This window comes from Theobroma umbraticum, unplaced genomic scaffold (genome assembly GCF_002168275.2).
Source record: "Theobroma umbraticum cultivar Fairchild unplaced genomic scaffold, ASM216827v3 scaffold_147.0, whole genome shotgun sequence".
Lineage (NCBI taxonomy): Eukaryota > Viridiplantae > Streptophyta > Magnoliopsida > Malvales > Malvaceae > Theobroma > Theobroma umbraticum.
The window spans coordinates 181412-252798 of NW_018397259.1; the positions used below are offsets into that span (position 1 = coordinate 181412).

General features: G+C 33.0%; 7 protein-coding genes across 14 annotated transcripts in view; 5 read left to right on the forward strand and 2 right to left on the reverse strand.

The window, feature by feature from the left end:
* The window catches only part of LOC110414822 (binding protein), a 10044-nt gene extending 4229 nt beyond the window's left edge, over positions 1-5815 (reverse strand). For all 4 annotated transcript variants that reach the window (XR_016351177.1, XM_021426237.2, XM_021426234.2 and 1 more), the window contains exons 1-12: positions 5560-5815; positions 4765-5090; positions 4514-4674; positions 3235-4420; positions 2887-3078; positions 1705-2346; positions 1390-1566; positions 907-974; positions 587-809; positions 385-484; positions 182-297; positions 44-101 (exon numbers count right to left, since the gene is read on the reverse strand). Coding sequence is in view for 3 of the 4 variants with exons in the window: in XM_021426237.2 (XP_021281912.1) it covers positions 44-101; positions 182-297; positions 385-484; positions 587-809; positions 907-974; positions 1390-1566; positions 1705-2346; positions 2887-3078; positions 3235-4420; positions 4514-4674; positions 4765-5090; positions 5560-5704 (3394 nt within the window). In the remaining variant the exon portion in view is untranslated. The remainder of the gene's footprint in view (positions 1-43; positions 102-181; positions 298-384; positions 485-586; positions 810-906; positions 975-1389; positions 1567-1704; positions 2347-2886; positions 3079-3234; positions 4421-4513; positions 4675-4764; positions 5091-5559) is intronic.
* Positions 5816-31895: 26080 nt separating this feature from the next.
* Positions 31896-39130, forward strand: LOC110415855 (Transport protein particle (TRAPP) component). The gene is made up of 6 exons (XM_021427610.2): positions 31896-32075; positions 32170-32238; positions 32681-32778; positions 35586-35685; positions 36765-36947; positions 38658-39130. The coding sequence occupies exons 2-6, from the start codon at positions 32182-32184 to the stop codon at positions 38778-38780; spliced, it is 561 nt and encodes a 186-aa protein (XP_021283285.1). The 5' UTR covers positions 31896-32075; positions 32170-32181; the 3' UTR covers positions 38781-39130.
* A 508-nt stretch (positions 39131-39638) lies between these two features.
* LOC110415191 (uncharacterized) lies at positions 39639-44575 on the forward strand. The gene is made up of 2 exons (XM_021426760.1): positions 39639-40068; positions 44038-44575. The coding sequence occupies exon 1, from the start codon at positions 39764-39766 to the stop codon at positions 40019-40021; it is 258 nt and encodes an 85-aa protein (XP_021282435.1). The 5' UTR covers positions 39639-39763; the 3' UTR covers positions 40022-40068; positions 44038-44575.
* A 442-nt stretch (positions 44576-45017) lies between these two features.
* On the forward strand, positions 45018-49174 carry LOC110415201 (uncharacterized). 3 transcript variants are annotated; one of them, XM_021426773.2, is made up of 2 exons: positions 45018-48230; positions 48322-49174. In XM_021426773.2, exon 1 carries the CDS (start codon positions 45159-45161, stop codon positions 47052-47054), a length of 1896 nt encoding a protein of 631 aa, XP_021282448.1. In that variant the 5' UTR covers positions 45018-45158; the 3' UTR covers positions 47055-48230; positions 48322-49174. The 3 variants fall into 3 exon arrangements, with proteins under 3 accessions (XP_021282448.1, XP_021282449.1, XP_021282447.1); XM_021426774.2 differs by having other exon boundaries at positions 48335-49174; XM_021426772.2 differs by having other exon boundaries at positions 45018-47622; positions 48028-49171.
* A 10575-nt stretch (positions 49175-59749) lies between these two features.
* Positions 59750-61481, forward strand: LOC110415179 (Glutaredoxin family protein). The gene has a single exon (XM_021426740.1). It carries the CDS (start codon positions 60058-60060, stop codon positions 61243-61245), a length of 1188 nt encoding a protein of 395 aa, XP_021282415.1. The 5' UTR covers positions 59750-60057; the 3' UTR covers positions 61246-61481.
* A 1083-nt stretch (positions 61482-62564) lies between these two features.
* Positions 62565-66814, forward strand: NRPE5 (Eukaryotic rpb5 RNA polymerase subunit family protein). Of its 3 annotated transcripts, none has more exons than XM_021426473.2 (5): positions 62565-63083; positions 64281-64457; positions 65768-65881; positions 66161-66332; positions 66486-66814. In XM_021426473.2, the coding sequence occupies exons 1-4, from the start codon at positions 62814-62816 to the stop codon at positions 66284-66286; spliced, it is 687 nt and encodes a 228-aa protein (XP_021282148.1). In that variant the 5' UTR covers positions 62565-62813; the 3' UTR covers positions 66287-66332; positions 66486-66814. The 3 variants fall into 3 exon arrangements, with proteins under 3 accessions (XP_021282148.1, XP_021282149.1, XP_089639491.1); XM_021426474.2 differs by having other exon boundaries at positions 66493-66814; XM_089783365.1 differs by having other exon boundaries at positions 62570-63083; positions 66161-66814.
* A 566-nt stretch (positions 66815-67380) lies between these two features.
* BIGYIN (Tetratricopeptide repeat (TPR)-like superfamily protein) lies at positions 67381-70599 on the reverse strand. The gene is made up of 5 exons (XM_021426476.2): positions 70348-70599; positions 69775-69913; positions 68917-69038; positions 67795-67858; positions 67381-67709 (listed from the first exon to the last, which is right to left on the reverse strand). The coding sequence occupies exons 1-5, from the start codon at positions 70438-70440 to the stop codon at positions 67624-67626; spliced, it is 504 nt and encodes a 167-aa protein (XP_021282151.1). The 5' UTR covers positions 70441-70599; the 3' UTR covers positions 67381-67623.
* Positions 70600-71387: the final 788 nt, after the last annotated feature.

Below are 71387 nucleotides of genomic sequence, written 5' to 3' on the forward strand. Positions count from 1 at the left end.
GAATAAATAGGAAGAGAATTTAAAGAAATCCAAAAATACATGCCTGCGACTCCACTGAACCTATTGCAGAGCTTTTCTACAAGTGATTCCATTTGTTTGTCCTGAAAAATGTAATAGACACAAAGTTAATGACATTATAGAGACAGTCAATTCAGTTTTAACATAACAAAGCAATGTATACCTTCTTGATGGAGCCAATTAAGAACTGCATGATGTTGCAGAAAGACTCTTTCTGCAGATCTTGGGTGAATAATTGGCCAAGTATATCTGGGAGTAAATTATATATTGGATTGCTTCCTGCCAAAATAAGTGGAAAGAAAATTGTTAGTAGGAAATATATGTCAGTCATTTCCACAATTTTAGTAGTTGAATATCACAATTCACCTTTCTTTGACAATTCATGGAAAAAGAGTTTAGCCAGATTAGAGATCCTCTCATCATGGTCTTCTACACGTACAGCCATCTCATTTATGTAGCCTTTTACCTGATCCAAACATGCCCAAAATCAGAACCCTAAAGCTCTATAATTTTCTAAAAGAAGTTAATAAAAAGAAAGAGTATGCAGCTGCTAGCCAGCATGTCAGACCTTCATCATGTCATTTAAAATGAGATGTGAAAGAACCAGAACAGCATTCTTCCTAACAGAAACTGAAGGATCCCTTAACCGAGCATACATGTTTTCTGTCCACGGTTCTAACAGATTAGGAAAGCGAACTGCCAAATCTCCAAGAGCAATTGTGCAATTGGAACGAACAATTTCTGATGGTGCATTCTCCACAACAGTGAAGAGAAGCTGGAGATTTGCATCACTGGAAAGTCATTCAATCAAAAACTCAGGCATAAAGCCTCCTTCGACTTAAAACAGCAGATAACAGATAGAAAGATTTATTGATTTGAGAGAGTTACCAATAATTGGCATCTATAATCATAAATCGACATAAGGCAAGCATTGCAGAGGCCTGCAGTACTGGATACTGAGAACACAAAAGTCAAGTCAATTAATTAAACAAGATTTTTAACAGGTAGAAAGTAAAAGCCATACAAGCAATCTAATACAGAAGAAAAACTGCTTCATTTTGTTTCCATCAGAAATTAAGATTTGTTGATTTAATTATTTCCTAATGATTGTACAATTACATTTTATATTTCATCTATATAAATAAGATTACTCTCAAGAACTTAGGAAATGTCATTATATTAATTTTTTGGAATCATGAATCATTATTAACTTGATCCCATGATGGGAAATGACTTCAGTAATAAATTCAAATGGTATAGAAATTAGTAATATTGTTGTGCACAATGCTCTTTAATGAGAATGTCGATAATGGAACCAATAGGACTTTAGAAAAATGAAAGTGTAAAAAAAGGAAAAGCTGAAAAATGCACCTTCTGCATCAAAGAAAAATTTCTGCAGAGCTTAGAGAGGAAAGGTGCACACTCTCCAACCAAATTCTTTTCACTGGAACCACTAGAAACAATTTCTTTCTCTGCTCTTTCAGCAAGTGTGTCTAGTACTGCATCTTCAGAAGCAGCAAGACCTAGTTCAGCATTGATACTACTATCCTGTAAGACATCATCAGATTACAAAGTCTTAATTATAGGTTTCTCAAATCAAATTACAAATTCATAATTACAAAATAAATATTAGGTTAAACTGTCCTCTACCCCACTAATATTGGAATATTCAAAACCTGACATTACCTTTTGTGTTTCTGCATTTGGTGTACCTTCAGCATCCACTTTTTCTTTATTACTTTTCTGTTTCTGGAGCTTCCGAACACAAGATTCAATGTACACCAGTTGGTTCATGGCAACATGACTTGTGACAAATAAGTATCTGCTAAGTTTTGCTACTTGAACAGTGGTAAGTACACTGCAGTTACCACTGTTGATGTCATTGTGTAATGCATCTACTCTGCTACCATCAAAAACCGAACTAAGAGATTTTTTCACAAGATCAGCAGCTAAGTTTTCTGGAGTTGGATGAATCGTATATACTGCACCTATTGCTTTGTCAGCAGCAGCATACCATATGTTATCAGGAAGCCCAAAGCCTGTAATTAAGCTTTCCAGAATACCAAAAACGCGGCTGCCATTACTAAGTAACAACTTTTTTTTGTCCTCTTCAGACAATCTCTGGATAGCAATGCATGCTGTCCTCGCTAGCAAAGGTTCCACTTTAGCCCAACGCCCAAACCCAATGTCAATTATATCCTGCAAGTGAGAGCCAAGAATTTCCGTAGATGATTTTGCTGCCATGCAGAGGATAGCTAACGCCCCACGACTTTGCTCAGCAGTGGTTCCATTAACATTAAAGCAAAAGAAATCCCATAGTGCTGATATCTGCAAGACAATGGCACAATAGAGAAAAGAATCATTGACACTATGCAAGCAGACTTTAACTATGAGATAATTTTAGCTAAAACTCTCAAAAGGAAGAAAACAACTAAATTAATCAACACTATCATTCAGACCCTCTCTGGGCTAAATTATCTTTGACAATACTTAAACACCTCCTTAAACTCAGTGACCACAATCCCTCCTATGAGTAACCACAAAGAAACTTAAGCAATGAAAATCATGATAAAACATATAGTGTGAATCTGGTCCTGTAAGTGGATCTACAAAGTAAAACAATGCCTTAAAATCTAACAGCAGATGATTCCAACGTGTGTGGATTCGTTATAAACCACACAGTACTTCAGCTTCATAACTTCCATCACCTTCTGGAGGCCTATAATAGTTTAGCATCTATTTTATTCATGGCAACAAACAAGACCACAATTCCAAGGAAGAGTTGACCTTCCTAGGTTTCCATATTAAACCAAGGAATGATCTTAATTCAAATGAACATGGATATTCCAGACATGAAAGAGAACGTACCACACCACTGGATATATCACCTTTAGACACCAAGGCACCAACAATGAACTCGAGGGCTGCTTGATCTCCAACATTTGAATCTATGGCTAGATTCAAAAGATTTTTAGCAGTCTCTACCAGGTTTTTCCTAATATAAATTGTTACAAAAGCATTCTCTACAGCTTCATATATGGATTTGTCTTGAGAAAATACCTGAAAAATCCACAACAGATCACATACTGTTCATGCAAAATGTTAATAAAAGATCATGTTCAAAGGATAGCCAACTTCAAAAGCACAAAAGGAAGAAAAGGAAGATGAAATAGAAGAAAACATATATATGAAGGCATGACAAACAATGAAGCCTACCAGTGGCAACATCTTAAGGAGACAGGCTTCTGCACCATCAATTTGGAATTGTCTACATCTCATCAGCAGGAGAATTGTGTTCTCAACATCTGTAGCAGAAGATGAAGCCATCAGTTGAACGAGTGTTGGCATTGTGGCAGATATACACTTAGAAAACTTCAAACCAGCCTCAAGGGAGGCAACCAAGGCCCTAGTCTGCTCCAAGTTCCCAACATCTGGCACAGAACTATCCTTATGAGCAATCTCCTGTTCCATATGGGGTAAACTATCAGTTAAACTCTCAGACTGGTGGTTGGCCACCCCTTCAGCATTTGCATTATCAACCTCACCCTCATCATTACAAGAGTCATTATCAGATGGGACACCATCCTTCATGCCTTCAGACAACTTAGCTGGTTCAAGCTCATTTAGCTTCTTCTTATACTGCTCTAAAGTTGCTTCAAATGAAGCTATTCGGAGCTGTGGCCCAAATGGATTATGCTGTAACATCATGATTAGCAAATTTAATGCAGATTTTCTAACAATGGCACTCTTATCTTCCAATCTCCCAGCAGCAACAGTTGCAACCTCATTCCATAAACCAATTGAAACAGAATGCTCCTCACATAGTTCAGCCCAAACTTGAAGAACTCGGCTCCTTGTATAAGCTGAAACATCTCTACAACGCTCGAGCAAAATTTCCAACATGGCTTGCTTGGTCCGAAGACGAGCAGATTTAGAACTCACTTCACCTTCAATATCATTAAATGCTTTTGCAACTAATTTACCCAAAACACCTACAAGGGCATTCCTTATCTTATAAGATTCTCCGCCAAAGTGTGGGACCAAAAGTCCAATGTTAGTAGACATTAACTTTGGCAGTCGATCAGCAAGCTCCACCAAGAAGCGCCCAACATTTTCAGCCCCTGCTGTATCCTTCACGTAGGCTTTGGGATTAGTCCTCCCTATCTCTCTGATAAGAGAAATTGCAAGTGTTCCATCACCATACTTCTTCTCAGCCAAAGCAACAGCATCAGCCATGTGGGTAACAACAAAGTCATATTTGTGAATTAGGTGCATGATTGAAGCAGATGACTGCTCTGTGTAGTGGTACTTTGTGGCACAAGCCCCAATGATACGACATAGAGCATCTTTTGTTTCTGAGTCTTTTAAAAGCATGGCATTCTCAAACATAGAAAAACTATTTCTGCAAAACCAAAATCAGAAAAATTAATTTCATTTCAACACAAAAGAAATTGATTATGATAGCTGGTGGGATTAGCTAGACAACTTGACTTACTTGACAATAAAAGATAGATAATTTTCTTCTGGGTCAGCTGATCCAAAGAGCAACACGAGGTTGATCTCTAGTGAGTTAGCAATCAGGTTAAGCATCCGGCCCCTCTGTAACTCCCAATTCCATGAGTTTACTGGTTGCTTCTTACGGCTACTTGCTGTCACCTAAACCAATGACCAACCAAAACTATCAAAACATAACACCAACAACAGCAATGATATAGCAAGGGTGAAGGGGGGCAGCAGGGACTAGACCTTGGGATTGTTGCTAGAACCATTGTTGAACTCCTCGGCCAAAATAATGTGGAGGAGAAAGAATGTGTAAATTTTAAAAGCATTACGATGTGAAGTGACACGATCAAGCATCGGAGTTTCATTATCATCCTGACCTTGAGAAACACGCACAAGTGAATCAACATTTGGGAGGAGAACACTGAGATTGGACCGAAGACTTTCTACAAGAATGAACTTGCAAGATGGGGTGAGGCTGGAAAAACTTCGGACCAAAGTGTATACGCGATCAAACACATCCTGCTCTTCGATACAGAAGAGCTCTTTATCAGACAGATCAAAGGATACCCCTGTACGGAAAGGAAAAATTACAAAAATTTAATAAAATTATGAAATCATGTATACATAATAAAACTTACTTTTTGTAAATGCCAAGAACATTGAATATAAAAATTCTACTATAATATTTGCTTAGAAAAACGAGAAACTAAACCGATGTTTCCAAATGAATCAGCAAAATAGAATTATCTTAACCACGTTGGTTGACTCATTTTGTCAACAGCCGGAAAAATTAGGAAAAAAAAAGAAGAAATCAAACAAAAAATTGAGGCTTTTCATGAGGAGGAAACCATAAAAAAATGAAATTTCAACAGATATGAGGTCAAAAGTTTAAGAAGAAGCAAAGTCCATCTCCATTTTCCAGAATTTCCTTTAAGCTGAAGCAATTTAGCCAAATTGAAGTCATTCCATTTTAGCAAAAAAAAAAAACTGATTTTGGACAAAATTAAAAAACAAAATCATGCAATAGCAGAATTGAACCTTTGACAAACTCTTCTAGTTCGGCAGGACGAAGTGGAGCAAGGTCGATAGGGTTTTGAACGGAGAGACGATTGTGTTGGTGTTCGTCTTCTTCTTGCTCTTCTAGGGCTCGCAGATTTGGGGGGAAAACAAAGTGAGGCGCCATTTTGTTTTAGCAAATATTGGAGAGAGCTGCAGATCTTCAAACTGGAGAGAGAGCTTCTCTATCTCTATCTTCTTTTTCTTACTTCTGGTTTTTCCTCATCTTTCAGGTTGTGAGGACCATGCGAAAAAATTCAAATCAAAATGAACAGAATGAGAGCGGGAATATTTTGTGGAGCAACTTCTCTTTGGGTCGGGCCGGGTCATATATTTTGTAATTATTTCCGGATCCGTATTTTTTCTAACTTCCGCTGCTAGAACAATCTGCGTTATAGATTTTTTATTTTTAAAAAATATATTATTAATAAATTTTTATTTTTTAAAATTTTTTAGATAAATTATTTCAACTTATAAACATTTTAAAAGAAAATAATTAAATAAAGAAGAAAATTTAGAATGATAAGAAATTTAATAAGTATTTTCTATCTTTTCACAAAAATTTAAGATTTCTTTACTCAATTTATAAATAAAAATTAATATATCAAATACATATGTTTCGTAATATTTTTCTAAAATTATTTTAAATCATAGCCTTTTATTTTAAAGATCATAGAGGAGAAAAGGCTAAAAAGAAAAAGAAAAAGATCCAAAACCTTTTTTTTTTATTTCTCAAAGGACCAAAATCATGTTTTCTTACCTAAAGTCAAAAACTTAACTTTCTATCTTTCCTTTTCCTTGTGCAAATTCTTTTAATTTTTAAAAATACAAATTTGCTGGTCAAATATTATATTTGATCATTTTTTAATTTTTTCTAAATTATGATTTTTAAACAGAATGATCTAAAAAGAAGAAGCAATAAAAAAGGATAACATGAAAAATAAGAGAATAAATATATGAATTTTTAAAATTTTCCTTTTTATATATTGTTCTCTTTCGTTTACTAGTAACCCAAAATATTTTTATTTAATATTTTAAAAAATAAATTAATGGACTAAATTATATATCTTGCTAAATTTTTATCTTCAGTTATTTTTATAAAAAAATATTTTAAAAATGAAAAGGCAAAGAATGTAGAAAACATGGAAAATGAAATAAAAAAGGTTGGACACATATATTTTCATTTTGTTTTCTATCTTTTTCTTCATTCTTCTTTCTTTTTTCTTTTTTCCTTCTTTTCTTTTCCCCTTGGTTTTCTTTGGTCAACAAGGAAGAGGTAGAGGGAAGTGGTCCAACCTAGCCTAATGTCTATCCAATGTTGGTCTTAATTAACACTCCATTCATACAAAATTTTCTCTCTCTTCATCATTTATCTCATTATTCCTTAACTCTTCATTTTCCTTGGTCGATCAATGATCCCCTCCCCTTATTCCTCCACCTTTTCTTTCTCCCAAGTTGTCCCTCTCTTCCTCTCAAAAGTACAAATGTATACTTTAATGTTATTTTAGGTATTTGATTTTAATATAAGGTTTTTTTATCTTTATGTTTGAAATTGTTATTTATTATCAACTAATAAGATAAAGTCCATATAATAAAATATAATTTACAAAGGGAATTATAAAATGTTATAATTATGAGATCCCTATTACATCAAAGCATTAGTCCTAAATTGTCCCTATTCAATGTTTAATCAAGATTAGAGATCAATAAAACTGACAGACCAATACATAGTGGTACTAAGGTGAATGATCAATAGAGGATTCATCACCTTGAGTAATACTAAGGGGACTCATCCACTTGCGTCTTAACAAGTAATAACTCAATTGAGTCATTGATAAAGCCAAAATAAGATTTGGAAAATGAGTTTTTCAAATCTTATTATGAAATTGATTACAAGTATTAAGTACTAATGTGGCAAAAATAATATAGAATAGACAACAAGCCAAATTCTATATCTTGTCAAAATATTAGTGGATGAAGAAATATTAATTACTTGGGAAGACTATTCATTGAATAGTTTGTTCCTTCATTTGGTTGCCAAATGAGGTGGGGAATAGCCATTCTCAAAAATAGATATTCTCCTAAATCTCATTTTACTCATTCCCCACCCACCCCATGGTATTTGTTATTCCATTTTTAATGGAATAGCTTCTAGAATTGATAGGATTAAAATCTCCCTGGTAAGTTTTAAAAATTACAACCCTACCTATATAAATACATTATTTTCTCCTATTTTTCTTCTCTCTCCCTCATTTGCCTCTCACTCCTTATATCTTTAGCTCTATTCCAATTTCTTTTCTCTCATCCACCTTTCACCTTTCTAGCTTTATATGTTGCCACTACCTCTTTTTTCCACATTTTCATCGTTTTTCCTTGTTACCTATCACCTTCCTCCTCTATAATGGTGCTTCACCTTTGGTGTGCATCTTCTTCATCCTTAATGTGCATCCTCTTCGTCAGTGTAAACTCCTTTTATGATTTTCACTATATATTCTTTGTATTAAGATTATTTGGTTGGTATTGGACAAATTATTTTTTGATTTGTTTTTTTAAGGTTTTGGGTAGCAAATTCCTTAACATTTCACTAAAGGTACTTGGATCAAGTACTTTTTTAACTTGTATTAGCATATTAGATTTGGTTAATAATTATAGAGCAAAACTTCCACCATTAGGCTATATTTTAATTAATGGGTTGAATGATTAAAAGCTTGTTAATTGACCTACTAGACCCAAAACTGATGTAAGGCTACAATAATATGATTATTGGCAATTAGTTTTAAACATTTAATAACACATTAGAGCCTACTTGTGTGGTGGAAATTGGAATTCAATTCTCTTTTTAACATTTTTAAATTGTTTGGTACAAAATAAGTTTGCTTTTTTAATGTTTTTAATATGTATAACAACATAGAAAACTATACACTTGAGAATGGATTATTGTTGAATTAATTATGGCAGCTACATATTGTTATTAAGTTAGCCGTGCTTTATCATATTTTGTTCTTTTTTGTTGTTTCTTGTCCAATAGATTCTCAATATGATTTCAATTTGATTTACGGAGAATAGTAATGAGGTTGCTAAGATCTTTATAAAGAGCATAATCCAAATTTATAACATGATTAGTACCATAATAATGATATTAGTTGCATACCTTTTGATCAATTTCCTTTAATTTAATACTCACTGCTATGACTTCACAACTCATATGTGATTAGTACTTGTAGTTCAAAATCTGATTGCAAGTTTATTTTGTTGTTTTATTTTTTACTTTTCGATGCAATATGTTTTCATTATTTTTTGTATGTAATAAAATAGATTAGAAAATTTATTTTTTGCAATCATGGCTCGTTTACGTTTGAGAAGAGATGCTAAAAGGCGAAAAACAATACTAACCCTGTTTAAATTTTATATGAAGACATATTGTCTTATTAGTTCATTTTTTACTTTCTTATCAATGTCGACTTTATCTACTTATAGGCTAAGAGTTAGATCTTATGCACTAGACTTTGTTGCAAATTGAGAATATGTGAGACAAATTGTGTATGATAATGATATTTCATCTATTTCACAAATTAGGATCCATAGGCATGTCTTTTTTAAATTATGTGAAATGCTAGAAAGTATTTGAGGGTTAAAATCAACAAAGAATATGCTTATGATGAACAGGTAGCAATGTTCTTACATATTATTACTGATCATGTTAAAACTCAAGTAAGTAGATTAAATTTTAGAAGGTTAAGTGAGACAATTAGTTGGCACTTTTATAATGTTTTAAATGCAGTGATGAAATTGCTGGTAGCTTTTTTTTGTAAAACGTGAGTCCCATTTTAACAAACTCTACAAACAATTGATGAAAATGGTCTAAGGTATATTAATTATCCTATTCCTTTGTAACTATATATACAAGACATCAATAGGTTTATTTATAGTAATTCCTTACATTTGATTTGTAGAATTGTTCAGCCACTCTAGATGGGACATATATCAAGGTTAAGGTGCCAAGTGTAGATAAACTTAGAAATCGCATTCGTAAAGGGGATATTACAACAAATATGTTAAGTGTATATATAGTTAACACGCAATTTGTCTTTGTTCTTCTTTGTTGGGAAGGATCTATAGCTGATGGCAGAGTTTTTAAGATGCAATAAAGAGAAAAAATGAGTTAATGTGCCTCATGGTAAACTTTCCTATGATAATAGGAAGGTATTTCAGATTTTTCACTATATGATTATATTAAGTAAATAAATAACTTATTTAGTGCTTTCTATAGAGGTTGCTATTACCTAGTTGAGGCAAATTACACAAATTGTGAAAGCTTTATTGTACCTTATAGGGGTTAATGATATCATTTGAATGAATGGCATCACAGTTATCAACCAAACAATTCTAAAGAAATTTTTAATATGAAACATGTAGCTACTCGGAATGTTATAAAGAGTTGTTTTGGGTTGTTAAAAATGAGGTCGAGTTTCTTAAGAGTCTATCATTTTATCCGATTAAGATACATAGATTACAGCTTGTTGTTTGCTTCATAATTTTATTAAGAGAGATATGAGTTTTGATCTTATTGAAGTTGATCTAAGGGAATGTATTCAAACCAATACATTGGTTGAGTAGGATATAATAACTACTATTGATCCCACTAATGTTTGGAGTAATTGGGTAATGGAATTGAAAAACAAATGTTTAATGAATGGCAAGCATCTAGGCAAATGAGGATTGACATATGTTAGGTGTATTGTTATTTTAGGCATTGTTTTAGTGTTTTTTCCTTTGTCATTACAAGTTGTTATGCTTTTTTCTCATTTATTATTATCAGTGTTTTGCTATTTTCTCATTTGGTGCGGTTAGTTATTGTTTATGTTATACTTTTTTTATCATTTGAATAAAGTATGACAAGTTTTAATATATTATTGGATATATTTTTTTATCCTTTAACATTATAATTATTTGTTTATAATCAAATATTTGGTTTATGGTAAAAAACAATGTCTGTAACTTTAGTCCTTGCTTCTCAAAGTTCAAAAAGAACTAAAAGAAAGTGAAATTATGAAGAAAATATTGCACTAGCTTCATCTCTAACTGATTTGCAAAATATAGGAAAATATAATGTTGACATTGGTTTCAAATGGGGTTATTAATTGGAACTTGAAAAAATGCTTGCAACAAAGTTACCAAATTCAAACTTGAAGGAGAAACCCTATACAGAGTCTAAGATAAAGACTTTGAAAAAAGAATGAGCTATTATATATCATAGGATGCAAGAGCCACATACTAGCGAATTTGGGTGGGATGATCAAAGGAACATGGTTATTAATGAAAATCCTGTGTGGGAATCTTACATATAGGTAAGTATTTGGTTTGAACTTGTTTAAGTATTTTCTTTTCAGTTACTTAACAGTATTTTTTTTGTTATTATTAGTCATAAAGAGGTTGCCTCTTTTAGAAGAAAGAGTTTTCCTTTCTTCAATGAGCTTAGTGATATATAAGCAAGAGATCATACAATAGGAAAAGATACGTAAACTGTAGCAAATATCCAAGAAATGTAGGAATATAATGATATGATAAATGAGGAAATTAAAGGTGATAACCTAGTTAGATTGTTTTCGATGAGGGAGATTTCTCCAATATTCAACCTCAAACATCAACTCCTAAAAGTGAAAATGTTTCAGCAAGGAAGAGGAGGAGGGCAAATAATATGGGCGATTCGGTTACATCTAATTCATTTATTACTGCTACCATAGTATTAGGTGAAAACAAAAAAGAGGTTAGAAGGACATTTGACAAAAGTGTTGAGGCTGAGGTGAACATTCAACAAAAGGCTTAAAAGTTGAATGAGATTTTAAGTCAACTAGAAGGATTGACAAAGATGGAAAGGGATTTTGCTTTAATCAAACTTGATGATTTTCCAATTCATATGTTTGTGTTTTTTAGTCTTACACTTGATCGAAGACTTGGATGGTTGAGGAAGTTTCTTGCAAATCATTAAGCTTGGATAGGTTTGAACCTTTTTGTAAAGCTAAGTTAATGAAATTGCAACTTTTTGGCACTTGTAGTTGTTGTTGATGCTAACTGTAGGGTTCATTGATAGGTCTGAAACTTTTTAAGAAGGGTTGTTAATGAAATTAGAACTTTTTGGGACCTTGTAGTTAAGACATGGTGAGCTATAGGGTTGATTGACAAGTTTAATCACAAGGTAAGTTAACTTTTGAAGACCTTTTAGCTAAGATCTTGCTACTGGTGGGATTGGTCATGTATGGTTGGCTCTTGAACCTTATTTTGTATGTAAATTTTATATGATGGATGATGAATGACAGTATGTATAATATTTAGCCAATAGATGAATGATATCAAATTATGTAAATTTTATCTTAATCATAAATATTAGTTCTTCATATTTTTGCAAGTCTAAATCTTTTGTTTTCCTTCACATGTTTTCTCTTGGATATGGCTGAGTTTAAATTGGAGAGATTTCTAAAGTTGGGGGCACCTTGGATTTATTCCACAAATTTTTGAAAAAATGTTAGTGGTGGTAGTTGCTACTTTAGTCCTAGTCTTAAATTCATGAACAATAGTAGGATGGTAGGTTTATTCCTCTTCATAACTTAATTTTCATAATTTTTACTCCCTTTCTCTGGTTTTATTGTTTGAAGAGTCATGAAAAGAGTTTTCATTTTCAATGAGAAAACCATAGATTAAGCTAAGAGGTGTAGTGGATGTGTAAACTTATATTCAAATTTTCATTTGAAAAGCAAACTATTATTTGGAATAGAAATCCTTTGCCCCATATTGTGTCCCGTGCTTATTTTTATACCATATGTCATTTAATCTATTAAAATTAAGTAATGGCAAGGTTCCACTCATGTTAAAAAAAAAAATAATGGAGTATAGTTTCCTTTGAATTTTTTTTTTTTTAAAAAAGAAAGTTGTAGGTAGACTTTATTCATTAGGTTTTACAAAACAGAAAATAGTATATACTTTTTTATCAGTCAATTACATACCTTTCTTTCTTTTTGTTATATTTTATTTTTTCTTCAAATTTGTCTTTATTAACTTTTCGTGTTTCTTTTTTATCAATTTATTTTTTGTGCCTCTTTCCATTGTCAAAGGCTGATAAGTTCTACTTTTTAGTTTTTGATTTAATAGCTCAAGTCATCAGCCCATATTTATTTGATTTACTCTTTTTTTATTTTTTTATAGATTATTAAATTTTAATTCAAATTTGATGCATTTTTTTCATTGATTGCATTTAATTAATTAAACTTTAAGCATGTAAAATGAAATATTGTCAAAGTAGGGTATAATCTTTCTATTAATTTAAAAGATAACTAAATTTGTTTATTTTTTAGCTTATTGATAAAGAAATTACAAATACTATAAATAAATATAAATTATGTCAAAGATTGAAATTTACTGAAGATGATATTCTTCTATCAATTAAACTAATGGAGGAGTAGAATTCAAAGCAAGATAAGTGTTCAAACATGATTGATTCTATTACTTATGTTGTGAATTTAACTCATACAAATATATCAGACGAAATTATTTCAAAAGTTGGAATGGATTTCGAAACAGAACAAGATATTTAAGATTGTTACAATAAGTTTGCGACAGAAATAGAATTTAGTATTCGAAGAACTAAAAAACATAAGAATAAGTATGGTAATGGGTAGATAAGGTTTTGTGTTATTCTTGCAGAGGAACTTGAAGAAAAGATAAAAGAGATGATGATTTTAAAAGTCATCATCCTAAAACAAGATTTAGGTGCTTAGCTATATTAAAGGTTTCAAAATATGACAATAAATTACGTGTTATGAAATTTATTATGAACATCTACATGCATTAGCTTCTCCTCGTAAGCATATGTTTCTAAAATCTCAAAGGACAATCAATCTCCCTCAAACCATTGAACTTGAAACCGCTGATTGCTCTGGAATAGCATCAAAGGAGAGTGTTGGAGTTTTGGCAAGAAAAGTTGGTGGACTCAAGAATTTTGATTTTATTTTTAAGGACTACAATTGTTACTTGCATTTTAAGAGAAAGAAAGAAATGAAAGTTGGAGATACTGGTGGTATCTTGGAGTATCTACAAAATATGTAGCATGATGACCTTAATTTTTTTTATGTTATACAGGTTGATCATGATAATCTCATCACAAATATTTTCAAGATAGATGGCAGGTTGAAAGTAGATTATGAATCTTTTAGAGATGTGGTATATTTTGATACAACATATAGAAAAAATAAAGAGTGTAGACCTTTTGCATTATTTGTCGGTGTTAATCATCATAAGTAAAGTGATATTTTTGGTGCAAAATTGTTGTATGATGAAACATGTGATACTTTTGTAAAGTTATTTGATTCATTATTTAAAGCAATGTCAAGGAAAAAGTTAATGACAATTCTTATAAATCAGGATGCTGCAATGGCAAAAGCACTTGCTTCACAATGGCTTGAAACATATCATCATTTGTGTGTGTGGCATATGTATTAAAATTCAAAAAATATCTTATTGATGTATTTGAGATATTTAATAGTTTTGCTAAATATTTTAGTTGTTATGTTTATAATTATAACGAAGAGAAAGATTTTCTAAATGCATGGAATCATATGCTTATGAAATATAATTTGGAAAATAATAGTTGGCAGCATAGACAATTTGAATTGAAGAAGAAATGGGCTTTGGTTTATAAACGATAAACTTTTTGTGCAGATATGTCGACTGCTCAAAGAAGTGAGAGTATGAATAACCAAATAAAAAATTACACTTGGTTAAAATTATGATTTATTACTTTTTTTATCATTTTCAGAGATCATTGATTGATAGACGCTACAAGGAGTTGAAAACAAACTACCAAGATAGTTAGAGCAAGCCGTTTTTGCTAATTTCAGTGGAGATGTTGAAGCATCCAATAGATGTGTATACTTCAATAGTTTTTAAAATGTTTCTAGTGAACTTTGGATTATTTGGGATTATGAGTTGTACACAATTGAAATTGTTGAGAGTACTACTAGTTACAAAGTCATTCTCCCAAGAAAACCTCGTCATCATATAATTATATTTGACTTGTCAAATTCGATAATCATTTGTAGCTGTAAGAAATTAGATTTTGTTGGTATTTTATGTGCTCATGCTTTGAAAGTGGTTTTTTTTTCAGAATTTTAAATGAGTTCCAAATCAATATATATTAAAAGGATGAACCAAAGAAGTGAAGATTGGGTTTGTGGTTAACCTTTTGCTTGCACTAGATTCAATGATTATAAAATAAATGTAAGTACTTGCTACAAAGTTTTGCTTAGATGGTATTTTAATTTAACAGCAAGAGTTGCAATGAGTAAGAAATCAATTGATATAGTTATGAGTGATGGACAAAAGACATTGAGCAAAGGTGGGACAATTTTGAAGCAGTTATCAATTAAAGAGTCTCAGAGCTTTAGTGATGAAAAATAAATTTATCAATTTGACGAAAGTGGGTATAATGAGAAAGAAGGCAAAAAAATCAAAGAAATTAAATGCAAACCTAAACATAAAGGAAATAGATCATCTTATCAACCTAAAAATGCTTTGAAAAAAGCTAAAAGAAAGAAAAGTCGTCAAATTGAAAAATTGACAAAGACTCCACAAGTTCAAGCAGTAAGGGTAATAAATTCTTAATAGTGTTTTATATTAGGGTTTTATTTTATTTTATCCTTATAATTTCTTTTTAGTCTATATAATCATGTATTTATACTAATAATTTCATAGAAATTAAGCTAAATTACTCATCCCTTATACCATAGTTTTGCTAGTGGATTCAATTAAAGTACTCAACTATTTCAATTTGTCCAAGTAATTAAAAATATTATAATGGTAAAATTAAATTCTTATGTTATATGTTATCCCTTACATATTTGAATATTTGACAGCAAACTCATGTTGACATCGATCATTCTACTATCACAAGCTTGAAAGATTTATTAAAGGTAATTTTCATATATTTAATAAATAAATTTATTTTTTTATTTTTGATTATAATACTTGTTTAATATTTTATTTGTGTGTGTATAGGCTTCAATACCGCAATCTCTTATTACAAAGAGAAATTTCGAAAAGAAATGAGAAAGATAAATGAGAGATATTTAAGATTTGCATCCAAACGTTTAGAAGATTAGCATATGTTTATACTATAGAATAATGGAATTGATGTGTAATTGGGGTTGTCGAATATGCTTACCAATCTTTCATTCGACACTTTATGTTATTTCTTCATTCCCTTGATTATAAAAATACTATTGGAAGTGAATAACTCTAGATTGTAAATAGCTTTATTTTTTTCCATTTTCAATATTAAAATGAATAATTCTTGAACAAGGTAACTTTTTTTTAACACAAATTGATGAAATCCTCTTATATATGATGATCAATTTCCAACTGTATTGTTCATAATTCTAATAAATCTTCTAGAAATGTAATGATTGCTATAAAGACTTTCATGACACGTAAAGAATCAAAGAATAAACATCAAATTAATTGACTCCAATCTAGCTGGATTCCTTGAGCAGATATTTCATTGACAAAATACTCTTCTGTATAAGGCTTGGCAGCTACTCAAAAGAACTTAGTCATTGACAATTTGATTTCTTCTACAGAAAGAATTTTAACTTCATGAGATAATTAGATACTTGTAACACTTCCCAGGTTGAAGTCTACGAGCCCTTCTAACACTTTTTTGTCTCGTAGATGACTTAGATATTGGTGCCCCTATAAGATTTTCTATATTTGAGATCTGGAACAACACGAATAATATGATTAACAATTAAAACAAAAGGTTAGAAAAACAATCCATTTAGAGAAGCTTAGTTAGTCAAGGGTTGTGGTGATACACTAGATAGATAAAGATAGGTTATGGGAAGGTTATTTAATAAAAAATAGGGATGCATCCCTACTCGACAAGTCTTAGGCTTTTTATGTCGAGTGTTCAAGATAGGTTGTTTATAGGCATAGATTCAACAATCAAGTATTTCATTAAGAAATAATTCTATATGCTGCTCACATTACTACCTATAGAGGAGGCACATGTTTCAATGGCCTTCCTCATCTATCAAAAGTGCATTTGTCCACTCATACGTAGGAGTCAAAATCATAATGAGAATTGTATCCCATCCTTGTATTAAACTTTCTATTGCACAACACTACCTTGCAAGTATTTCTAGTGACAATAAAGCTTGATTAATGAATAAGCACCAATAGTGAATAACTAGGGTTGCCTTGGATGGAACATACAGTTAATTACTTCTTTTCCATTTGGACTAGTATTTCTAAAAGATATATTAATTTCTTGAGTTTTAGTCTATGGATTGGGCACAACATAGGTTGAGCAATACTAGAGGAATAGACTTTCTTTGTTTCTAATAAAAAGGATTCTTTGTTATGAAACCCATCAATATGTCTTAGAAAACTATTGTTCCAACACTTTGAAACAAAATTAAGCCACCCAGAAAGAATCAAAGAATTGTTAAGACTTAAACTAAAATTAACATCTATAAGAAACAATCATTGGATTCCTAAACATTCAGAAACAACTCATTCCAAAAAGCTATAATCATTATTGTAATAAACATTAATATTGAAGAGAAAAACATATACTTTCTCAAACTTGCACTTCAAGTCTTGAAAAGCTTTGACTTTTTCTCTCTGTTCTAGTGTTGATGGAGAAAAGGAGTTGTGGGGCTAATTGAAAGTTTCAAAATTCTTTACATTTCAATTTGAACATCGAGAAAAATTTAAAAAGATAATGAACTAAAAGAAGAAAATGAAAGAGAAAGATGTATAGAAAATGAAAATCATCAAGACTTGCCATATTTATGCTAGTAAAAAAGCATGATAAGGCACTTTTTGGCGATGTAAAGTATGGAACGTCACTCCTTCACCATGGTCAAACACCCTTTCATCCTTTTTGACTTTAAGGAAACCACATTGCTATTGCAATAATCCCAATTCTTGTTCCTCGTCGCCATCCGAGATGCGCATTGACCCATTTCAATCCACCAATGATTACCCTTAACATCAAATTTAATTAAAGAATCATAGCCTAGTGTTTTTTAAAACCTAATGGATAAAAGTTTGCCTACAACTTTCTTCTTCTTTTTTTTTTTTAACTTTAAAAGGAAATGACAATTCATTATACCCCTCCCCCTTTTTTTAATGTGAGTGGAACCTTATTGTTACTTATCTTTAATAAACTACATAACGCAAACATAAAAATAGGCATGAGGCACTGAAAGAGGCATAATATGGGGGCAAGGTATTTCTATTCTTATTATATGTTAGCATAGATATTTTGAGGGATCACTACTTACTCTACTACTTCATCAAAATTTGTAAATGTAAGTAATATATAGCTTATGTTTGTTAAAATCAATAGTTTGACTAATCTTTTCACTTCTTCCTAAGAGGTGTTTTTAAATCTATGTATGTAAAGATACAACATGTTAATAAATCAATCCAATAGAGAAATAGAAAAGAGGTGATTCAACTTCTATTTTTTTTTGATAAAAATTTATTTAGAGTATAGTAAAATCTAATTTTGTATTTTTATAAACATATTATTAAATAATAGTCAAAGATAACTTCGTCTTTTGACATAAACATGTAATAATAAAAATTATAGACAAGGGTAATTTTGTCTTTTTGTAAAAATATGAGTAAATTATAATCAAAGGTATTTTTATTTTTTTGAGATAAATATGTGATTAAATTATAATCAAGGTTAATTTTAACTTTTGGTAGAAATTTTATGAAATTATAATAAAGGGTGTTTTTGTTTTTTATGAAAATAAATTTTATTATTATGAAAGGTATTTTTGTAATTTTATTAATTATTTTTTAGTTATTCCAAAGCTATTCTTATCAAACAAATATTGAAATAAGTCATAACAGCAATTCTTACCATATTTCATTCCATGAACTAAACTACAAAAGAATTATTTTTATTTTATTCTTTCTCTATTCAATTCTCATAAAATAATCATTTTATTTCATAAACCAAACATGCTGTATAGATTAGATTATCAAATTAAAGAGAAAAAAGAGTAATACTTTAACTAATACTAATATTATTCTTGTATTATATTCACATTTCACTTTTAATCTTTCTTCTTCTTCTTCTTTTGAAAATATCTCTAACCTAACTTTGATAGTAATTTAATGATCAGACAGTTAATAAATGTGTAGAGGCAATGAATATAGTCTTAAAGAATATTATTGAGAAGATGGTTGAAGATACCTCAAGAGTTCAACATGAATTGTTGTGAGATACTTTAAGGGCTCATACAAGTTCTAAGAAAACCGCTGTTAAGTTACTCTATGTGCAATGATATAATGTTGGGTAAATTAATGGAGCTAGATGAAGTCAGAATTGATGCAAAACATAAGACATAAGAGGCAAGTTATGAAGTCCAACACTAACAACATGTTTGGTAAAGGGGAATAGCTAAGCCATTCCCACCTTATTTTTTCAAAATAGTAAAACATTTGTATGGTTTCGTTATACTATTTGGAATGGCTATTCTCCAAAAAATGAGCTTTGCCATTCTTCTCCCTCCCTTCGCCCTCGCACCTATTATTAGCCATTCCATTGCTGATGGAATAGGTTAAAAATTTTATTAAATGAAAATGTCTCCGTTTATTAGAAATAATTACAACTCTACCCATATATAAACTTTTTTTCTTTTATTTTCTCCCTTCTTTTCCTCATCCACCTCTCGTTCTCTCTCATCTTTCTGTTGCTACTACCACCAGCTTTCTCGCTTCACCCTTCATTGCTTGTGGTGTGAAATACTTATCTAATTGTCACTTTGGTCTCTTTTTATACTAGGATTATTTGTTTGGTATTTCACAAATTATTTTTTTGGTTTGATTTTCAAGGGTTTTGGTAGCAAAATTCTTGGTTTCTATAGATGGGTTTCTTGGTTTAGATACTTGTTTCTTTTTCCACATTTGGGGTTTTTTTTTCTATTATAAAACTCAGTACTTATTTTCAAGTATGCTATATCCTTGTTGCATCCCAAGTTAATGTTGTGTTGCATGTTAGCTCTATTAAAAACAAAGTCTTGATTTTTTTTAAAAGAAAATAATTATGAAAATAAGTATTTAAAACCCCTTTACTATACTCTATAGCTTCTTTAAATTTGATGCATAAACAATAAGAAACTAAGAACAAATGATTCCATTAAAAAAAGCATAAAATCCCCCCCACATGTATTAATGTATATATATTAACTAAAATTATAACATAAATTTATTCCAAGGCAAGAAATATACATTTTCTAAGATTTGAAAAAAATTAATTAGCAATTTTCAAGTATTTCTAAAGGTATAAAATTCAGGTGTAGTGGCTTGCTCTCTGAAGTATGACATGAAAATAAGTAATAAAGCTATAACTATAAAATTTCTGGGTGTTGGCTTGGCATCAAATGCAAAACAAGATGAGCCCTAAGAAATGTTTAATCACTATATTGAGAACACCAGCAGTAATGTTGTAGAGATTGTTAATATTATGTGATAAAAGTCATACGTGAGCTCAAATATCCTACAAAAGTGCATATTAAAATAAGATTAATTAGGGTAAAGAAACTACAGTGTTAGTCAATAGGCAAACTCTTCAAATGATATTCGTAAGTACTAGATGCAAGCTCTAGCATCTTTACTTTTTTTGTGTTGTTTAAGTCAAAAATTAAAATTACAAGTTACATAAATAAGTGAATTACTAAACCGCATATTTTGCTATGTTCAAGGCTCTATTTTTGTCAAGTTTTAAGCCAAAGAAACGCCTTTTTATTCCCTTCATTAACAAAGAAAATAGAAATATGCACAATAATTGAAGGAAGATCTTTTTAGCCTACCCAATAAAACCACAAAAAAAAAACTTTTACTTGAAAACTACTCATGCCAAACTCAAACATATGGGCATAATTTAGGCTTGATATGTCTATTTGGATATTCATTTTCATTTTGTAATTGTTATTTCTGTTATTTTCTACATATGTAGAATTATTTTAGTTATTTGATGATGTTTGCTGATAACAAATATTTTTATTTGCTTGGTTGACTAATTAAAGTTATAAATTAAGTATATCTGTGTCTAACCAAAATGCATGGTTTGCTAATTAATTAAAATATTGCTTTATTTTGTCCATATGTTTTCATTATTTTTTGTATATTGTAAAATATATTAGAATATTTACATTTTGTAGTCATGGCTCATTTGAGTTTAAGAAGAGATGCTGAAAGGCAAAAAAAGATAATAGCTCTATATAAATTTTATATGGAGATGTGTCATGCTATTAGTTGGTTCTTTACTTTGTTGTAAATAATGTTAGCTTTATCTACTTATAGGCCAAGAGTTAGACCTTATTCAGTGAATTTTATGCACAATGAAAGTGTGTAAAGTAACTTATGCATGATAATGATGGTTTATGTATTTCGATAATTAAAATGAATAAACATGCTTTTTTTAGATTATGTGAAATGCTAGAAATGATTGGGGGGATATAGCCAATAGAAAACATGCTTGTAGATGTATAGGTAACAATATTCTTATATATTATTGCTCACCATGTGAAGAATTGAGTAATTACTTTAAATTTTAAACGGTTAGGTGAGACAGTCAATCGGCACTTTCGTGATATTTTAAATGAAGTGATGAAATTGCAAGAATATTAGTTTAGGAAACTCGAGTCCTTTCCAACAAACTCCACAGATAATTGATGGAAGTGGTTTAAGGTATATTAGTTATCCTATTATGTTTGTAATTATATATACAAGATGTTGATAGGTTTACTTATAATAGTTCATTACCTTTGATTTGTAGAATTGTTTAGATGCCCTAGATGGGACATATATCAAGGTTAAGGTGCTAACTGAAGATAAACCTAAATATCGAATTCATAAAGGGAAAATCGTAACAAATATATTAGGTGTATGTACACTTGATATGCAATTTGTCTCCGTTCTCTTTAGTTGGGAAGGGTCTACAGTTGATGGAAAAATTCTTCAAGATGCAATAGGGAGGAGAGATGGACTTAAAGTCCCTCATGGTAAGCTTTCCTATAATAATAAGAAGATATTGCAGATTTTTTACTATATTTTTATGCTAAGTTAAATAAATAACTTATTTAGTTTTTTTTATATAGGTTGCTATTACCTAATTGTTGCAGGTTATACAAATTGTAAGCGTGTTTTTACACCTTTTATAGGTCAATGATATCATTTGAATAAATAGTGTTAAGGCCATTAGCTAAGCTATCCTAAGGAATTTTTTAATATGAAACATGTAGTTGCTAGTAATATAATAAAAAGGTATTTTGGCTTGTTAAAAATGAGGTGAGGTATCCTTAACAGTCTATCATTTCATCCAATTAGGATACATAATTGGATTATTATAGCTTGTTGTTTAGTTCATAATTTTATTAGAAGAGAGATGAGCTTTGATCCTATTGAGGTTGATTTAGTGGAAAACATTCAAACAAACAAAACTAGTGCCAGCTCAAGGGTCAAGCCACCAAAGTTGTGCCTTTAGGCCTCAAGTTTTTATAAGTCTCTAATTTTATAATAATAAAATATAATTAATTATATTTAAAATATACAAAATTTTAGATAATTAATAAAATTTCTATCTATTCTCTTAGACTTAATAAATATCTATTTTATCTCTCTTTCACATTCTTATTAATTCTCAACTATTTGACTCATTTCTCATGTAAAAGTCAAGATAATTAATAAAGTACCATATTTTCTCATTTCTCTAATTATGTGTGTAATAAATTTAAATCTTTTATCACTTCCTAATCCCTACAATACTATTAATTCTCAATTATTTTGGTTATTTCCAATCAACTAACATTAATATATATTTAATGATCTCTAACAGTTTTTTTTCTTAACTATGTCTTCTATTTTCAATCAATTAACGTATTTAATTATCTCCAATAGTTATTTTTTATATATAAAATTGATTTTTTTTTCAATTTATAATATCCATTTTGAAATCTTTTTTCCTCATTTGCTCTTTTTTTTTTTAACTTTAACTTCCCTTAAAAGAATATGTAAGAAGTCTATTAGACCTGTCAAAATGGGCTTGGCCCGTCGGGTCAGCCCATTTTTTTTAAAATATGGGACGGGCTGGGTTTAAAAATTTAAGCCCGTATTAAAACCGGGCCTAAACGGGTTAGCCCGTTTAGGCCCGAGGGCTGATCCGGGTTGGCACGGGCCAGCCCGGCGGGCCGCAGGGGGAATCGGGACTCGTGGGAGCCGGAGGGGGCGGGCAGCGCCGCAGGGGGGAACGGGACTCGTGGGAGCCGGAGGGGGGCGGGTAGGCCGCAGGGGGAACCGGGACTCGTGGAGCCGGAGGAGGGGCGGCAGGGCCGCAGGGGGGAACCGGGACTCGGCCGTGGGAGCCGGAGGGGGCGGGCAGGGCCGCAGGGCGAAAGGCGCGTAGAGGTTTTTTCCTGATCTGATCTCGCTTAAGAGAAGATGAATGCGGAAAGGTTCTTTTTATCCCCTGTGCAGTAGGACGGTTGGTGTCCTTTACCGGTCAAACTCTTGAAAGCAAGCCACAAGTGGAAGCAACCGATGCTTTTGTCATTCAGTTGACTCCTTGCTGCCAGTCCGCACAGACAGAAGAAAAAGTCCCTCCTTGCCTAGGAGCTCTTGTCTTAAAAGACGAATACGAGTTAGCAGGCTCGTGGGAGCCGGAGGAGGGGGGCAGGGCTAGCCCGGCCCGGCCCATGGGCTAGCAAGGGCTGGGCTGGGCTGAATATTTTGTAACCCGTATAAAATATGGGTTGGCCCGGCCCGTCCCATATTTTTTCAACCCACAAGGGCTAGGGCCGGGTTGGGCCGGGCCAGCCCATATTGACAGGTCTAAAGTCTATTATATTATTATTTTTATAAAACCGTGAGCTTCATTTACTATTTGCAATAAGCATTCAACAATTAAGTACTATTATTCTAATCTTTGCAAACCTTTTTACTTAATATAGAGTTTATATTATATTGTTAATTGTCTCTATTTTATATGATAGTTGATTTATTGAATTAGAAATTTAGCTAAAAATTTTAATAAAATTTTTTTCTTAATTTCAATAAAAAAGGTCTCATTTAAATATTTAGCTTTAGGTCTTTGAGGTTATTAAGTTGCCCTTGAATGAAACAATTGAGGATTGATGGTTGGAGTAATTAGAGATTGGAAGTAGCAAAACAAATGTTTAATGAATGACAAACATCTATGCAAAATGGAAATTGACATTTGTTAGGCATTTTGTTATTTTAAGAATTGTTCTAGTGTTATTTCCTTTGTTGTTACAATATGTTGTTCTCTTTTTTCTTTTGTTATTATTAGTTGTTTTACTATTTTTTTATTTGTTGTTGTTATTGCTTATATTGTACATTTTATCATGTGAATAAAGTTTAAGAAATTTTAATATATTATTGGTTATGTTTATATATCCTTAGCACTATAATTATTTGTTTTACAATTCAATTTTGACGAGTTTTAATATATTATTGGTTATGTTTATACATATTTGTTTTGCAATTCAACATTAGTTGTATGGTAGAAAACGATGTTTGCATCTTCAGCCTTTGCTTATCAAAGTTCAAAAGCAATAAAAAGAAAATGGAATTATCAAGAGGATGTTGCACTAGTTTCATGTATCAAGGATTTGCATAATATAGGAAAATATAATGCCAATTCTATTTCAGAGGTGGTTATTTGTTTAAGCTTAAAAAAATGTTTGTAACAAAATTACCAAATTCAAACTTGAAGGCCAAATCTGATATAGAATTTAGGATTATGACTTTGAAAAAATAATGGACAATTATATATGATATGGTACAAAGGAATCATACCAACGGATTTGGGTAGGACGATGAAAGGAACATGGTTACTGTTAAAATCAAGTATAAGACTCTTACATACTGGTAAGTATTTGGTTTAAAGTTGTTTAAGGATTTTTATTTACTTTTTTATTATTAATATAATTAATAGTATTATGTTTTTATTGTTTAGGGTCACAAAGAAATTGCCTTTATCAGAAAAAGAAGTTTTTCCTTCTTTAATGAGCTTAGTGGCATTTATGCCAAGGATCGAGCAATAGGAAAAGATGCTTAAATTGTTGCAAATATTGTTGAGGAAATGCAAAGAGGTAACGATGGGATAAATAAAGAAACTCAAGGTGATGGTTTATATGAATATGGTGTCAATGAAGTGGAATTCTCCACTATTCAACCTCAAACATCAACTTCTAGAATTGAGAATACTTCAACAAGGAAAAAGAGAAGGTTAAACAAGGTCAGTGACTTTGGTACCTCTAAATCAAGTATTACAGTTGCCATGATAATGGGTGAGAACTTAAAAGAGGTTAGTAAAGAGTTGAGTAAGAGTCTTGGGGAGGTAACCATCAAATAAAAAGTTCAAGAGTTGGATGGGATTTTAAGTGAGGTAAATGGATTGATAGAGATGGAAAGAGATATTGCTTTAAAAAAACTTCTAGATTATCTAAATCAAATGCTTGTGTTTTTAAGTCTTTCACCTACTCGAAGACTTAGGTGGTTATTGAGGTTTCTTGCTAATCATTGAACTCAAATAGGTTTGAAACCTTTTATGAAGGTAAGTTATTGAAATTGCAACTTTTTTGGACTTTGTAATTGATGTTAATGCTAATTATGAGGTTAATTAGCATATCTAAATTGGGATAGCTAGATGATGAAACTGCAACTTTTTGAGACTTGTAGTTGGGACCTTATTGTTGTGGGGTTGAATGGCTGGTCTGGAATGTTTTGAGAAGGTTTGTTAATGGAAATTGCAACTTTTTGAGACCTTGTAGTTGGGACTTTTTAGCTATGGGGTTGAATGACATATTTGAAACTTTTTGAGAAAGCCAAATGATAAATTTGTAACCTTTTCAAACCTTTGAGTTGGGATCTTGTAACTGGTGGGACTAATTGTCTATAGTTGGCTTTCTTTGTACATAAATTTTATGTGATGGATGATGAATATTATTATTTCTAATATTTAGTAAGTGAATGGTGAATGATATCAAATTATACAAACTTTACCTATGTAGATTGTGAATGATACCATATTATTTTTTATATTTAGTAAGCAAATGATGATGAATGATAACCTTCACATATTATAAGTTTGAGAACCGATTTTTAATTTATGAAAATAATTTTTTTTATGAAACTTCATGCAAATTAACACATTAACTACTTAAATGATCTTAGCTATGTTGCTCAAATGGGTCTTTGGTTTGTGGCTGAATATGTTTTTGAATGTGGTCACCTTATGTTGTGGTCTCCCAGGTTATGCCATAGGTGTTCTAATATAGCTTTGCATTTATTTTTGATTATATTGCATTTATTTGTACAGTTTTGTTTTTTAGTTTTTTTATGTATAGTCTTTTGGTATTTAATTGATTGCTATGTGATATTGATTGTGTAAAATGGGATTGTGTAGGGTGTTTATATATCTCATATGCAACTAGGTTTTGTTCTATCAAATTTACTATTGCCATTGGGCATTGAGAATAGAGAAGAATGGTGTTTGCAGCTACTATCTTTTAGGTAGCTTTGGTAATTTTTACTTATGAATTCAAACCAAATTTCAAATATATATATATATATATATAAATATATAACCCATAATTCAAGCATAGAAATTTTTTGATAGCAATATATATATATATAGGGCATTTTTGTTTTATATTCTTATGAAAATATCATTAAACTATGTTCAAGGTAAGTTTGATTTTTTGATATAAATATGTGATTAAATTATATTCAAGGGTAATTTATTCTTTTAGGATAAATATTTTATTATATTTTAGGTGAGGGTATTTTATCTTTTGGTATAAGTATTTTCATCTTTTGATAAAAATAATTCAAATGTTATAATAAAGGATAGTTTTGTCTTTTTCTCATTTATTCTTTGGTTATTCCAAAGCTGTTCTTATCAATTAAATATTAAAATAAGTCATAATAACAATTCTTACTCTATTCCATTCTATGAACCAAACAACATAATAATCATTCTATTCTATTCTTATTTTATTATATTTTTACATAATAACTATTCTATTCTACGAACTAAACGTATCGTAAAAAAATTAAGTCAAAAGTGTTTGGGGAAAATTATCCTTCCCTTGGGAGCTAAGGATACAAACCTTGGGAAATGGTTTCCATTTATTGTTGACAAGGTTTTTGATGGACTATCTCTACCAACAAACATTAATGCTAATATATTATTATATATATGGAGCTAATATGTCAAAATGCAAAGGAATTTTTCCTTCCAACCATTGAAATAAATTATAGCAATGGTGAGGAATATGATGTGCAAAAAACCTCAAGCAAATAAATTTAAAATTATATATATTAATAATTAGAATTAAATATTATATTTAAAATAAATATTAAATTTTAGTAAGTATTATATTAATTATCTTTAATCTATAAATAAAAAATAATACATAAAATTAAAATTATTATTTATAATCATATTTAGATAATTAATATTTTAAATTTTTACTTGAATTCTAGTCAAAGGCATAATTAATAATAGTTTTGTTATTCAAATCTTACATAAATCCAATTATAAAAATATTTTAATTTTACTGAGTTAGATCGAGTAATGCAAAATATCCATTATAAGAAATTATTGGATATATATTATACATTGAAACTTGATAACTATCACGAGTTAAAGCTTAAACCTAATCTTGTGCAACCTTAAATTCTAAAAATAGAGTTTAAGTAAGCTTATAAATTAGGGGCTCATGTTCTCAACACAAAAGATATGCTTGATAGGTGGTGAAAAACCCATGTTTATATACCAAGCTATATCTCATTTCTTTACTAATGTGGGATCTGTGACATTCTACCTTACGTAATTGTGCAATGCCCTCATTGCACTAACTCTTTACTTGTAAAAGAGAGGCATTCTTACAATAGTTTGCGTTTACCTCGACCTTTGTATCTTTCATGAAAACTCCACGTTAGTGAAGATCTGGGTTTGCTTTTATACCAAATGTCACGAGTTGGAATTTAAGTCTAACCTTATGCAACTTTAAGCTTCGAAAATAAAGCTTAAGTAAATCTATAAATCATGGGCTCATGTTCTCAACACAAAAGACATGCTTGATAGGTGGTAGAAGACCCATGTTATGTCATGGGTCAGAATTTAAGCCTAGTCCCACACAACCTTATAAATAAGCTTATACATCATAAGCCCACGTTCCCAACCCAAAAGACATGCCTAATAGTTGGTGGAAGACTCATATTTATATATCTAAGAGCCACCTCATCTCTTATTGATGTGGGATTCGTGACATTTTACCTTACCCAGTTATGCAATGCTCCTATTGCTCTAGCTCTATACTCTAGAAGAAAGGAACTCTTATATTAGTTCAGGTTTACTTTGACCATTGTATGCCTCATGGGGGCCATATATCAGCAAAGATTCATAATTGCTCTAACACCAAATGGCACGGGTTGGAACTTAAGCTTAATCCCATATGGCCTTAAGCTTTGAAAATATAGTTTCAGTAAGTCTATAAATCATGAACTAACATTTCCAACCCAAAAGACATGCTCAATAGGTGGGAGAAAATCTTTGTTTATATATCCAAGACTTACCATTTTTTTTATGGATGTGGGATCTATGACATTCTACCTTACTCAATTATGCAATGCCCCCATTACGATGGCTCTTTACTCGTAGAAAAGAGAGACTCTTACACTAGTCCAGGTTTACCTCGATCTTTGTATCTCTTATGAGACTCATATCAGTGAAGATTTAGGTATACTTTGATACCAAATGTCACAGATCGAAACTTAAGCCCAATCCTACGAGGCCTTAAGCTTTGAAAATAGAGTTTAAATAAGCCCATAAATCACATACCCATATTTCCAACCTAAAAGATATGCTTGATAGGTGATGGAAGACCTATGTTTATATATCCAAGACTTAACCTATCTTTTACGAATGTGAGATTTGTGATATTTTACCTTACTCAATTGTGCAACGTTCTTGTTGCAGTAGCTTTTTACCCGTATGGGAAAGGCTAATTCAAGTTTACCTTGACCCTTGTATCTCTCATAAGGGCCCACATTAGTAAAGATTTGAGTCTACTTGGATACCAAATGTCACAAGCTGGAACTTAAGCCTAACCCCAAATGGCCTTAAGCTTTGAAAATAGAGTTTAAGTAAGCCTATAAATCATGAAATCACGTTTTCAACCTAAAAAAACATGCTTGATAGGTGGTGGAAGGCCCTACCCCACCCAATTGTGCAACACCTTCATTGCATTGGCTCTTTACTTATAGAGGAGAGGGACTTTTATACTAGTTTGGGTTTACCTCAACCTTTGTATCTCTCATAAGAACCCATATCAGTGAAGATTCGAGTCTGCTCTAATACTAAATGTCACGGGTTGGAACTTAAGCCAAACTCCAAGTAGTCTTAAGCTTTGAAAATAAAGCTTAAGTAAGCTTATAAATCATGAGCCCAGACTCTTAACCCAAAAAACATGTCTAATAAGTGGTAGAAGACCCATGTTTATATATCGAAGACTCGCTCTGTCCCTTATTGATGTAGATACGTGACATCATGTCCCTCGACTTACCTCACTTGGCTACACCTTTGATTCCCTGATCTCTTAGACTGGTGCTGATTGGTCCTCAATGCATCAAACTCTACCATTGGAGGAGTGTTAATGCAAGAGGGGCATCTAATGACTTTTGAGAGTCACAAGCTCAATGAGACCTAGCAAAAGTACACAATACAAGAGAAAGAGATGATCGTAATAGTGCATTGCCTTTGCACATGGAGACACTACCTACTTGGGGTTTTGTTTGTGGTAATAACATATTATGTGACGATGTTATACTTTCAAAACCAGAAAAAACTCAATCCCAAATAAGCTCATTAGTAAAACTTTTTAGTAAAATTTGATTATCGATTGGAGTACAAGCCTGGTAAGACAAATTTTGTGACCAATGCACTTAATAAGAAGACCACATTAGCAACCGTGAATGAAGCCCAAGGTGCTTGTCCCATGCATCAAGGAAGTACTACCACATGATACTATAGCACAATCATTGATGGAGTACATCAAAGATGGGAAAACTAGAAAATTTTGGGTCCAAAATGACATTTTTTACACCAACGTATAGAGGTTATATGTGTCGCAACATGGGGGATTGCGCAAGGAAAACTTAAAAGAGTGCCATGATTCAAGTTGGGTTAGACATCTCGGGATGCACTACATTTTGGCATTAGTAGAGAAGAGCTACTATTAGCCACACATGAGAAAGGATGTGGAGAATTATGTATAAAATTGTCTGATATACTAATAAGACAAGATGGAGCAGAAAAAGATGGCAAGATTACTCAACCATTACTTATACCTAATTGCTCATGGGAAAACTAGAGTATGGACTTTATCATGGGAGTGCCAAAGGTAGATGGATTGAGGTGCATCATGGTTGTGGTAGATTGTTTCTCTAAATATGCCATTTGCATCCCTGCTAGTTGTGAATGTCTAGTCGAGGAGGACACAAGATTATTCATGAGGTATGTTGTTAAATATTGAGGTGTTCCATTGACCATTGCAAGTGACAGGGATGGATGATTCACTAAGAGATTCTTGATTGAACTTTTCAGAATGATAGGATCCAAGTTAAACTTTTTCACAAGTTTTCATCCTTAGACAGATGGGCAAACCAAGTGAGTGAATGCCCTGTTAGAGATGTACTTACGCTATTTTATGCTTAGCTTGCAAACTAATTGGCCAAGGTGGATAGATGTGGCAAACTTTTCCCATAACTTATAGTGGAGTGAGGCAACCAAACAAAGCCTTTTCGAGTTGGTGACAGGACAACAACCTCTCATGCCAAGTATTGTAGCAGTAGGTTACACTAGTCTAGCGCTTGTAGCCTACAAACATGCTCGAGCTTGGTAAGAACAACTAGACTTAACTTGAGCCTGCCTACACAAAACCACCAAAAAGATGAAAAAGTAGGCCGATTAGTCTTAAAAAAAATACTTTTCCAAGTACGGTACTTAGTGATGGTAAAATTGCTTAAAAATAAAGGTGTTCACAAAAGACTAATTCAGTGTTACGAGGGACTATCGAGTATTAAAGAAAGTCACAAGGGTGGCATACAAGTTGGAGTTATTGCCCAAGTTGAAGGTACATATAATTTTTCATGTTAGTATGTTGAAGCCTTACCATGTAAATGAACATGATCCTAGTAGAAGGGTAAGCCACAAAGCACCGATAAGGATCAAGGCAACTTATGAGTGAGAAATGGAGTGAGTGTTGGCCCATAAAGTGCTAAGGCAAAAGAATTATAGACCGAGGCACCAATATTTAGTGAAATGGAAAAGGCTTCCAAAGAATGAGACAAGTTGGGAGTCAACAGAGCACTTCTGGCAATTCTAAGACAAAGTGGAGCTTTTCCATGGGACAATGAGGGTGTTGCCATATTAAGTAGGGGACAATGTCACAGCATAAAAGTTACTAGCCCAAACCCAACAAGTAGGCCAAATAGCTTAAACAAGAAATGCCTAAAGAGACAACACATTCTAAAGAAGTATGCAAAGCTAAAAGTGCACAAAATGAAGTTGTTAGAGGCAAAGACATGTGAGAAGATGATTGCAATGTAAAAGTGCATCTCTCAACAATGAGGGCATTGTTGGATTAAGTGGGGAGGATGTCACGATCTAAGAGTTCAGACTAGTCCAAGCAAGCTAAACAGCTTAACAAACAATAGTCCAAATAGGCAAGGTACTCTAGACAAGCCAAAAACCCAAATAAGATAGACAACAGAGTCAACTCGTGTAGTGTAATCTAATTTGAATTCTTAAATTTGTTAATGTATATTTAGGTTTAGATATAAATTTACTATATTAGATTAGAATTTAATTTGAATATTATCTCTTTAAATTAAATCTTTTATTTTATATTATCTTATTTCTATGTTGTAATTTAATCTTAGGCAATAAAAGAGACCATTAATTTATAAATAGGACAATTTTCCTCATTTGTAACACATTTTATTTCTCAAAAGCTTTTTTTTAATTTTTTTTTATTTTTACTATTTTGTAAGTTTTAAAATTTACATAAGCTCTATTTTCATAATTGTTGCACGGGTCAAACTTAAATTTGAGCAGGCACGTGACAATGGCATTCAAGTAAATAAAAAATATGTTCGAAGAGAAAAAAATAACCTTTGTAAAAATAAAAAAAATCCTTCATATACTGATAACAGAAAAAATCGAAATTAAAAACAGAAAACTCCCTTCACTTCTTCGTCGTCACTGCCTTACTCTTCCCCTGCGTAGCAACAGGCGTTCTTCTTTGCCGCTTCTGCCGGCCACCGCCATAGCCGCAGTCGTTCTTCTTCGTCGTTGTTCTTCTTCACGGCCTCTCCCTCCGTTTGAGCATTTCTAGGTATTATTTATTTCGGATTTAAGTTATTATAAAACTTCGCATAAACTTTTTCTTAGTTAGATTTGAACTGAGTTTAGGAATTTGAATTGATTAGATCTTAAGAGAAATGGCTCCCGCGGCTCCTCGATCCGGTGATGCGATCTTCGCCAGCGTCGAACGCGTGGTAAGATAGAACGGCATTAAAAAATTCTCTAAATTTTCTAATTCTCACTCTGTTTGGAAATTGGAGGAAAAAGAAAAAGAAGAAGAAGAATAAAGCGCTGCGTGCTTGGAGTCTGGTCCCATTTCATTAATTTTATTTCCCGTTTTCTCGTTTGAAAAATTGCAAAAGAAAAATAAAAGCAACATTTTATCCGTAAAAGTTTTGACGGTTCAATTTCGTTTCATTTTCTTTTATCATTTTGATTTGTTCTTATGTCCTGCATCAGTCTTTACGGCTAGATAGAAGCAGAGAATTTTATGAATGGAGGGGATCTGGTTGTTCTAAGTTTGATTTAAAGAATCTCTATAATATATTTTTGGCAACCATGTGAAAATTATACTGCCGATTGTGTTGCTGTATATAACTGATATGTTGCTGATATTTGGAATTTGAATTGGTGTAGAATGCAGAACTATTCACTTTGACTTATGGAGCAATCGTCCGTCAGTTGCTTACTGATCTGGAGGAGGTTGAGGAGGTCAACAAACAGCTTGATCAAATGTACACTCTTACCTTTCTACAAACTTTTTTCCGTTTCATTCGATAGTTATTGGCTATAATCATTTGACCAATGGATACTTTTACAATAGGTTTCATGTCATTGTTCTGAAAGTGGGATACTTGTTATGTATTTGATCATCCTGATCTGCCGACGATTGACTCTATTTTTGATTGTATAAAAAGGTTACTGTATTTGAATGCTGCTATCTTTTTGATCTTGTTAGTAGCCTTATGCCAACCCATTAACATTTGGGTTCATCTATGCATCGTATATGCGATGAATCTATGAATATCTGCATGCATCTTTGTTTTTCTCTCACACTCATTTAGACCATCCAATCTTTCAACTGGATGCGTTGAAGGGTTGGCTTGTGAACACAATTAGTTGACAGTCCCTGGAAAACTTTCCTACTCCTACATGGAATGCAAAAACTTTATGCTGCATATACTCCAAAATATATTTGATCTTGCTGGTGGGGGAAAAATTGAAATTTACTTGGTAGGCTCAAGGGCAACAAACTTTGAATTGAATGAATTGTTGCGTGGGCTATTTATACCAAAGGTTTACCAATTATTACCCGTTGCTGAAACATGAGAAGCTAGGTAATTAGACTTGGATGGGAGCAACCAGAAATCTTACTATCATTGTTGGATATTGATACGCAAAAAATTGCTGTTCATAAAAGTATAGTAAGAAAAGGGAAAAGTTGTTACAATATGGTTGGTTCTGCACACAGTTTTTGGAGCTTTCTACACTTTTATCTTGAGTTATTGGAGCATTCTAAACCCACATCTTCAATTATATTCAATAGTCAAGACTATTTCTTCAATCCTCATTAATGTCCATAGTGGATTTGTTTTTTAGTTAATTATCCATATCAATAGTTGCCTAATCTTCTATATATAGTAAATGGATCGTTTGCAGTTATTCTTAATTAAGCATCATGTGCTTACCATTAAGAAATGCAAATGATTATTGTGATGGCTCTAAGACAAGTTTAGATGCCATTTGATTGCAGGGAAGAATGTGTGCTCTATTATTTATTTATGAATTCTGATGACCAGGAGATTAGGTAACTCATTGACATGTTTCTTTAAAGAAATAGTGATCTGCTTCTGCTGTTAGGGGATACCATGGGATTTGGGAGGAATTTGGTGTAAGTAGAAGGAAGCTTTGAGGTTCATTATGTTCTCCAGTGGGGATGGGAGGAGAATCATTTACATGAATTTGGTAAGGGGAGACATCTTTAGCATTGTATGCTTCTTAATCTGATTTCTATTATTTTTTTTTCTTTTGAGAGCTGGGATGCTGGTTTTGTAAGAACAGTGCAAATTAAGGAGCTAGAGTAGATAGTTGACTGTTTTCAACTGGTATCTTTTTTGTTGTGCGGAAGATATAACAATCAATCAAAAGGCAAAATTGGTTTTGGGTTAAATTTCACCGTAGATGTGGTGCAGAGGCAGGTATAGGGATTGGGTGACGATGAAAAAGAATCAACCACAGTTCTGTTGAATAGTAGTAGTTGGACTGTTCTGTAGTCTGGAAATATTAGTTCTGCTGTTTCTTTCTTGGTGCTTACTAAAGTGACTTGGCTATTGACCATCTGATGAGGGAAATTTGGAGTGGATAGGATGTGATTGTGATTTCTGCACAAGGGATGGAGGGTGGGGACAGGCATCATCTTAGTAGTTATGTACTTTTGTTTAGATTCTTGACTGAATTGAGTGTCTCTTCCTGGTTGTGTTTTCTTCTTTTTAATCTGTCAGCTAAATTTAGAAACTTGATTGTGATGAGATTCAATGTTCTTAGTCTTGTTTGGGTTAATTATATATTTTGTACCTGAACTATTGTGAAACTGTTGATTTGGTAAAGTTTAAAAATTTGTGATTTAAATACTCAAACTTTATTTCTGTTAAACAATTTGCACCTTTCACTAACATCGATAGTCAAATGGGTAACGTGGCAAAAAAACAGCCAATAAGAATGCACTATATGCTTGAAAATATCATGTCATTTTTTATTTTTGGCCAATTTTTAATTTCTGAAATTAAAAAAAGAAAAATTAGAAAGAAAAATTGGGGAGATTTAGAAAAATGAGGGGAAAGAGAGGAAATGAGGAGAGAGAGAGGAAGAAGGGAGGGGGGATGGTTGGATGGCATTGATTGGTCGGTCTGAGGCGGATCAGTAGTGGGCTGGCCCTCCCCTTACCCCCTCCCTTCTCTCTCTCTTCCATTCCCTCTTTCCCTCTATTTCCCCGATTCCCTTCTTTTTTGTTTTTTTTTCCGAATTTTTTAGCAATTTGGTTCTTTTTTCTTGTTTTCTATTTTTTTATATTTTAATTTCAAAAATTAAAATTAAAAGCAATTTTTTTTTTATTTTTTTTACATTTCAGAGATAAAATTTCAACAATTCTTTTTCCTTTTTTTCATTTTCCAAAATTTTTAATTTTTACATTTTAAAAAAATATTTATAAAAATAAAAATGTCAAATGACAGGGTATTTTTAGATACGTAGTGTATTTTTATTGGCCTACTTCAACCATTTGAATAACACTGTTAGATAAAGGTAACTTTTAATGGAAGCAAAGTTCGACTACTGAATTGCAAATTTTTGAACTTCAAGTATGAATTTGACAGTTTCACTATAATTTGGGTACCAAAAGGATAACCTTTCTTGTTTATTGTGTGCGTAATGAATTACTAGGATTTCTCAATATTGATAGCATTTTATTTTATGTAATTCAGTTAATAAGTTGTTTACATGTTGTCAATATTCAGACTACTTAACTACTTTGATTACTTTGCAGGGGCTATAATATAGGAATTCGACTAATTGATGAGTTTCTGGCAAAATCTAATGTGTCCAGATGTGTTGACTTTAAGGAGACAGCAGAAGTGATTGCAAAGGTCTGCTATTATTATTAGGTTTATACTGCAAAGGTCTTTCAATTGTTTCATAATAAGTCGTACTCTTTGTTGTTTTGAAGTTGCTCTCTGACCTTCTGTTCATAAAAGCTATTTGGAGTAGTGCGTATTTTGCTTTCTGTTTTCTTTAAACATTATTAGTTCCTTCTTTTTGGTTTTGAGCTGAACAAAAACAATGAGCAAAGAGGAACTGGTAGATTGAATTAATTGATGAACATGGATGGAATTGAACTTTGGCTTGTGATTTAAATATGATTAAACTCTTGTCAGATGATGTAGGATAGCTAGATGATTAGGATTTTTGACAATTTTCTTATCTGTGTTCTTGATAAAACGAAAATTGAAGAGAGAAGAAGAGAAGAACACACCTAAGGTTGCTGGAAAAAAATCTGATAATAATTCTCTATCTTAGTAGAAAGAGTAAATTAGATTACATATGTATAGAAAGAGTAAATCAGTACTTAGGACTTAACAATTACTTGGACTCCAAATAGAAAACGAACAAACTTAATATAAAACAACACTCATGCTCCGTCGAAAGATGGATGCAGTAGCTCAGTAGGAATATCCTCTTTGACTGAGTTGCTTATCTTTTTACTTTTCTACCAGAAACTTTATCTATTAATATTAACTGCTTTTTACAACATGTCAGCTGGATCACTAATTTATTTTCTTCAATCAAACAGATCTAGATTATAGGCTATGATTAGTCTGTTATGTATGATGTTACGGGCATACTTGTTCTGTGGAATCTAAATTCTGAAATTGAAAGAAGACAATAACACATGCATGGAAAGATGGGAAAAACTCTTCAATAATCTTGCATATACATTTTATGAACTGGATGCCCTTGTTTTCCCCCTTTTAAGTTGGATCCTTTTACTGCTTAATGAATACAAGTGAGCTTTTGGAAGATTTATGAATATTTTTACATTGCCCTAGGTTTGAATATTTGCTGGACTTGTTTGTGCTGAAGCCATTGAAATATTATCTTAGTTCTGTTTTTAACAATTATGAAGTAGGCCCCAAATCCTGTCAGTCCTAATGAAGCTTCTATATAGGTGGGTTTCAAAATGTTCCTTGGGGTCACTGCATCTGTTACGAATTGGGATGCTGATGGGACCTGTTGCAGCATTGTTTTGGAGGATAATCCCCTTGTAGACTTCGTAGAGCTTCCTGATACGTGTCAAGGTCTCTACTATTGCAACATCTTAAGTGGAGTCATAAGAGGAGCCCTAGAGATGGTTAGTCTCATCCTTCTATTATATAATTTCAACTTTCAAGACAACGATCCTGTTTTACCATTTTGCATTTAGTGTGATATTAGTTACCAAGGTTGGGTTGCTAGCCATATGTAGATTTGGCAACTCATGTTTGCTTGTTTTAACCATGTTGTGTAAACATAGGGTGTTAACAGTTATATGGGTAAATATGAACGCAGCATGATTAATTAAATGTGTCAAGGTTTTAAAACGCCCATGGATATGTTTATTAAATGCATAACATGAGACAACATGCTTAACATGTTTATTAAACAAGTCAAATTAAATTTTATATGACACGACATAACTGATAACTTGTTTAAATGATTAAATGATAAATTGAATAATTTTTTGTTAATAATTTAATTTTAACATACATAAAAATGAAATATAATTCTATCATTCAAATTTAAAACTAATAATCATAAAACAACTATAACAAAACAATAATCCATCAAACATATGAAAAATCTATCGACATCAACAAGAAAGAACCATAATAAAATCCAAGTAATATTTGTAATCTATCAACATAATAAAACACAAAAAGTTAAAAGTGAAGACTCCCTCGCCACATCACATATCATTCTTGCGCCGCAAAATCTATTTATGAATAGAAACAATGTATTAATAAAATTGGATAAAATTTACATCCAAATGTTGGCTTATTGATTAGTGCATAATCTCCCTGCTTAAAAAGGTTGGGTTTGATTCCCCTTCCCTTAAAAAAGATAAAATTTATATGGTTTACTATACGGATCGACATGGTAACACGATTAACTAAATAGATTTTAAACGAATTAAAGCATGTTTGACATGTTTAAGACACAATTGTTGTGTCTTAAATGTGTTGATAGGATTAATACACGAAATATGGTTACCTTAAATCCAAACTCACTTTTGTGTCATGTTAACATGCCATGCAAAATTGTCAGGTCTAGTCATTGGTTATTTTATTTTCGTTAATATTGGTGTAGGACATCTATAAACCCCACATCTCTTTTATCTTTTTGTTTAAACCCCACACTTCTTTATCTTTCATAATCATGAATGAAAGCCAAGAACTTCTTACGTATTGTATACAGTGAATTATTCCTAATTACTAGCAATTTAATTGCACCTGAGCATTTAGCTTATTAATTAGTGCATGATGTCTCTGCTTAAAGAGTATGAATTCGAATCCATTTTCTCTCTCTCAAAAAAAAAAAGAAGAGATAAAAGTATTATATGTTTACCGACAATTTTAACCTTGCCTACAGAATTTATCTTGTGTTGTATAGAAGTTCAACCTATGTTTTATGCTTCTACCATGATTGAGGGAGAATACTTACCTTTACATTTAAGTTCAACCTATATTTTTTTATAAAGAATGTGTCTTGCTATTTAAGTCTCTGATACATCAATCCAGATTATTGTTTAATGCCAGGCCTCAAACATTAACCTGTATATTCTGACCATTTGTGGTTTTCATGGAGCAAATAATCCATTCTTCTATTTCTTAAAAGAATAGGAGGGGGAAATAGAAAAAACAGACAGATTTCCCATTGTTGGTTTATAATATTTAGTCACTGAGACAATCAGGAGTTGCTTGCACTTAGTTGCCTTATTATCTTCTAATGCCAAAGCCCCAACTCAAGCTATCGGTATCATCTTTGTTATTTTCATCTCTATGCAAATCCCTTGTTTGTTCAGGTGTCAATGAAGACTGAAGTTACCTGGATCCGTGATGTGCTTAGAGGGGACGATGCATATGAGCTGCAGGTGAAACTTTTGAAGCAAGTTCCCGAAGAGTACCCGTACAAGGACGACGAGTAATAAGAGAACCTAGACCTTGACATGACAATGCACACTTAACCATAATATTATTTTGCCTATCGTTCTCAATGTCTCCATGAAGAATAGGAGTTGAAAAACACTTGCCTTGATATACAGTTGCATGCCTGTTATGTACCAGAATGGATTTTCCATTTTCATTGAAGGTTTAGATTATCCATATTCCCAATATATAAATGTTATTAAGGCTGCTGCATTCATAACGTTTCATATCTCTGTTTATGATCTGAGTGGAATTTGTTTTGGGTTTGTCTTTGTCACCTTGTTTTTCTCGTGCTGTAAACCAATTAATTAGCACATTATGAATTTTGTTATTAGTATTTTGTGAATAATTTTTATTTTCATAAAAGATTAAACTGTTAATTTTACTTAAAAAAATTATAAAAAATATTAAGTATAAATAAATAAGCTTTAAATTAAGAGTATTTTAATAATTTTATTAAGTAAAATTAATAGCTTAATTTCGTGAAAGAGAAAATTATCCATAAAATACTAATTGAGAAAATAGATAGTCATAAGGTAGAAAAGAGGAATCACAAGTTGAAATTACAAGAACTATAGATAGATTTTATTTATAAAAAGAAATACTTAATTTTTTAATTATTATGATTAAAAGTTCACAAGGTAATATATTCCTCATAATATTTTAATTTGGGAAGCTTTTACATTACTTGTAATATTTCTAAATTCAATTATTTTTCGGAATTAGAACAAATTTAGTGGACATAGTTGGAAGGCAGACGCTTTAACAAGAGAACAATTTAGAAGGAACCTCAGCCCTCGCGTCACTATCTTTACTTAAACGTATTGACAAATATATATATATATGTAGTGGGACATGATACGCGGGGCCGAGATTCTTGACTGGCCACTGTATATCAACTAAAACAAGGAAGAGGAAAACTCCAGCCGACGGAGCAAAGTCTTGCCTTTTACTTTTACTTCACCTCAACTGGATTCTTTGAATGTCCTTCGTTTCTTTCTACCAAAGGCTTCAGATCCTCAATTTGACAAAACCAATAATTACTTGTTGGTTCCAAAGAGCAACAATCACAAGGAAAGAAAACGAAAGCGAAATGGCAATGCCATGGGTCATGACACTGTGGATGGCAGAGATGGTTTGGATTGCTCTAAGTGGATGGGTTTCTTCATGCTTGACGATTGCCGATGAAGTTGCTGACTCTCTCAGAAGTGGTGATATTGGTCCCTTCCATGTTGGCTGAACTCATCGTCTTGTTTTCTTCTTCTTTCAATCAAACCCACTTCTCCGGTTTGTTTCCTTCCTAATTCTCACAAATCATACTTCTTTTCTTCTTCTTCTTTCTTATTTGTATCTAAGATAACAATCAAATAGTTTTTTTTTTTTCCTTAAAAGTTCTAAAATCTTTGTGTGCTATAAGACTTGAACGTCCTATTTACCCTTATTTGGTTATTGCTTTGGTTTCTTCCGTGCTTATGTTCTTCATAACATGTTGAAATGCTACTTGGTTTTATCGTTATACTGTTATCGTGCTTGTAGTTTGGTATGTTGAACAGAAATTGTCGTTTGTTTTTTACAATTTAATCTTTTCAGTTTTGTTTCTACACTTAATTTGTATCAAAATTATCTGCTCTTCGAGTTCTCATGTTCCCATAAATTGGTCTGTTAAGTAAACGAACACTAATTCAGGTCGGGAAACTTACAAAATTTAATTTAATAAATAAATGAACTAGAGGAGATTTAGGGATAGAATTGGATGGGGCATTAGGATGAGATTGGTAGGAGTTCATGTCCTTGGCGCATCGTGCCTGATCCTACTGTGAAGGTTTAGTTCTGTTATTCACACCAGAGATATTCTAGAGCTGATTACAGATAGCTTTCATTCAGCATACAAGTTTATAATGGAACCCGTTTAGAGACACTTAAGCACCTTTTAATTACTGTTCTTAACACTGTAAAGTTAGATGAGGTTATTATTCACTGATGAACAACATTCTTGACTGATCCTTTCTTTTGCTAACTAATATATATTTGAAACTTTCAAACTATACCTCTCGTAAACTAGCATATGTATATATTTTTCAAGATTTATTCATCTCAACTGTGAGCTAGCTGCGTGATTCTACTTTTCTTTTCCTTTCTTTCAGTTATCTACTAATCTGATATTTCTTAGGATCAAACACCTCTATAACGAATTATGAGTTATTGAGAATTATTTTTTTTTTTAGAAAAAAAAGGTAAAATATAACAGAATGTGAACATTGGGAGACTTAAAATATGAAATTTATGCTTTTGGGCATTTTTTGGTTGATAGATTGATTGTATATCTGCAAACTTAATGTATTGGTTGCATGTCTGCAAACTTAATTACAGCTACTGGGCTTCATTACCTAGTTTTAAGGTTACATTTGTCTGGCCTTCATAGTTAATAACTGTCACAAATGCCTTGCTGTGTTGATCATTGGGCTTGAAGGACATTGGCATGCTGTTCTGAATACATTTCTTGTAAATTCCTACAACTTTAGGACACAAAATGAAAGATCAAAAGCGCATATTTGATTAGGTTGGACCTGGCTGGTTGTATCGTTTGGATTTTTTTTCCATCATTACCATGGTCCACTTCATTTTTCAGACACCCAGATGCTGAAAAAGTTGCTTAGTGTTGATTCCTTCACAAGTAGGGTGATGTGAATCTTCTCATTTTCTGGTTTTCATTCTTACACCTCACTTCTTGTGACAGCTTTGGTGAAAAACTTCAAAAAATGTACTCTATTAAATATGAAATAATACCTGTGCAGCTTGTTAGGAATTCTTCATTTTATCAAGGTTAAACAATATCGTGACCAAGTGCCTGAGAAAACATTGGAATTGGAGTTCACATGCTTGAACTAAGGTTTTTGATAAAATTAGACGTTTATTTTTTTTAAAGAACTATACATTGAAGGTTGTGATGTGATTTTAGTCCCTTTTAGTCTAAGTTGATGAATTTGACTAAAGTTGTATGGGAAGAGATAGACATGCTTAAGCTCGGTTCTAAGGGCATTAGAAGACTGTGTTAACTGTTCACTATGTTACTGTCTAATAGCATTTGACATTGACTGCACTGGTACTTTTTGGCCTAAGATTTGATACATAGGCACTCACATGCATCTTCTAATTTAATTTGCAAGAATGGAGAGTATATCATCATTGCCATTATCAAATTTTGTTTAACTCTGCTGAACTGTAGGTCAATAATGCTTCTTGCCTCTCTCATTTCCAAATATTTCTCCTCATTATTTTTCCCCACTAGAATCTCTAGTTACATGAATTTCTGTTAGTAATGTGGGGAGAATTGGATTGGGGAGCAGCAACTGTTTGCTATTGTTATAGAGCCACTTTGGAAATTCCTTGCAGAGTAATCTAGATGAGTTTAGTGCTACCTGCCCGGTCTGGTTTATTCTTCCTTAATTGATGGTTCTCTTTCATATGTTTTTCTGGGCTTATTACGGGTGTTGTGTTGTCCGTCTTAGGATAAATTTATTTGAATCTGAGTGATGGCTATTCAACGTTTTCCTTAGGTTTTTTTTTTTTTGGGAGGAGGAGGTTGAGATTTGAACTACGTGACTCCTCTTTGGATGTAATGCATAATGAGTAAGGGTTCCCACATTTTCATGGATGGATGTACATTAAAAAGTTAGTCCAAGAGAGTAAGCTATATTGTGTGACATGGAACATCAAGACCTTAATAGGTAAATCAGCAAAGGTGGAAGTATAATTGGAAAAGGATTAACATTATATGCATTCAAAGAGTTTAACCGGGAAGGAGAAAGGGCAAAGGAACTTGAAGACTTGGGGTTCATAATTTGGTAATCAAGTATGGATAAAACAAGTAATAATGCAGTTATTATCATGAATAAGATCATGAAGAATGGTCTTGTAGATGTTAAAAGATATGGGAATAGTAGCATGTGTATCTAATTTAAAGGGGAGAAAAGACCTTAATATTGTTATTGTATATGCACCTCGAGGTGGGATTGAATAAGCAATTCAAGATAAAGTTTTGGAAAGACTTGGATTTGTTGATCTATAAGATTTCTCAAGAAGTATGGATTTTCTTATGGGGAGATATGAATGAGCATGTCAGGAAGGAGGCAAAGGCTTATAAGGATATTCATGTAAATTATAGTTTCAAAGAAAGAAATTATGAGGGAAAGACTTTTGTTATGGCATCTTGCTTCATGATAGATAATAAATTTGTAATAAACAAGATGAGCAGTTGATCACTTATATGAATAGGGCATCAAGGACACAAATAAATTGTTGTTTTATAAGACAAAAGAGGTCACACCACCTGTGAGGTGTGAAATCGTCTATGGAGAAAGCTGGATTAACAAACTTCCTAGCAGATTCAACAAACGTTTAAGTTTGTTCAACTTGAGAGTTTTTGGAAGATTACTGGTGATCTCAATGGTGGAAATTCCTTGTCCCTTCTACTGTTAATCTCTTTACCTCATAAGAAGGTAAGATTCTAAGAGTCACAATGAGGTGAGATGAGTTTAATATTTTTATGACAAAATAGCCCCACTTTATCGGAAATATTTAGTACAAGTCACCTTAGCTATTAAAAGTTGCAAATTGAATTCTTTAAAAAGGTAATTTGGGAAAATTAACCTTCAATGATTATTAATTTATTTGCATTAGGTAAATTGATATTATCATGATTATTGAAATATTTTGGGAATACCTTATGTTAATGCAAAGATACTATGAAAATGTAGTGTTTGGTAATGCAGGATTTCCAATTGCAACCAATATGTCCATATATGGTTACTAGAAATTTTTATTACTCTTGTCCATGTGCAGTGCTGTAGTTATGTTGTTTAATTTATGTTTGCCTGCATAGTTATCCATTTCCTTCTTCCTGTCCATGCTTCTTCCCAAAATTAGCTCCTTTTAGAGCTTTGATACGCAAATGCGACTTGGAACTTTGTTGCAGCTATGCCAAGCTGAACAGATAAAACATTTACTACTTAGCTGTTGGTAGAAACCAACTTTAATGGAGATGATTCCTTGTAAATCAAATTTGTATGTTAACTACTCATGTTGTGGTGATGCAAGTTGGGGTGCTAACCTTATTTTCAATTTGTTTAACATGTTCTGGTGTCCTAAATGTTGCTTTCATTAATTGTTTATGATAGCGGTAGAAAGATTGTTATTTGCTTCAGGTTATACAGCTATCTTTCTGAAAAAAGTAACATTGTTATTATATCTTTGCAGGACAAACCTAAAGGAAGAATTAAAGAGTTCTCTAGGGAATTGTGAGTTGTACAAGGAACATGATCCAAAGGGTGAAATCATATTTAATTTGATTGGTTGGTTTGGCATGCAATCTTGGTTATTGGTTTTCTAATTTGAGTTTGATAATGTTAGTCCAGCTGTGGCAGAAAGCTACATGGTTTGGTCATTTTCTTTGATAGGACTACTGGAGGTGTCAACCCCATACCATCCATTGTACAGAAAGGCAAGTGTTCTTCAAAAATATTGCAGTGCTCGGAATGAGTGGCACTGATGGAAGGCCCCGCCTCATATCTTTACTTAGATGAGTGTTGGTGCTACTTCACCCTAACATTACTAATTATAGTAATTTTATACAACTGTGCATTGATAATGACAGTAGTATGTCAATTTTTAATAAGAATAATCCAACTACCAATACGTTTGCTTTGCTTTATCTCATGCAACTGTATCTGTATACATGTAACAGTATTCATACGAAAATCCGCATTAAACTTTCTATGAAGTTTTAGTTATGTAATGCACTGTGAAAATGTCATTCGTAGACATCTCAAGCATGCCATCTTGAGAAATGGCAATGATACTCAATAAAATCAAATCTATTGGTATTTAGAAACTTTTCATCTTTAGCAAATTGAGCATAAATTTGCTTTTGTTTTGTGTCCTTGGGCCTAAACTTTATACAGCTCTGAACATACCATCCTATTGTCAACTCTTTACTTTGGATTGGAATTGCAGTGTTAGAAAGCAAATTAAAATTTTCTGGAGAGGAACTAAATATGGTAACTTGGTCATCATCGGAATTGAATGGAAATGTAAACAAATTTGTGTTAGTTTTATCTATATGAAGTTTTGTCAAACTTGACTTGGTAAAATTCTGTAACAGCAAATTTTACTATTAAATTTAGCAACACAATATATATATATATATATATATATATATATATGCGCGCAAGGCTTAACCTATTTGATGCTTGAATGTTGATGTGATAATCCAAAAGGGGCATTGGCTATGCTTGTTGATAATTAACATTCATAATCTTTGTCTTAGAGACAGAAATCAGTTATTAACAGTTAATATCCATTTCCATCCGTTGTGGGAGATGTTGGTCATTCCTCGAGCATCAATTTCGTTCCGTTTTTTTAATAAATTCACCATTCTACTAAGCTTAAATGCTCTCCATTCTGTCAAATCCAAAACTACCATACCTCGTATAGATTACAGCGCCAATTCAAGCGTGGCACAATCCAATTGGCTCATCACTAAGCTTAGCGAAGAAGGTAAAATCAGCCAAGTACGGAAACTGTTCGATCAAATGCCTGATAGAGATAAAGATGTAATAACTTGGACTGCACTGATTTCTGGGTATATCAAGCTTGGCTTGATTGAGGAAGCAAGGAGACTGTTCGATAGAGTTGATTCAAAGAAGAATGTGGTAACGTGGACCGCGATGCTAAGTGGTTACATGAGGTCAAATCGAATTTTAGAAGCCGAGAGGTTGTTTGAGGAAATGCCGGTTAAAAATGTTGTATCTTGGAATACAATGGTTGATGGATATGTGCAAAATGGGATGGTTGGTAAGGCTTTTGAATTGTTCCAGGAAATGCCTGAGAGAAACGTGGTGTCATGGAATACGATGTTAACCGCATTGGCACAATGTGGAAGGGTTGAGGATGCAAGGGGATTGTTTGATAGGATGCCTAAAAGGGATGTTATTTCGTGGACAGCGATGGTTGCTGGGTTGGCGAAGAATGGGAAGATTGATGAGGCTAGGAGGGTTTTTGATAGGATGCCTGAGAGGAATGTAGTCTCGTGGAATGCAATGATCACTGGGTATTCGCAGAACATGAAGTTGGATGAGGCTTTTGAGTTGTTTGAGAGGATGCCAGAGAGGGATTTGTCTTCCTGGAATGCGATGATCACAGGGTTTATTCAGAATGGGGAGTTGAAGAGGGCTGAGAAATTATTTGATAAGATGCCACGTAAGAATGTTGTTTCTTGGACTACTATGATTACAGGATATGTACAAGATGAGCAAAGTGAGGAAGCATTGAAGATTTTCTCAAAAATGTTGGCAGAGGATGGGATAAAGCCCAATGAGGGAACTTTTGTGACTGTTTTGAGTGCATGTAGTGACTTAGCTGGTCTGTTTGAGGGACAGCAGGTTCATCAGACAATAGCTAAAACAGTTTATCAGTGTAGTGAAATTGTTGTATCTGCAATTATTAGTATGTATTCAAAATGTGGGGAATTGAATGCTGCTAGGAGGATGTTTGATGATGGCTTAATAAGCCAGAGGGATGTGGTTTCGTGGAATGGTATGATTGCAGCTTATGCACACCATGGGTGTGGAGGGGAGGCTATCAGCTTGTTCAAAAAAATGTCTAGTTTTGGTTTTAAACCTAATGGTGCTACATATGTGGCTTTGCTTTCTGCATGCAGCCATTCTGGTATGGTGGAGGATGGGTTAAGGTACTTTGATGAGCTTGTGGGAGACAAGTCCATTCAGGTCAAGGAGGACCACTATGCATGCTTGGTTGACCTATGCAGTCGAGCAGGGAAGCTCAAGGAAGCCTTTGAATTCATTATGCGGCTTGGCACTAAACCATCAGTATCTATTTGGGAAGCTCTTCTTGCTGGATGTCATGTTCATGGGGATGTGAATTTAGGGAAGCTGGCTGCAGAAAAGATTTTAGAGACAGAACCAGAGAATGCAGGCACTCACATGTTGTTGTCTAACATATATGCTTCAAGAGGAAAATGGAGGGATGCTGCTAAGGTAAGGTTGAAAATGAAGAATAAGGGATTGAAGAAGCAGCCAGGTTGCAGCTGGATAGAAGTAGGGAATAAAGTTCATGTGTTTGTGGCTGGTGCCAAGTCTCGTTGTCATGCCAATCTTATTTACCCATTACTGTGTGAACTTCATGCAAAAATGAGGAAGGCTGGAAGTATACCAAATAATGATTATATGGAGGATGATGATTTTCTAGTGATATGAGTTTTTTGTCTGCTGATGTCTCTTACAGAACAATATAAGGGAATACTACCAGAGATGATTTTGGAGAAGGAAAGCCCATTTTATGGTCGGTGACATTCATTTGTACTACAAAACAAAGTATTTATTGCCATACCGGTACTAGCAAACACTAGATATCTTATAAAGAGGGTACAGTTGCTATTGTTTCTTTATCTGCACCTGACATAACAGGACATTGTCATACATAGAGAGTTTGTGCCATTCTTTCCCATTGCTGTAGTCTTTGCTTGTCTATTTTGCATTTTGCAAGGAACAATTCGTGATATCTTAATGTTTGTAGCTCAAGAGGAGATGAAAAAGAAGAGGATTGGTTCCAACTAAGTATTGGTACATCTAATACAAGCTTTTTTCTAGAATATGCTACTATCCTTAACAACAGCGCAATGGCCATGGCAACAGCAGCACGAGCAACAATTAAAGCATTTCCCACTAGTTGTATTTAACTTTGCTTCTTTTGAAAATGCTGAAATATTCCTTAAGTAGCTCCGGATGACATTTAAAAAGATGGCACTATCTTGCATGGCTAAAGGTTCTTATCATTCTCCTTTACTCGCAATCAGCCTTCTATGTTTCAGCTTAATATAGATGTGCATTTACTGTTCCTGGATTTCTCATTTACTTCTTTGCTTAGGATGTCATTTACTGTTCCTGGACATGAAAGTCATGTCCCTGTGTTGTCTTAGGATGAGCATTGCCTAATACTAACTCATATTTGAAATACTGTTGGAATGTGAGTTTGGTTTCGATTCTTTCCTTTCTATTGGGGAGCTATTGATTAACTTGAACAGAGAGATGTATCCTGTTCGCCTGAACATTTTCTTATTTGTTTTCTTATCCTTGTAGCATTGTTTTGTCATGCTTTCCCTCCAATTAGAGACCTGTTTAAATGTTGTCCTTCTGTTTGCGAAGCTGAAGTTGAAATCTTCATTTGCAGGTCTGCTCCTTTGCAATTTCTATCTACTTTCGTCTGCTAACCACTGCAAGTGCTTGCTGCTTTGGGCATAAGAAGGGTTATAAGTAGGGGGAGAAAAATCATCAAATTGGTATCAAATGTCATGTCAAAAGGTTGACAAATTCAAGGATTTTTTGAGGAGTTGATGCATAGTTGCTTTCTGTTTGCTCTTCCCATTGTCGAAGGTAGGACCCAGTTGAAACTCTTCTTAAAATCATATTTGCTTTATGGTCCAAAACATTATGTGTCTGTTGCTGCACTTTGTATTCAATGTAGAAAATGAATCCAGGACCAGAATTTGAAACGTAAGAGAATTAGGGATCAAGAGGAGATCAAAAGTCAGCCCAAGGGGTGGTCTCCCAGCTTCCTAAGCCAAGGAATTGGCCCAAGCTGCCTTGACTTGAGGTCAGTCATCTAGATTCTTGGTTGCTTCAGGTTTGGCTTGTCTCAAATCTTGGTTATTTTCTGCACAAAAGTTTGCTTATAATGAATCTTTTTGTCAATAGATCAGATATGAATGTTAAAATATATATATGAAAAGAAAATCCAAACAGAGTGAGGCCAAGTTTGAGCGAAGCAAAAGCCTATTTTCACTTCCGTTTTACCTGAGATGTTCAATTTGGGTGGGGTGGCTTGCAGCTTTAATTTGGTCATAGAATATGACATTAGGGGCAGATAATCTCTCCCTTCTCTAATTATTAAAAGTTGGATGAAATGCCCCACAAACAAAGCAATGGAGTCATGGTGTGGCTGACTTGACACCTACAATTGGGTGCTATGTGGTCCTGCGCATTTATCATATGTCTACTTCAATCTGCTTGTTAGGGTACAAACAATGCCCACTTACACAAAATGCTCTCTCTTGGATTCATCACTCAATTATTGCCTCTGTTACTTTCCTACTGCAACGTTTCAATGTAACGTGATGGTTAAAAAGAAAGCATTAAAGCATTTGGTATAGATGAAAACTGATCATTAAAATTCTAAAATACTACATTGTAACATTTAATTTAGAAGCACTTTACTTAGAATATAGTACTAATTTTCATGAACTTTGCATACATACCCAGCATGGAAGCAGGTCATAATCTCAATATCCAACTCTCATATATTCTTTACTTGCCGATCTTCATTATCTAGATTTCATCTTGATAACAACAGCTCAAAGATAAATAAAACTTATGAGATTCAACACTGTTTATGTAAAAACAAAATCTTCCATTATCCAGAATAATTTGGTCTTACGGTTCTGAAAGGCTATCAGAGCCTCAATGATTCCAGTTCGTACGTTGTGCTTGAATTTTGGATGCCCATGCTTAATTTACATGTGGAAATGAACTTTCTTGTGTAAAATACAACAATTTGTGTTGTGGGTAAAGTAAATAAAAAAGGGTCTACAATGTTACATTTTGCTTTTATTTGTACTTAATGAGACACTCTGCCCACTACTGTGATTGCCTGCAAATTGCTACTAACCAAATGAAAAATCTAATTAAAAATATTCAAGCAATAGAAACCCTGAGCCTAAGTCTAAGAAAAGAGTCCAAAGGGACAAGAAATAATTGAGTGTGATCTATGGTAATTTGAAGGGTAACTTATTCGAAAAAGGTTATATATTGTACATTTAGAAAGAAATAATTATTAATTAATTTAATCCGAAAGATCATTTGTTAAATTGAAAATTTATAAAGTAAAATCAAAGGCCATAATTATAAGACATGTATCGATGTGTCGGAATTAATTAATATTTTTTTTAAAAAATTTTGTCGTTTATATATTTATAGCATATGTTTAAACAAATTACTTAGTAAGTCCTAAATGAAACATAAATATTAGTACATGAGGAATTTGCATCATAAGACAGGTTCATTTCTCTTTGTCCTTATCTGTAGTGTTAAGCATGATGGATTTGTTGCTACGTTAACTGGACTCCAAGTGGTTGAAATCTTGAGCTAGGCTCATCATTTTAGTTTTAAATCAAATGTCTACTTCCACCAACTAATTAATAAATGCACGTGATTAAACTAACCCTTTCTAACTCCCACACAACTACCAATGGCAAAGGCTTAAAGAACTGAAAAGTCGTTGAATTATATTACTTTTTATAATTGAATTCTTATACTTTTATGGTAACTAAACAAGTCCTTATCTTTAGAAAAATTTTAATTCTTTTATTATACTTATACAAATTCCTAAAATGGTAATGAAAAGTTAATGAATTTTAAGTTTGATTTTAATTGTCATTTTATATCCATACGATATATGATGTGATTCATCACATGACAATTGAGATGAATTTTTTCCTTTTTTTCGTTTCATCTTGCCATTTGTCAACGATTCATTGGTTGGTTAAAGCACAAAATTTGGATAAAAAATTTAAAATTGCAAGTTGGGATTTGGACAAAAATTTTAATCTATTTAATCCCATCTTACCTCATTCAAATCCTTTTGAAAGAAATTGATTTTAAACCCATGATTGTTTCTTCAAAAAGAAAAGGACAAATCGATTTTGAAAAAGAGAAAAAGAAATTGATTTCTAAAAAAGAAAAAAGAATCTATCCAAAAGTATAGTGATTGAAATATAAGTATGATTAAAGGTAAGCTCGACTCAAGAAAAGGCCAATTTGAAAAGAATAAAAGGATTTTGCTTGCTATAGTATCATGATTATGAGATATAACAGATGGATGTGAAAGCTGTGTTTCTTAACATGATTGTTTACAAGAAAAAGTGTGCATGATAAAGTTTAATGTTTCATATCCAAAGAGAATGCTAACAAAGTATGCAACTTTCAAGAGTCCATCTACGGACTTAAGTAGACATCTAAGAGATGAAATATCCATTTTGATGAGAATTAAATAGTTTGATTTTATAAAAAATGAGAATAAGTCATGTGTGTGCAAGAAGACTATTGGGAGTGTAGTTAATTTTCAAGTTCTATATGTGGATGACATATTGCTTATGGGAAATGAAATACCAATATTACAATTTATAAAGTTTTGGTTGTGCAAAAAGTTCTTCATGAAAGACTTGGGAGAAGCAACCTAAATTATGGAAATAAATATCCATATAAATAGATCTAAAAGGTTGCTTGGACTTTCCCAATCTACCTAGATAAACAAAGTGCTAAAGAGGTTTAGCACATAGAATCTAAGAAAGGATACTTGCCTATGTCACATAAATATATCTCTTCAAGGACATGTGTCCTAATACAAAATTAAAGAGAAATCAAATGGATAAGATACCATATGTCTCAATAGTTGGATTTATCATGTATGCGATGTTATGAACTAAGCTAGATGTATCATATGCTCTAAGTGTTTTGAGAAGGTACCAATTTAATCTAGGCAAACATCACTAGATAGTAGTAATGAATATCCTTAAGTACATGAGAAGAACTAAGGATATTTCTTAGTCGATATAAGAGTCAAACTCTAGGTTAAGGTTTTAGTGATGTGCGCTTTTAATTTGACAATGATGATAGCAAGTTGCGTGGTGGATATGTATTTATTTTGAATGGCAGAGTGATTAGTTTAAAAGTTCCAAACAAGAGATGATCGTGGATTCTACAATCGAGATCAAATACATCTCTATGTCTGAGGCAATGAAAGGGACAATTTTTGGATCAAAAAGTTCATTGTTGAACTAAGTGTGGTCACAAGTATTATTGAAACAATACTCTTGTATTACAACAAAAATGGAGCCATTGCCTAAGCAAAGGAACCAAGGTCTCATCTATCATGACCCAAACCCGAGGGCCATGATCAACGCAAGGGTATTGATGGGAGTGAGCCTTTTAACCCAAGCGAGCCTTGAAACTAATAAACAAATTACTGAAATTTACATCACGAGACTCATCACCATGGAATCATGTACAAGGCATGTATAATAACATATATTTATATATATATATATATATAATTTCAGAATACGTTAGTCTGCACGATTTTGTGCTTAAAGTGAGGAAGCTAAACTTTTTAAAGATCAACAAAAGCCACCTTGTGATGATTTCAAAATATAAGCCATCCCATGACAATTTCAAAGTACATAATGCGTTACAAAATGTAAACATATTCAATATCCATGACAAATAAAACATAACAGACTAGACCAACGGAGCATAACTCAAAACAAATGGCTGACGCCTATTGAATGCCTTGTTAAACACCTACCGAAAATTGACAATAGTAATAGCTCATTTTAATGGACAATGAGCCAAGCAGTCCACTAATTGAAATAATAAATGCATCTTACATGTGTGAGCTATAAATAATTTCGTGAGTAGATATGAGGAAGGGGAATAAGTTAAAGGGAAGAGTGCTTGTCTAATACACTTTTAAAGAAATGCAAACAACCATTTATCAACTATTTGCAAATCTGCTTCTCAGGCGTAATTAAATATCCAAAGAATTTCAAAGTCCATTTTCCAAACGTAATCAAATAACCAAAGAATTCCAAAGTCTATTTCCCAAACATAATCAAATGTCCAAATAATTTCAAAGTCCATTTTCCAAGCGGAACCATATATCTAAACAATTTTGGAGTCCACTTCCTAAGCGTAATCAAATATTCAAGAAGTTTCAAAGTTCATTTTTTTTCCAAATGATACAAAGTTCTTTCAATAAAATAGTAGTTTGTAAAATGATTCATAAGTCTCTGAAATGAATTTAAATGTTTATGAACCGATACAAATAATTCAAATGAAATTGAGTGTTAAGAATCAAACTAGAAGTGTTTGAAATGTAAATCGAGATTTTCAAAGATTTAGTTTTAAAAAAAATTCATTTTTCCTCTTTAGCAAATCTTTTGAAAACTGTCAAATCTCAAAATAAGCTTTATCTATCGATACATTGTTCAATATATCGATAAATTTCAAACAAAATGTAAACGAAACATGACTGATGGGAATCTATTGATATATTGTCAAATGTATCAATAGGCTTCATGCAAAATCTAAATGTTCTGCTTAGACTCATTATTAGGACCACAACTAAGACTAATTGTAAAACCCCATTTTTTCATATTGTGGAATTTGGCAAAAATTTTGAACTTCTAAGAATTATAACTAGTGATAATTACCAATGAAAATTTCTAGTCATTAGTGTTTAATCTCTACATATTATTGAGTTATATTCATGGGAGAATGATGGATGCCAAAATGGATAAAAAAGGAAACCCAAGATATTAATTAGACTTTAGTATGATAGCCCTGTGTATTATGTGAATGAATTATTATTTCATACAATGTAGGATGATGGATGAGTTTTCCCAACTACAATGACGTGAAATTCTTGCTATGATGATGTTATAATTAATGTAAGATAATTAGATGAAAGCATTATATGAAATGATAGCCAAAAAAAGGTCATTTTTACAAATCCAAGCTTGAAGGATCGATTCTAGGGCATGAGATTTTGATTCCAAGGTGTACATGAACCTTAGATATCTATTGGAAGTGTCAAGAATCAACCTCAAGTAAGGAAAGATCGATTCACTCAAGTTAAAATAACTTTTAGATTAAAAGAATCGATTCCTAGAAATTGAGAAGTTGGTTTTTGCAAGTCTAGAATTCCATTAATCAATTCCAAGAAATCAAGAAGTTGGTTCTTGCAAGTTTGAAATTCCAAAGAATCGATTCTTAGAAATCAAGAAGTCGACTCTTAGGCTCTAGCGTGGAAAGAAATATAAAACTCAACTCAAACCCTAAAATTCATTTTACACTTTTCCAACATCCAACTAGTCCTTAACACCATCTAAACCTTTTCTCAACATCCCAGTACCCTATTGGAAAAAGATTCAACCTTCCAAGTTAAATCTAAGGTAAGATTTAGAATTTTTTAGTTTAAATCTCATGGGTTTGACATAACATTAGGATTGTGTAATTTCAGCTCATTCAAATAAGTTTTTAAGCTAAGGATTTTAGGGGTTTTGCTCTTCAAGGAGGTTGTGAAGGTAAGGATAGTTAAGGTTGTTCATTTATGGATTGGTTTTGAAATATGAAAATATATTAAAACTTAAAAGGAGGATTTTTCAATAAATCTACTAGTTTCAAAAGTGGGTTTTTGATAGAAACTAAAAACTTATGATGAAATTTATTTTTTAAGTGATTGTTGAGCTCAAGTATTGTAGAACAAGTAAAGTTTGACGAACAAGGCTTAAAAGCACGCTTTTGTCAAGGCGAGTGGGTACATTTTTTTAAGTATTTTAATACGGCAAAACTAAACATGTTTTATTGAGTTGTTTGACTTGTATGATTTGAATATCATGTTTACAATATTGAATCAAATGATTTTATCTAAATGTTTTCAAAGAAGTTTTGAAATCTATATATGTATGTAAACATCACAACTATGTATTAGTTTTCAACAAGGGAAGACAAGCCCTTGCAAATGCTTTACTTCAAAAGCTTCAATTCTGGTATGATTATAAGTAAGAAATGTGTATGAACTTATGGATGACAAATGGATGTTAGCTACCACCTTTATATTTGATGATAAGCATGATGATTGAGTATTTTCGTAGGAATACGATTCAAGGTAAATTAATACCTAAATTGTTGTTATGGAAAATAGAGATGAATGCTTTGGTAAAGGTATACATTCTCACCCTTGCTTATGATATATTTTAAATGAGAAATATATAACATGTGAATTATGTTTCTTTGAGATAATATGTGATGTAGTTTTCACATACCATATAAAAGATTTAAGGCGTAGCATGAGTTTACTTTGATTATGTATTGATGATAGATAGGGATATGAGATAATACTTTCTATGTGATTATTTCTTAGAGCTTTCACATGGTGTGAGGTAACATTTAACACATGATAAATTGTCTCTGGTATGATGATGATAGTGCTCTACACGGTGTGAGGTAACATTCCACACATGATGAATTGAGTTTAATATGATGATAATAGTGTTTCAGACGTTGTGAGATAACATTCCACATGTGGTGTCAACGTACCATGATATGAGGAGAGCAATTCTCACACATGGTGAGGTAAAATGCTACTATATAGTGACAACGCTCCACGTCAGTGAGGTCAATGTGCCACTTACTAGCCTAGATGTGGGTCAAGATATAATAAGCATCATGCATTCATGATTATTGCATATTACATTGTTATGGTAACAATTCTTGTGAATGTTTCTTGTGTTTGTAATGTTTGATTGAACAATAGATTAAACTCTAAATTATACAATAGTTAAGATGGGTTAATAGTTAGAATAAGTTCCAATGCATTGGTTGAGATATGGATTATAAAAAAAGAATGGCTACTTGAGTTTTATGGATTGAAAATGATCATTGAGTTATATAAAAAGGAAAAATGCTTACTTGTCTTATATGGGTTGAATAACGATCACTAAATGTTATAATTGGTTTCTCTTGGAAACTCTTGAGCTCATGAGTAACTCACATAATTTATGGAAAGATTAGAGTAAATCACCCTTAGTTTGGTTTATATGCTTAAGTATCATTTTCTTTAAGGAGGATCTGATACCACAAGTAACGTATAGCTTTCTTATTTTTTTTTAATTAAGAAAAAGGGGATTTGAACCCTACTCTTTAAGTAGAGGGATAATATACCATCCAATGAGCCAAATGCTCGGGTGCACGTATAGCTTTCTTATTTTTCCTAAAGGATTTTCATAATTATTCAACTTATTTAATGAACTATATGTTTATGAAATGTTGATTTCATTATGAAAATGAGACATGCCTATGATAACTCTATTTTATGAGAAATTTAAAAATGAAAGATGTTTATCTCAAGATCATGTTTATATTATGATGTAATTTGTGCAAAAATTCTCCATTTTAGCTTGTCCCTTTCTTGTATTCACTCATGAAATCTTTATGACTTATACATTATTTTTTACATATATTTATTGTTACAAATTAGTGTTAGCTTGTCAGCCACTCGAGTTAGAAAGACATGATTTGTTCTTTCTTCTTGGTAGGTGATATAACAGCCTTCCTAAAACCTATAGAGTCAAGTCATGTACCGTTCGACAAGTCGGTCTTTAATTTTTCATTTATAAATGTTTGTTAAGGATTACTCTTAAGTCATTACATGGCAAGATATTTTTTATAATGTTATTTATACGCTATGAATGATGGCCTGAGGCCTTGAGAGCACTTGAGGTGTCAATTTACAGAATTTATATGAAATGTATTGGATACTATTACTATGAATGAAAGCGTTTACATCTTTATGTTGAGAAGTCCATAATGGTGTGATTCACCTATGTATGGATGCTTATGATTATATGACTCATGTTATGCATGAATGGTGGTGATGATGGCAAATGAGCTAAATGTGTTTGATTGATGACAAAATGATGTTAAGAGGCTTATTAGAGTCTAATGGGTCATATCCAAATAGGTCCTAGTGCTAGTCACAATCCCTCCAGAAAATGGGATGTGACACTAATATCCATACATAATCAAATAATCAAAGTTCATCAAGCCAAACAAATATCTAAAGTCCAAATCAAATATATCGAATATCAATTCAGATAAATCATGGAGCGTTAGATAAGAAGAACAATCAAATCAAATAGTGTCATCACACTATAACAGTCTGGTACATATAGCCACCTACCATATAACAAAAAGGGTAGAACTCTATTAGCTACCAACAAACAAATAAATCATTATGCATAATGGTTAACAACTACTATCGCTAACTAAAAGTCCTTATCATAAATAGGCTCCACTAAAACATGTTACTTATTTCCAAATATCCAAAAGCTTGTTTCCAAATGAAGGGGTGAATCCATTCACCAACAGATCAAGGGTTAAAACAAAACGAAATTTTGGTCATCAACCAAATCCATAATCTCAAAGACAGATTAACCAAACGCTATGGTCTCATTAAAGGAAAATCATTCCTTATCTCAAAGATTCAAGATCATCAAATCATTCATCAATCATAGATAAATATCAAATTTTGAGGTATCAAAGATTTGAAAGGCTTGTTCCTTGTAGTTTTGTACATAATAGACATATTTACATAACATATATAGCTGTAATCAAAACATACTGTAAAACTATTGTTCACATCAAATATATTTTTATGCAAGGTTTGTAGATATGCATGCTTAATTATATCAAGATAATTCAAAACATCGTATCTACCCACATCATTGAAGCATGCCTTTCCCATAACACTTTTTGTTGAAAACTTGGTTCTCCCAAAATATCAATTTGTTCAACAATACCTAACATCCAACTTTCCATCACCAATATCTTGTTCTCTAACTCTATTCTTAACAATAACCATTTATCCTTCCACAAACTTCTTTAATCATCCATCAATCTAAAATCAACAACTATAATCTAACTTAATAGTGAGTTCTAAGAGGTAACAAGTTAGAGTGTCTTGTAACCTTAACTTGGTGAGGTTTAGTGCATCACAAATCCTTCAGTTTAAAGATTAAAAATAAATTTGTCAGAAATCTAGAGATTATGAAAATCAAAATCAAAAGTTTAAGTGTTGGAAGTGAGAAACCTTTACCTCTAGGAGTGTGTTAAATCAAAAGTTGAGCTTGAGAATGATTTTTAAATACTTGAAGATGATCCTTGATGTTTGGATTGAAAATGGAGTGAAAAGAGAGCAAAAATAGGTGAAAAGTCATGCTGAGGATGAATGAAGGCGATTGAGGGGTTTTGGGGATTTTAGGGTATGTTTTAATGGAGGAAAAGTTTGAAATACTTTTATTTTTTTTGAATCTACGTTTAATATAACGATAGATTTCCAAATCTATTGATACATTTGGTTCTGGGTTGAATCTATTGATACATTATCATCATGCATCGATAGATTTTGTCCAAAATGCACTCTAGGTGTCTTTAACAAGTCCTAAGGTTATTTACATTTAATTCCATTTAAATAAATGTAAGCAAAAACCCCTCATTCAGATCCAATAAAAATATCTAAAATCAAATTCCAAAAGAATTAAATATAAATTTTGGTTCCATGAATAAAATAAAAAAAGTTTGGTTGAAATTAAATTTTGAGCTCTTAGTAATCATAGCAAACATATTTCTAAAATTATAGAAAAATCATTTAAGCCATTTCAATATCAAGAGAACCATTATTGTCTTTTTCTTTTTTATTTCCATTAAATTGTTTTACAAAAATCACAAAATTTTGTCCTTTCTAGACTTAGAAAAATTTTTGCTTTCAATGGTGACAGATAAGTTTGCAAGGCCATGAAGGATAGAAAACATGGAAGGGAATATAATCAATAATCGAAATCATGCAAGATAGAGGATAAAACGCTCACCAAGGAAATGTCCATTATACCATTAGGTCAAATTACCAATTTGTCCTTATATAAAAATTAGGGTTCCACATCATCAAAGATCCAAACATGTAAGATAATGTTATCACTTGATTAAAGAGATCATCTCGGGAGGTGACATAAAGATTGAGCATGTACCCACAGATGATGACGTAGCGGATCCATTCATTGAGGCTCTGTCCCAATAGAAACATGATCAACACATGGAAGGGTTTGGCATTAGATATATAAGCGATTGGCTTTAGAGTAAGTGAGAAATTGATAGTGTTAGTGTATGCCCTATAATCCAATTAATTGGGTATAGAGATACATTATTTATTTTAAGCATTACATTAATTAATGAAGGCCTTTTTTTTTAATCTTTATAGTTATAATTGTTATTATTAACTAATAAGATAAAGCCTATGGTGGAAGGTATGGTTTGCAAAGGTAATTATAAAGCGTTATAATTGTGAGATCCTTATTACACCAAAGCATTATTCCTAGATGTTCCTAGTCCATGCTTTATCGAGATTGAAAATTGATAAAATTGAGAGATTGACATATGGTTATGTTCCTTATTTATGAAGTGGACAATCAATTTCATAGTTTAAAGTATGAGGAGATTTAAAGTAATATGTGAGTGCTTGTTATTCAATGAATATGACTCACATTGAGAATTTCATTTGGTGTTTCGTTCAATTATTTATAGAATAAATTCTCATGTAATAGTTGTAATTTTCTCATGTGATATCCATTTTTTGTTTACTTACAAAATTTATCTTTTAAAGTGTTATAAAAGTTTGAGGATCTACTTAAAGTTAATATTTAATGGATGACAATATCAGAAAAATGGTTTTCCTTTTGAGAGAAATAGACATATTTTTAAATTATTCTAAAATAACAGGATGGACACTCAAATTAAAATGAAAGAAATACTTGAACAAATACCCCCTAAAGAATTCCTTAGTATTGTAGTATGTTTTAGTGTAAATGGTTAAATTCTTGCATAAAGCAGAAGGAAGGGAAAATGATGTTTGGAAGAAAGCATGATGTAGAAAACACAATGTGGCTGGCCCTGGTCTGCTTTCCTCAATACCAAGACCTGGTTTTATGGATTTACATGTGCAAAATCTAGTTGAGTCCAATAACCAAGCAAGAGATTGTGACATGGCATCCAAAACAAAATATACTAACAGAGAAAAGGCACCTCATTCAGTCTTGTGAGTTTCCCAAGTTACCAAGTATGAGCCAAGAAACAGTGGTTTTATTGCATAAAAAATAAAGACCAAACACACCTCAAAACAACTCCTAATCTAGGACGAGACTTACCTCTTTGTCTCTATCCAAACTTTGTTGTCTTGTGCTAATTGCCCTAACTACCATTATCCGTCTATTATCATATCAATTCAAACTCTAAAAGCAAACTTTCGAACCTCCAAACTGCATTAATGTCACCATCTCCCACTCCTAACTCTCTTGACAGCTCTTTCCCACCAACGCCATTCCTTCTCTGCCTTTCCCTCTAAGCCTTCAGAAATGCACCCGATCTACCGCTAGAATTCCCTTTCTCCCTCTTTCTCCGTCTGAAAGGAAACCAAAAAGCAGAACCAAAAATACCCCAAAATAAAGGTCTTCTCTTTAAGCTACAAACTCCAACCCCATAATCCAAAAAAGGGCAACAACAGTCTGGAGGGGGAGAAGCAAAAGATTCTTCATTCATGGGCTGTTCTGCTTCGAGACCCAACACTACTCTTTTCACCAAAAGCAATAATCCTCCAGAAGATCCATATTCTTGCTCTTCTCTAGAATCAACGGTTTCTTCGCATTCTTCACCACCACCAGTTCCTAGAGCTCTTTCACTCCCCACTCCTCTTGTTCACCACCCGCCACTCAGGAAAGGCGATACCCACCACCTTGTCTCTTTAACATCTACTACCTATGGCTCTCTCCTGCTCATTGACACCAAAGCGTCTGAAATGAACAGCCAGGATTTCCCTGATCATCAGCCAAATCTACCGCCGCACCACAACAACTCTCCAGTTCATGCAGACCAAGAGGAGTCATTGTCTCCAGATTCTGTCATCAACACCTGGGAGCTCATGGATGGGCTTGATGATGACTGTGATTTTGATCTGGGTAAGACTGATTCTTTTGTTAATACTCATTCCGATGAGCTTTCATCGAAATCTAACGCGTTTAACAGTAAGAGTCTTGATGTGGCTGTGAAGAAATTGGAGGATTATAAACCTACTAAGCCATCGTTGACAAAGCCATTATGGAAACATTTATCTGAAGAATCTTTGCTATCAAAACTTGACCCAAATGTGGTTTCAAGTTATAGACGAGCCTTATCTTCCAGGCAGTTAGGAAGCAATGAGTGCAGAAGTATAATATCTGTGGGTTCTAGTCCTTCATGTTCTTCATTATCAGATAGTTGGTTTAAAGTGCCAAGCACTGAAAACAGAATTGTATTATATTTTACAAGTTTAAGAGGAATAAGAAAGACCTATGAGGATTGTTGTTCTGTTAGAATGATATTTAGAGGATTTAGAGTGCCTGTAGATGAGAGGGATATCTCAATGGACTCTGTATATAGAAATGAGTTGCAAAGTCTACTCGGAGGGAAAGTAATTTGTCTGCCACAAGTGTTCATCAAGGGAAAGCATGTTGGTGGTGTAGAAGAGATTAAACAGCTTAATGAGAGTGGAGAATTGGCAAAGCTTTTGGATGGGTTTCCAGTTAGAGATCCTAGAATTGTTTGTGAAGGTTGTGGGGATGCTAGGTTTGTGCCATGTCCCAAATGTAATGGGAGCAGAAAGGTATTTGAGGAAGATGAAGGAGAGTTGAGAAGGTGTCCAGATTGCAATGAGAATGGGTTAATAAGGTGCCCTGGTTGTTGCTCATGATAACTAAGCCAAACGAATATTAGGGGATGCATACATCTTATAGTTAATTTGTGGATGAAGATTATAAAATGAAAAATGTCTCTAGTTCGACTAATTCCTTGAATTGCTATTTGTAGTAGGGTCTTGCTTGCTACTAGTTTCTTTGTGGTCTGCCTATACCGTCCAGCAGATGGTTCTTATTGTTCATTGTCATTCCGAGCTGTATGAAATAAAAATGTGACAGTTTTGATGTTCAAGATCCAATTGTTTGAAGTTTGTGAAGCATTTCTATGCATGTTTGTCTTGTTCTTGTTCTTTTTTTTTTTTGTGTGTGTATGTTGGTTGTGTGAAAGTTAATTCATCACCTACTTGATTTGGTTGCCATTTCACCCTTATTTCAAATGTTTCCCTATTTGGTGCCATAGTTTTTAGTGAATCTGGTTCCAAATACAAGGTCTGAACCTGGTATTAGTTCCATTAACAGGTTTAAACTGTGTGGTATCAATTTGACACATATATTCAGTACCAATTAGAGCTGGCAAAGGTAAGGTGACTCGAAAAACTTGTTGGACCCATCTGAACTCCATCTCCATCCAAACCCAAACTTGCCTAACTCAACTTCCGAAATAAGTCGAATAACCTAAACTCGAATGACTCAAAATACTAACTCGAAACGATCCGAGAGTGAAGAATTCGATTTTTATTATAAAAAAGGTGATAAACTTAATCTGAAATGATCTTATGAGGTCTCATTAGAAGGATAGAGCAAATGTAGACCATAGCCTTTAAGAAGCACATAGATAAGCTTCATGATAAGTGAGTGAGTTACTGTGTTTAAAAAGAGAAAAGATGAAGATTGGATTTAAAATAGAGAAAGCAACAAAGGTTCCATTCTTGACAGAGTTGCAGGAAGCAGTGGCTCTTAATCCATTCTTTTCACGTTTCAAATTTTTATTTTATTGTTTTGGCTAAGGCTAAAAGAATTGCATATGTGCTGTGCAGCCAATAAAGGGGAACAGACAATTACCCAAATAGACCTAACACATCATCTTTAAATATACTGTGTACAGTACAGATGGGCGGAGCAGAAATCAATGGAGTACTGATCAAGGCAGGCAGCTCTTAAAATCGAAACAGGGGACAGACTGTTCGTCCCCATGGACCATGGTTGAATAATTAATGTCGTAAACCCAGAAACATCAAAAAAAAAAAAAAAAGAACCCGCGCATGTGCGTTGCAGTCAATGGAGAAACTCAGTCACTCCATATTATGTTCTTATTGATTCTTCCCTTTGTTTTGGTTGGAGAAGCTACAAGATTTGATCTTGGGGGTTAAAACGTTGATTATAACACATCCACCAAGTTACAGCAACAGAGCAGTGAATAGGTTGGGCCATTCTAGGCCGGCAGCGTAGGCCATTTTCTGGGTTAGGATTTGGGTCGATAAGAGTTTAAAACCCAAACCTCAACTTACTATCAATTTATATGTTATATTTAATTTAACTGAAGGAGCTGCTCAAAGTCCGGCCCAGATATAAACCCCTAAAACCATAGCACGACGTTCACCCCCACTCCACAAGGAAGACAAAAATGGAAGGGAATGGGTTGGAAGGAGATGGGTCAAACGGAGAAGCTCTGGGGAAGTGCTTGAGTGGCATCGTGGACGATGGCAGCACGGAGAGTCACCGATACTACCTGTCACGGAGAACTGTGCTGGAGATGCTGAGGGACAGAGGTTATGCCGTACCCATCTCTGAAATCAACCTCTCCCTGCAAGAATTTCGAGCCATCTATGGCCAAAGCCCTGATTTTGATCGTCTCAGACTCTCTGTTACTCATAAAACTGACCCTTCGAAGCGGGTAAGTAATGCTTTCTTTTCTTTTTTTTCCCCCTTTTTTTCTGGCTTTGCTTTATGTTGGGGCTGCTCTTTACTCAATTTTTGTTCTTGGTGAAAAAATATGATTATGGTGATTCATTGTATTATTAGATAAGAATCTACTTATTGCACGTGTTTTGAAGTTGGAGGACTCGGTTGCATGTTCCTAAAAAATTGTTCAATATAATTTGGCCTAAGTCAATAATGTCCAGACCCTGCTACTTACAAACAATGCCACCTGACTTTGGCAGCCATAGGTTTTAGTTTGTATGTTCCTAGACTTTTCTTCACTAATGGAGTATTTTAACTTGTTAAAATCTATGATTATCTCTCCCTTTCTTCACCTACAAATTGTTTTCTCTGAGTTTGTAAGTTTTCAGACAAAAAAGATATGTAGGAACTAGGCATAACATGTCTCAGTGTGAGTTTGTCAGTTTTGAGAAACTATGAATTACTACACATTTTGCCTCCCATATGAGATGCTACTATCTCGTGTTTCCTAGAATAGAGCGCTACTGTTTTAATCTAAGATCTCTCCAACCCTCCACCTGAGCTAGCCCCTGTAAGAATGCTCCATATAGATCTTTGTGAAATCTGCATTGATGTTACTCTCAGTACATTATGGTTGCAGTCTTCCATTGATTCCAGCCACTATATGTGATCATGTTTGGTAATACTATAGTTGAAATAAGATTGCGTTATTGTAACTAGAATGATTGGCTTTCATCTGCCCAGAATGAAGTGCGATTTGTCCTGTACTTCCACAATGTCAAATTCGTTGCATGGGGCAGGAAACATCATTATTATTATTATTTTATGATTTAGTATTGTTGGAGAATTTTTTTTGGGCAGTCCAATATCTCATTTAATGACACAGCACCTTTCAGCCATCTATTCAGTTTGCTATTTCATTTAAAGTATTGGATGAAGTTTGAGGCTTATGAAGTTTGAGCACAATTCAGAAACTTATGTAGATTAACTGATAACAAAGCTGAAGTATCAACCACTTCATTTTATATCTTGCTATCAAAAGATTGTGTCTTTTTCTTGTACTGATGTACTAACTTTTTTCTTGTTAATTGCTGCCAGTCTGTATTGAGATGTAATTCTTTATTCTTTATGTGATCTGCAATATATAACGGGAAATTTTTTTCTCTACTTAATGATTTTTTCCTAGCAGATTCTGGTAGTTTTCTATGGGCCTGGTATGGTTAAAGTTAGTGGGATTCGTCTCATTGCTGGTCTAATTACTAACAAAGAAAGTTTGACTGGGTTGATACTAGTCTTGCAAAACCACATAACAAACCAAGCTTTAAAGGCTCTGGACCTTTTCTCATTTAAAGTGGAGATATTCCAGGTAAATTTTGTAATACAAGTCTTGTCTTTGTTACTTTCATGGACATTGGTTCTGTAAATTCAATTTGATACATGAAAATGTTTCCGTACTCAAAAGCTTTGGCTGCTAGGCCTTTCATGTCCTGAAAATTGTTGTATTTCTGTATCCATCCTCCATGTTGTATGCATGCTGCATGCCCTAAGCCTTGCTTCATACATTTACACACTTGTTGATACATCAATGCTTCTCTCTCTCTTTGGTTCATATTATTTGATATTTTTTTTAAACAGTAGTTTATTATAATAAAAGCAGGGATAACATGCTTACTAGTTGATCTCTTTAGCCTAGTTGTGGTGGCAATTTTGGACTTGGAGCTTAAGATTAGCATATGAAGGATGAAAACTGCTAATGAGTGCACTGCATTTCACTATTGAAGTTTCTATGGGAACTAAAAGCAAGATTATATGCGTCTTTTTACTTTTTATACTCATTTAATGATTCAATTTTGAATTTAAATATTTTTTTAATAGTTTCAGAAGGTGCCACATCCCTTTGGAATTGCTTTCACATCTTTGTCTCTAGATTACATCATGAGAAATAGCCATTGGCATGCAAGGAACATGCATTTTTTTCTAACATGAGGCTTATCTTGACAGTCTTTTTCTTCAGATGGTTTGTACTAACCAAAATTGAGATGTTATTTTGCACTACTAGTGCTAGTCATAGGTTATAAGTTCTCTAATATATTGTTATCAACAATGTAAAGCTTAAAAATTGTACTACAGTCTGCAAGCTTCAACTGACCTTATATTTCCTGTGCCAATTCTATCAATTCAAAGGAATTTGCTGGGATTGATTCTATCCCCATAAGATCATAAGTTTCTTTCCTTACAGCAGCTAGGCCACTGAATGGAGTAAACTCTGGACATAGACATAGACAATCAGCTATAGACGATTGGCTTGATCATTGTTTTTTTGTCTCTGAAAAATGAAAGTCGTTACTTTTTCTTTTTTTGAAAGAAATCTTCTATTTACAGTATTAGTCTTTATTAGTCTATAGACCACATACTGTTAGAAATTGGTTAATAATTCTCATAATCTTTCCATCTTATGATAATATGTAATCCTTGTCAAATCTCTGATGGATAAATTTGTAACTTTTGAAACAGGCTTTACATGGCATTGTACATTTAAGTAAAGAAATTAGTTCTTTACATCCATTATGGTTGTGGGATGCCAACTCCTTTTGCCTCCTTATATCTAACATGCAACTTGTTCAAACCTTCTTGTACCCCTAATATCTCCTCTACTTTGTGTTTCTTGGTTCTCAGATCACTGACTTACTGGTTAATATTACGAAGCATGTGTTAAAGCCCAAGCATCAGGTCTTGACAGAACAAGAGAAACAAAAGCTCTTGCAGAAGCACAGTATAGAAGAGAAACAGGTTAGTCTTAAAACATTCAGAGCTTTGGTTGAATATTACATACACGTCATCGTTAGCTTTCAGATTTGTTGTTGTCGATCAGACATTTGTTGCATTAAAATGACATGCATATGTCATATATGCGATGTTAGTTGTGAAGATTTAAACCTATACCAAACTTTAGGGCAGCTGCATGACAAAATATTGCATCTTTATGTTTATTTTTGGTAGGTTTTGGTGGTTACAGACTTACAGTCACTAATTGTTTGGCATTTGATTTGAATTTCTAATTATTTCCAGCTTCCTAGATTGTTAAAGAAAGATGCCATTGCAAGATATTATGGTTATGAAAGGGGTCAGGTGGTCAAAGTTATGTATGATGGTGAGATCACCCAGTCACATGTCACCTACCGATGCGTTTGGTGATGCGGCGATGCAGTTTCCCTTTGTATTTTCCTGTGGGAAGTTGCAGGTGTGCTTGTTAAGTTTTTGGCCAACCTTCTTTTTGGTTGCTTCGTGTGACATCTGTTTACTCTTTATGAACACTGATTGAGTCTACCAAGTCTTTTTATCTTTTATCAAGCAGCTGACTGTGCAAAATGTAGAACTAATATTTTAGTTTTAGAAAATAGGTTGTGACTCCTACTCAAGGCAAAAGAAGAATTGTGGGTGGAATGGCTTCCGTCACCATCCACAGAGATAGATGAGGGAAAATTAGAGGTGGCAAGCCGGCGGGTTCAGGTCGGTTATTTTGGATTTAGATCGCCTCAAGTTTGGATCTTGATGGGTTCGTCGTTTTCAAGTCAAGTTGTCTTGAGAATAAAAGTGGTAATTAAATTTTGCATTTGTGAAATATCATCTTATGCAAATTCAATCGATTTAATTTTCAGTATTAAGTTTGTATTGTTATGGATTTAGATTGAATCAATCTCAGGTTCATGTCGTTTCAGATGAGGGTTTCTCTAAGTTTGTGTCAGGTCATTTTGGATTTGGCTTTTGTTTGACGTTTGATCAACTTGGGTCTTGTTGGTTGGCAAATGGTTTCGAAATTGGAGATACGGTACCATTGATAAAAATCATGCTGGGGCTAAAGAAACGAAGATGTTCCTATTCAACATTGGGTGCCAACCGCCCTCTTGCTGGCCTTGTTGCTAAAACTCATACAATCGCGAAAGCATCCAGCAATTGATATGCTGTAACTTCAATATCTCGTTTTAGCTGCACCGTACGCAACAAGTCTTTCATCCTAAAAAATAAACAGAAAGGGAGAAAGAAGAGGAGGGATTTTCTATTATGCCGTTGGAGGCATCGTTACTGCCATGAGTGGCATCACTCTTTTTACTATCTGGATCCTTTTAGGCACTACTGACTTACCTAATCAAAGAACTATCAGCGTATGCTAACAGGAATAATTACAGTTTAATCTTGTCCATGCATATCTGTATACCTTTTCACAGGTAGCAAATTCATGCACTTTCCCCATGACAGCAACTGCAAAAGCTAACAGTTACTCTAGTTGATCACACAAAACACCAAAAAAAAAAAGGCATTTACATTATGGGCAGAGAATACTGTCTTTGTCATATCTATTAACGAAACTCTCGTTTCTATCAGCTAGGCACGCCAAACCGGATCAAAACCACTTGTAGCAATACATTCTAAAAACCAAGAGATGTTACAACTATACTTTTGTCACTTATTTTTCCAGGAAAATCTGCAAAATACTCGGGGCGCGCAATCTCATGGCCAGAATTTTGGTTTTATCATTTCTTGCGAGACAATGCAGCGGCAATTCCACCCGCAATAAGTCCCACAGCAGTAGCAGTGATGCCAATTCCAATAACACCATCTATATTAACACAAAATATATTCATCATTCCTTCAGTCTATGCTATAATTAACTCTAAAATTTGTAAGAAAATTCTAGTTATCACCTTTAGCAATACGATCCTCAACTGTCTTCTTCAGGGCAAGAGCTTGCCTCCAATCCGGTGCAATCTACAATAAGAAATCAAAATAAAACACTGAAAACAAATGTTTCAATAAAGCAAATGTGCAAGAAATGCACCACACCAGGCAGCGTTGGACTAATAAAGACAAAATACCAAAGTTCTAACAGAGGGAAGACACAGACCTACAGCGTCATGTTGTGCAAGTTAAAACATAGTGCTATAAAAAATTTTAGAGGGTAGACACAGAAGAATTTAGAGCACTAACCCAGAGGAAATGCAAATAATTTAACACACACACAGCCTATAGCCCACTAAAGAAATGCCAGGCAGTAGAGCTAGGAGTTCAGTTGTGCTTCCAAGATGTTTGCCATTAAGGACTCTTGCTCTTATTGTTTCTTTCTAGCCAATTTTTAAGAACTTTCAAGGCCAAAGTAAATGGAACTCTGAATAACTTATATATAATATCAATACTAAAGTTATCAACAGATATAATGATTATTATAGTCAAATAAATCATGCCATGTATTTAGGAAAATTATACAGTAAAATAAATGGACTTTCAAAAAGAAAGGAGAAGAGAAATGGATAGGCAAATGGGATCATTTCCCAGCACTCTCATGATAGAACAAATCCCTTTATCCTCAACATTTTACACAAATCATTTTTCAGCTTTCAATATAAGATTTATTGTTAAATATTATGTTTATCAATTTTCATATTTGTTGAGTATGTCTGATTATTACTTCTTTGGAAGAGACACCATTCATAGTTTAAACAATCAATTTAAATGGTAGACACAAACTATTTAAAATAGGTACAAAATCAATTCATCAATTTGGTAAATGAAAGGCATAGGTATTAATATTAAGAATTTCCACTAATAACGAAGGTTAAAAAATCATCTTCTTGCCATTACCCACCTGTACTCCCCACAAAAGTGTCCCTCATTACACTGTTTCTCTTATTTTAGATGGGTAATATATTGTGGGTTAAAGAGTGCTGACCAAGCATTGATCAACTCTAGAACATTCAGAGTAGGTAAAATGCAAGACCACCAAGAATCTGTTTTTGAATAGAAAAAGGGTTAAGGAAACACAGACAAACCTCCAAACACTGCTCTACAAGTTGTCGACTCTTTGAGTATTCACCAGTTCTATAATATCCAACAGCCAGAAGATAAAGTTTCTCCCTGTGCTGCAATGGAGAGCTGCTATTAGCCAATGACGCTGCAAAGACAACCATCGTTGAGTTTGAGGCACCATAACATAATAGATAAAGTTATAAACTGAAAGCAACAAACCAATGAACCAAGGAAAATTAAAAAAGAACAAGATATATTCAAACAACAAAGCGGTGACAAGGGAAATTGGTAAGGCCCATAAGTGGGGCTGGAAGAGATGGTGGCAGAAGGATATGCTTAATATTTTAACTGAAAAGCTTAATGCTTTAATTACTCATAGGCAAGGGCTAACAGACACTTCTAGGGTCCAGATATATTGCATAGAAGGTATTAGACAGATGCATTACCAGAAGCGATGGAAATACTAAACAAGCACTGTGAAGACAATTAGCATGACTATGACTCATGATTAGGAACACAAAAGTAACAAAGAAACCAAAATCAGGCTTAGAAAAACAGAAGGGCCAAGTCAAAAACATAGCCATCGATATTAGAAAACTATTAGAAACCATTGTCATAGGTAAAATTGTACAATTAGCCATAGCAATTAGAAGGAGAAAAGTAAGGAAAGAGTTGAGACAGAGAGACCACCTATGAAACTATAATATTATCAGCATGAGTAATATTTGCAAAATACTTATGTTGGCAATATTGAATCCCTATTACTCCAATACAATTACAAACAGGTCACGTAGTAGAAACAGTACATGCTACAAAAAGTTAGTAAACATTAATGTGTTAAACAAAACCTTAGGTTAGGGAAGATGGTACAAATAATAGACCTTCAAGCATTGCTATCCCACGCTGCACATCTTCAGCTTGCCTAGAGTGAACAAGTGCCCACGAAAGCCGCATGATGCTTTCACTCTTCAGCTCCTCCGAATCACCCTTAGCAGCATCTGCAACTTCTCTCTCACAGCCCTTCCACCAATACGACAGTCAAAATCAAATGCCAAAATAATGAATGGGAAGCGAACGTGTATCCAAGAAAAACCAAAATCCCAGTCTAACAAGACAAAAAACATAAAAAAAAGTGCATTTTCCTGCCACTTTCTTATAATTCTGTACTTCAGGATTGCAATGATGGCAAGCATTCAGACTTGCTCGTGAAATTCAAATCTTTACTCTGGGTGTTTATGATCTATCCTAATAATTGATATACACCTGCAACAGACTCAAAATCTTTTGATATTTTTTTTCTCTTAATCTAAGGGAAAGAAAACTAGAGATGAGCAAAAAATCAAACCCCAAATGATAAAATTACCCAATCAATGGGATAAACGGAATACTTAATAATCCAATTTAAATTGGATAAACTTTCAAAGAAGACATGGAAAAGCTGAATGTATACTTACAACAATGATGTCGCCGTCGCACCAGGGGATTTGATCAGCACCACCGAAGAAGGAGCCAACCGATTCGAAAAATTTTCCGATCTTCGCTTCCATTTCTCAGTTATCAGTGCTCTGTCGGCAAATTTCGACGGGGGTTTAGCTTGAGATTTATGCCCCTTTCTCTCTCTCTCTCTCTCTCTTTTGTTTAATTTCGAAATTCTGGTTTTATCTTACACATTTTGGGGCCTTTCGTTGTTAAGAGAGCCACGCTAAGACACCCTGTCAATGAATAAATCCGTCGCGCAGCACTGGAGGATTAAGAAATTGACTTTTCCCCTGATTGGTAGTTGCCACGTGAGATATTTTAAGCTTTCTTACATTGAAAGAAAAATACATCATATCTAAAAAAAATTTTGAATTATTTATTAAATGTTACCTGATAATAATATGTCATAATAAATAATAATTTAATATATTTACGTATTATAATGATAATGATTATTATTTGATATTTTTATACCTTACATTAACGTCATATTAATATTATATAAAAAATATAATGATATAAATTACAAGTTATGTTTTGATTAGTTATAATTAATTAATTTTAATAGTAAAATTTTATTTAATTAAAAATATAAATATAAATATTTGATCAAATATAATAAAATGATAATTTCTTTTAAAAAATTTACTTATAATTTACAAGTTTTTTAAAATATTATATTAAAAAAATAAAATAAAATTTTACTCCCCCCTCCATTTGTTTCTTACTTTTTTATTTTCCTATATATTAAAAAAAATATTTTTAAATATTATTTTATATTAAAAAGATATTTTCAAAACCCAACCTAGCCTAGAAGCCCAAGAACGATTCAAAAGAATCCTACCAAACCCAAATACCCAAGAGGAGTAATAGAATAACCCAGCCTATTCCAGAAGGCCCAAAAGAGATGGAAAGTTCAAACTCTTCTTCTGCGGATTCGAATTCCACCCATGCCAATCCAATTTCAGCCCACACCAGTCTAACTTTAGCCCATGGTCACACTAGTCTAAATTCA

Excerpts from the sequence above, each read along its gene's own strand:
- LOC110415855 (XM_021427610.2), top strand. The coding sequence starts at position 32,182 with ATGGCTCCCGCGGCTCCTCGATCCGGTGATGCGATCTTCGCCAGCGTC. Across the intron at positions 32,779-35,585 it reads AACAAACAGCTTGATCAAAT|GGGCTATAATATAGGAATTC; the intron begins GTACACTCTTAC and ends ATTACTTTGCAG. Across the intron at positions 36,948-38,657 it reads TAAGAGGAGCCCTAGAGATG|GTGTCAATGAAGACTGAAGT; the intron begins GTTAGTCTCATC and ends TTGTTTGTTCAG.
- LOC110415191 (XM_021426760.1), top strand. The coding sequence starts at position 39,764 with ATGTCCTTCGTTTCTTTCTACCAAAGGCTTCAGATCCTCAATTTGACA.
- LOC110415201 (XM_021426773.2), top strand. The coding sequence starts at position 45,159 with ATGTTGGTCATTCCTCGAGCATCAATTTCGTTCCGTTTTTTTAATAAA.
- LOC110415179 (XM_021426740.1), top strand. The coding sequence starts at position 60,058 with ATGGGCTGTTCTGCTTCGAGACCCAACACTACTCTTTTCACCAAAAGC.
- NRPE5 (XM_021426473.2), top strand. The coding sequence starts at position 62,814 with ATGGAAGGGAATGGGTTGGAAGGAGATGGGTCAAACGGAGAAGCTCTG. Across the intron at positions 63,084-64,280 it reads AAACTGACCCTTCGAAGCGG|ATTCTGGTAGTTTTCTATGG; the intron begins GTAAGTAATGCT and ends TTTTCCTAGCAG. Across the intron at positions 65,882-66,160 it reads ACAGTATAGAAGAGAAACAG|CTTCCTAGATTGTTAAAGAA; the intron begins GTTAGTCTTAAA and ends AATTATTTCCAG.
- BIGYIN (XM_021426476.2), bottom strand. The coding sequence starts at position 70,440 with ATGGAAGCGAAGATCGGAAAATTTTTCGAATCGGTTGGCTCCTTCTTC. Across the intron at positions 69,914-70,347 it reads GCGACGGCGACATCATTGTT|GGCTGTGAGAGAGAAGTTGC; the intron begins GTAAGTATACAT and ends TATTGGTGGAAG. Across the intron at positions 69,039-69,774 it reads TGGGATAGCAATGCTTGAAG|CGTCATTGGCTAATAGCAGC; the intron begins GTCTATTATTTG and ends TTGTCTTTGCAG.